This window comes from Haliotis rufescens, unplaced genomic scaffold (genome assembly GCF_023055435.1).
Source record: "Haliotis rufescens isolate VD_foot unplaced genomic scaffold, xgHalRufe1.0.p SCAF_116, whole genome shotgun sequence".
Taxonomy (NCBI): Eukaryota; Metazoa; Mollusca; class Gastropoda; order Lepetellida; family Haliotidae; genus Haliotis; species Haliotis rufescens.
Window position 1 is genome coordinate 689,776 of NW_025963798.1, and position 72,089 is coordinate 761,864.

Here is a 72,089-nt window from a genome sequence, read left to right on the forward strand (position 1 = left end):
TCATGTCTTAACTCTACAATCATGTCTTAACTCTACAATCATGTCTTAACTCTACAATCTTGTCTTAACTCTACAATCATGTCTTAACACTACAATCATGTCTTAACTCTACAATCATGTCTTAACACTTCAATCATGTCTCAACTCTACAATCTTGTCTTAACTCTACAATCATGTCTTAACACTACAATCATGTCTTAACTCTACAATCATGTCTTAACTCTACAATCATGTCTTAACTCTACAATCTTGTCTTAACTCTACAATCATGTCTTAACACTACAATCATGTCTTAACTCTACAATCATGTCTTAACTCTACAATCATGTCTTAACTCTACAATCATGTTTTAACTCTACAATCATGTCTTAACACTTCAATCATGTCTTAACTCTACAATCTTGTCTTAACTCTACAATCATGTCTTAACTCTACAATCATGTCTTAACACTACAATCATGTCTTAACTCTACAATCATGTCTTAACTCTACAATCATGTTTTAACTCTACAATCATGTCTTAACACTTCAATCATGTCTTACATTTACGATAATGTCTTAACACTACAATCATGTCTTAACTCTACAATCATGTCTTAACTCTACAATCATGTTTTAACCCTACAATCATGTCTTAACACTTCAATCATGTCTTACATTTACGATAATGTCTTAACACTACAATCATGTCTTAACTCTACAATCATGTCTTAACACTTCAATCATGTCTTACATTTACGATAATGTCTTAACACTACAATCATGTCTTAACACTACAATCATGTCTTAACCCTTCAATCATGTCTTACATTTACGATAATGTCTTAACACTACAATCATGTCTTAACTCTACAATCATGTCTTAACTCTACAATCATGTTTTAACCCTACAATCATGTCTTAACACTTCAATCATGTCTTACATTTACGATAATGTCTTAACACTACAATCATGTCTTAACACTACAATCATGTCTTAACCCTTCAATCATGTCTTACATTTACGATAATGTCTTAACACTACAATCATGTCTTAACTCTACAATCATGTCTTAACTCTACAATCATGTTTTAACCCTACAATCATGTCTTAACACTTCAATCATGTCTTACATTTACGATAATGTCTTAACTCTACAATCATGTAAGGCATAAATAAACGTCCTATTTCCTACAAACTGTCCACCCGGCAGTCAACAATTTAATGAAACAGTACATGAATGTACACATACCATGCCAGGCTTTAACGCTGGAGACGCTGCGTTTTGCCAAACAAATTGATATGTTTAATTTGTTACAGTCATTATTAAAATAAGGATTGTCCGTAAAAGCATTTAGACGCCATCGCATTTTGAAGGATACACTTCGGCAGGAACGAGACAATTTTCATATTTTCATGTATTTATTATACCTTATACATTAAAGACATTAATATACAAATGAAAGATTTGTAGATCTTGAAGTTTACAGTCAATCAATCAACAACACACAACATCAAATAAGAGGAAAATCCAAGGAGAAAAACATTATGCCAATTAATACTGGCTTTAGTGCTAATTTAATTTTGAAGGAAGCGTTTCTTGATTTTTAATCAGTGAATAATAACTCAGTTAGGTGACTAACTGACACCAACGTATTTCAACACGCATACCTCGATAGTCAGTATGTTCTTAGTTTGACAGTGACACAGGAAGTGGTCCATCACATCCACGAGTTGAAGCTTCCGGCACGCGGAGTACCGGACTGGGGAGCCGGCAAGAAGGAGGGGCGAGACATGGGCGCCCCCCTGGGGGTCCCGCTGAACATGGATCCATCCTCCCCAGTGAAGGAGTTTACAGAGGAGTTGCGAGGAAGGTCAACATCCGAGGGAAAGTCGTCGTCATCGTTATCAAACACCGACAACGCGGACTGCCGTCGCTTGTATGGGTCATACCCGGAACTTGTGCTGCTTTCCAGGGAGGCCTTCCGGTCGAAGTCCTTCATCAGCCCCTGCCGTTTGGGGAAACTCGGGTGGGTGACGTTGAACCCACCCGACGACGAGGATGCCAACTTCCACACCCCATACCCAAGCCCCCCTAGGACAAGGGGAGCGACAACTCCTGCTGTTGCAGCAACAGCTTCCGGCCAGATTGGTGTACCCTGTCCGCCACCGGAAGTACAGTTACATGTCCGCGCACACTAGAATGCAGAGACATTTCAATATAAGTCAAATATGTTTGTCTGAACTCCTTCGATGGTCACGGGTATTTATTCAAAATGAGACATCGTTTGTCAAAACGTCGTTTGAAGCGCCATCACTCCAAGGCACTAGCCCCTACGTTTTAAAGGAAGCTATTTCGCATTCCGACAAATAGAATTTGTTTCTGCAGATATTTGAGACTGGGTATTCTATGACGTTGTCGTTTTGACCTTGCTCATCTGGTTGTCTTTAATGTTTGAGTAAATTATATTTTGAAACTTTTAGTTGTATACAGTCGGTTTGAACTCGCTCAGCCTACGAGCTAGCGTTTTGGTTAATGCATTCCTATTCACACCCAATACCCAGGGTCGACTCCATCCGGCAAGGGCACAGTAATCCAATTATTTACGTCCACCTTCACAGAGAACATTGCTAACTTTTCACTTTATTTGTAACACTATTATTATTTATTCAACACAATACATTGGGTGAGGTGAAATGGGGTTTAACGTCGCGTCCAAGATTATTGCACTTATATAGCGACGTGCATGTACGTGTGTGTGTTTGTGTGGCTGCTTGTACTAGTCCGGACTGATGCCGATTTATAGTGCTAGGTCACTGAGATACCATGCCGCAGTTTAACATGAATATCCCACTCAGACACAATTTACTGACTCCGAGCCGACCAGTCCTTGTTTTAGCCCCTTAATGCCGAGCGGCAGACAGGGTAACAACAAGTACCATCTTTTAACGTCTTTTGGTATGACGCGGCCGGGGACCAAAGCCCGGACCTTCCGCTCTCCGGGCTCTACCACTAGACCATGGAGGTGGTCTCACAATACAATGGAATGTTAAAGATGTTATAGTTAAAACGCTGTTGTCGTTGTAGAGACATTACGATACAACGAGATTTCTGGTGTAGTGTTGTAGTTCTGTAGTGTTGTAGTTCTGTAGTGTTGTTGTTCTATAATGTTGTAGTTCTGTAGTGTTGTAGTTCTGTGGTGTTGTAGTCCTGTAGTGTTGTAGTTCTGTAGTGTTGTAGTCCTGTAGTGTTGTAGTCCTGTAGTGTTGTAGTTCTGTGGTGCTGTAGTTCTGTAGTATTGTAGTGTACACAGATATTGAAACGTTTTTAGGAAAATGGTTAATCATTAGAAACGTAAAAGCCAATAAAGAATATATCGAAAGCGATAACTCACGAAACTGTCGGCCGCAACCACAAGGCAAAGATGACAGATGGCCACACACACAAGCAGAGGACGCGCCATTGTGCTGAATGTGTGCTTGTGTTGACAAATCCCACATTAAGACAGGGATTTTATCTTTGTCGCCACTTTCATGGCCGCGGTACATGTATTGATTATTGACCGATAAGAAAGCACATTTTAACATGTTAATACTTTGTTTTAATAATTTATAAAGTTATAAAGTTATAATTATTCACGTTATTTCAACAAGCAAGGTATATATTTTTTGGGGACTATCAATATTTCAGCTCTATGACGGCGGTGAACCCATTTAAGGTCGGTTGGGTAACCCCTTTGGTTAAAGTGAGTGGGTGAGTGAGTTGGGTTTAACGCCACTTTTAACAGTATTCCAGTTATATCCCGGCGTGGCAGCTTAGTGGGGATGAAAAGCTCGAAGTGATGCGGGTCTCAGACGTTTACCACTTCGAGCACGGGTATGGTGCTGACAAACCTAGAAACATAATCGGGGCTAGCCGGGATTCGAACCCACAATCATAGGTTTCTGGCGTGCCCAAGGCATGCAAATCTGCACAGCGAATCGCGGCGCCCTAGACGACTGGGCCACCCGTGCCCCCCATGGTTAAAGCGTTTACTAGCAGACCGAGGTTCGATTCCCTTCATGTTTGAAGTCCAGTCGTCGCATTGACCCGCATTGGTAATTGCTGAATGCGACGTATATTTTGGTATGGTACTGACGCGCTAAGGATCGTATTGCACCGTGTTCCTGCAGCACCAGGACCCGTGAAGATCCGGGGTAGAATAGGTCTTCAGCAACCCATGCTTGCCGTAAAAGGCGACTATGCTTGTCGTTAAAGGCGACTACGGGATCGGGTAGTCAGGCTCGTTGACTTGGTTGAAGCATGTCATCGACCCCAATTACGTGCATCAATGCTCATGATATGAATCACCGGATTTTGCTGTATAGCTGAAATATTGCTGAGTGCGGCATAAAACAACCAACCTGTAGCACCGGTACCGTGATATGGAGACGTGCTCTCGGGTCCTGTCACAAGTTCCAAGCACATTGCATAGTGTTTTATTTCTCTTTATTCGAGAAAAATACGTTCATGCAGCAACAATTAAATTGTTCACTGTTCACTTACGTGATTCTACTATTCTCTTCAGCAACCCATGCTTGCCGTAAATGGTGACTATGCTTGTCGTAAGAGGCGACTAACGGGATCCGGTGTCAGGCTCGCTGTCCTGGTTGATGCATGTCATCGATCCCAATTGTGTAGATTGATGTTCATGATGTCAATCACTGGATTGTCTGGTCCAGACTGGATTATTTACAGACGGCCGTCATACAGCTGGAATATTGCTGAGTGCGGCGTTAAACAACAACCAAACAAACAAATACTGTCTCAGTATCGTATATATCACCTGTGGAAACAACATGAAAGAAACAAATGGATAGGGCGGCGTTAAACAACAAACAAACAAAACAACCAAATCGTATATATTATCACGTCTTTATTCTTAAGACACTTGGCCTAACTCTGCTTCAGATAACGGCAAATGATAGACAGCTAATTACAGTGGTAAATCCGACGCATCAAACATAACGGTAAAACTTCAAAGCAATACCCGCAGTCGTATAACAACGGTGATCAATGGTGTCCATACTGGCTTCAGGTGGGCTTACAGAGTTGACATTGGTGGTAGCTCGGGAGCTTCAGGTGAGAGAGTCTACTCCATCATGCGCTTTGAAGTCTTAATTGTATGTTGCACAAGGTCGAGGTCCTGGTCGTGTGTACACAACATGAAATCACACAAGGTGTCATGTGCAGTGGTAACTTTATTTTTTTTTCGTCTTTCAGAAATCCAAAATGAAAGTTTAAACACCAACTGTGCTTCAACCATTTAGGGACCGATCATTTGGTATTCGGGGCGGAGGAAGGGGGAGGAGAGTGGTTGGGGAAGGGTGTGTGTGTGTGTGTGGGGGGGGGGGGGGGGGGGGGGGGATTGGTGCTGGGATATTATCGAAGAAAATAAATTGTATTTAGAAAAGAATTATTATGCTTCAGACTTGAAAAAAAAGATTTGTCTCCCACAAAAATTACATCGTTGCAAGGTGTTTTTCTTTTAAAAATTATTCTTGCTCATAGTTTTAATTTAAAAATATCTGCTTTTGGAGCTGTATCTGTAAATGGCCGGTCACTTGTGATCATAAAAACAATAACGCTTAAATGTTTATATGTTGCCGAAAAGAACCATGTGGCTCGTAGATGTAAGAATGGAAGACCCCGTTAGCTTCAATGACGTAACGCACCATGGAGACACGAGGTCATGTACTTCTGACGACATTTCAGGTCACATACACTGTATCGGCTGGAACGTACGTGTGTGTGTCTGTGTGTCTGCCTGTCTGTATGTGTGTGTCTGTGTCTGTCTGCCTGTGTGTGTGTGCATGTGTGTCTGTGTGTGTACCTGTGTATATCTGTGTGTATGTGTCTGTTTGTGAGAGTGTCTGTATGTGTATGTCGTGTCTGTGTGTGTGCATGTGTGTCTGTGTGTGTGCCTGTGTATATATGTGTGTGTATGTGTGCATTTGTGTGTGTCTGTGTGTGAGTGTAGCTCCGTGTGTGCCTGTTTGTGTCTGTATATGTGTCTCTATGTGTGTATGTGTGTCTGTGTGGGTGTATCTCTGTGTGTGCCTGTGTATGTGTGTCTCTATGTGTGCCTGTGTGTGTCTGTGTATGTGTGTGCCTGTGTATGTGTGTCTCTATGTGTGCCTGTGTATGTGTGTCTCTATGTGTGCCTGTGTGTGTGTGTCTCTATGTGTGCCTGTGTGTCTCTATGTGTGCCTGTGTGTGTGTGTCTCTATGTGTGCCTGTGTGTGTGTCTCTATGTGTGCCTGTGTATGTGTATCTCTGTGTGTGCCTGTGTATGTGTGTCTCTATGTGTGCCTGTGTGTGTCTGTGTATGTGTGTGCCTGTGTATGTGTGTCTCTGTGTGTGCCTGTGTATGTGTGTCTCTATGTGTGCCTGTGTGTGTCTGTGTATGTGTGTGCCTGTGTATGTGTGTCTCTATGTGTGCCTGTGTATGTGTGTCTCTATGTGTGCCTGTGTGTGTGTGTCTCTATGTGTGCCTGTGCCTGTGTGTCTCTATGTGTGCCTGTGTGTGTGTGTCTCTATGTGTGCCTGTGTGTCTCTATGTGTGCCTGTGCCTGTGTGTCTCTATGTGTGCCTGTGTGTGTGTGTCTCTATGTGTGCCTGTGTGTGTGTGTCTCTATGTGTGCCTGTGCCTGTGTGTCTCTATGTGTGCCTGTGTGTGTGTGTCTCTATGTGTGCCTGTGTGTGTGTGTCTCTATGTGTGCCTGTGTGTGTGTGTCTCTATGTGTGCCTGTGCCTGTGTGTCTCTATGTGTACCTGTGTGTGTGTGTCTCTATGTGTGTCTCTATGTGTGTGTGTGTCTCTATGTGTGCCTGTGCCTGTGTGTCTCTATGTGTGCCTGTGTGTGTGTGTCTCTATGTGTGCCTGTGCCTGTGTGTCTCTATGTGTACCTGTGTATGTGTGTCTCTATGTGTGCCTGTGTATGTGTGTCTCTATGTGTGCCTGTGTGTCTCTATGTGTGCCTGTGCCTGTGTGTCTCTATGTGTGCCTGTGCCTGTGTGTCTCTATGTGTACCTGTGTGTGTGTGTCTCTATGTGTGCCTGTGTATGTGTGTCTCTATGTGTGTGTGTCTCTATGTGTGCCTGTGCCTGTGTGTCTCTATGTGTGCCTGTGTGTGTGTGTCTCTATGTGTGCCTGTGCCTGTGTGTCTCTATGTGTACCTGTGTATGTGTGTCTCTATGTGTGCCTGTGTGTGTGTGTCTCTATGTGTGCCTGTGTATGTGTGTCTCTATGTGTGCCTGTGTATGTGTGTCTCTATGTGTACCTGTGTGTGTGTGTCTCTATGTGTGCCTGTGTGTGTGTGTCTCTATGTGTGCCTGTGTATGTGTATCTCTATGTGTACCTGTGTATGTGTGTCTCTATGTGTGCCTGTGTATGTGTGTCTCTATGTGTGCCTGTGTATGTGTGTCTCTATGTGTGCCCGTGTGTGTGTGTCTCTATGTGTGCCTGTGTATGTGTGTCTCTATGTGTACCTGTGTATGTGTGTCTCTATGTGTGCCTGTGTGTCTCTATGTGTGCCTGTGTGTGTGTGTCTCTATGTGTGCCTGTGTATGTGTGTCTCTATGTGTGCCTGTGTGTGTGTGTCTCTATGTGTACCTGTGTGTGTGTGTCTCTATGTGTACCTGTGTGTGTGTGTCTCTATGTGTGCCTGTGTGTGTGTGTCTCTATGTGTGCCTGTGTGTGTGTGTCTCTATGTGTGCCTGTGCCTGTGTGTCTCTATGTGTGCCTGTGTGTGTGTGTCTCTATGTGTGCCTGTGTGTGTGTGTCTCTATGTGTGCCTGTGTATGTGTGTCTCTATGTGTGCCTGTGTGTGTGTGTCTCTATGTGTACCTGTGTATGTGTGTCTCTATGTGTGCCTGTGTATGTGTGTCTCTATGTGTACCTGTGTATGTGTGTCTCTATGTGTGCCTGTGTATGTGTGTCTCTATGTGTGCCTGTGTGTGTGTGTCTCTATGTGTACCTGTGTGTGTGTCTCTATGTGTACCTGTGTATGTGTGTCTCTGTGTGTGCCTGTGTATGTGTGTCTCTATGTGTGCCTGTGTGTCTCTATGTGTGCCTGTGTGTGTGTCTCTATGGATGCCTGTGTATGTGTGTCTCTATGTGTGCCTGTGTGTGTGTGTGTGTCTCTATGTGTGCCTGTGTGTGTGTGTCTCTATGTGTACCTGTGTATGTGTGTCTCTATGTGTGCCTGTGTATGTGTGTCTCTATGTGTGCCTGTGTATGTGTGTGGCTGTGTATGTGTCTCTATGTGTGCCTGTGTGTGTCTGTGTATGTGTGTCTCTATGTGTGGCTATATGTATGTATGTGTGAATATGTGTGTCTGTGTGTATGTGCATGTGTGTGACTGTGTGTGAGTATGTGTGTGTATGTGATTGTGTGTGTATGCATGTGTGTGTATTTGTGTGTATGATTGTGTGTGCCTGTGTGTGTGTGCCTGTATGTGTGCCTGTGTATGTGTGTGAATATGTGTGTCTGTGTGTATGTGCATGTGTGTGACTGTGTGTGAGTATGTGTGTGTGTATGTGATTGTGTGTGTATGCATGTGTGTGTATTTGTGTGTATGATTGTGTGTGCCTGTGTGTGTGTGCCTGTATGTGTGCCTGTGTATGTGTGTGAATATGTGTGTCTGTGTGTATGTGCATGTGTGTGACTGTGTGTGAGTATGTGTGTGTGTGTATGTGATTGTGTGTGTATGCATGTGTGTGTATTTGTGTGTATGATTGTGTGTGCCTGTGTGTGTGTGCCTGTATGTGTGTGTCTGCCTGTGCGTGTGCGTGCGTGCGTGCGTGCGTGCGTGCGTGCGTGCGTGCGTGCAGTACCCAGGAGGCTAATCAAGCTCACACTCAGCAATGGAAATTTGTTTATTTGATTTTTTTCTGATATCCAATATACACGTAAGACACTTTTATCTTCACGGGACTTAAAACTCGTATTTATTTTGCCGATAATGAACCAGTCGCACCTTGACTCGACGTGCAATATGCATATAGCCCCTCTATACTCGGGTTTGTGTGAAGGTTTTTTAACAGTGAAAGTCCTACGTGTATGGTATGTGTTAACATATCAGTCTGATTTGATTTCTAATCGAATATCCTTAGTTGCATAAATATCCCTCTACCAAATGAAGACATCAATAACGTAGATAAGACACATCACCCACCCTGATCAATTTCACCGATCCTTTGTACTATACTGGTATATGTCAGACATAAGCTTGTCAATATCATGTCTATTTCAACTGAAATTAATGGAACACCCTATCAGTTATCGCTGTACAGATAAGGGGTGTCAATGTACATACTGACATGATTACTGAGATCAATTCATGTTGCTAATATCGGTGACATCTGAAATGTATTATCCCGGTATTTGGCAGGGGGCCATCAAATGTATTGCCTTGAGATTGCCTGGCAATACAACTTGAAATGATGGTCTCTGGGACAGCTGCTAAACTTCCACTGTTTAACACTGTCTGAAAATACAAGCTACAAAACACACACTCGTTCGATAGGGACTGTTTCAGAGCAGAGAAACACCCACTCTGAAACAATATGATGATGTTGAATCAGTCAATAGTTAAACAGGGGTGGTCATGTACACCCTCTAGCGTCTCACGGGCAGCTTGAGTTGTATACTTCCTAGGGAGTTGAGAATACGAATAGTGGGTCCTAGCGCATCACGTCAACGGCCTTTGACCTATGCAGCCAGCGCTTGATTGTATGAGCACCGATCCCAGTTATCGGGCAATGTCAGGTCCAGGGTATGTCAGGTCCGGGATATGTCAGGTCCGGAGTGTGTCAGGTCCGGGGAGTGTCAGGTCCGGGCAATGTCAGGTCCGGGGAGTGTCAGGTCCGGGGAGTGTCAGGTCCAGGGTATGCCGGGTCCGGGGAGTGTCAAGTCCGGGGAGTGTCAGGTTCGGAGTTTGTCAGGTCCGGGATATGTCAGATCCTGGTGTGTCAGGTCCGGGATATGTCAGGTCCGGGATATGTCAGGTCCGGGGTGTGTCAGGTCCGGGATATGTCAGATCCTGATGTGTCAGGTCCGGGATATGTCAGATCCGGGAGTGTCAGGTCCGGCGTGTGTCAGGTCCGGGATATGTCAGGTCCGGGGGATGTCAGTTCTGGGATATGTCAGGTCCGGGATATGTCAGGTCCGGGGTGTGTCAGGTCCGGGATATGTCAGGTCCGGGGAGTGTCAGATCCGGGATATGTCAGGTCCGGGATATTTCAGATCCGGGATATGTCAGGTCCAGGGTATGTCAGGTCCGGGATATGTCAGATCCTGGTGTGTCAGGTCCGGGATGTGTCAAAGTCAAGTCAAAGATGTTTATTGTATCAAAGGCCATCGGCCCATATACAAGTTCAGATAAATACAGTGGGTGAGAATTTACAGATTGGGAGATACAACAAAAATTATATAAATATAACATTCATTTAACAATCGGTGATAATCATGAGGACTTTCTAGGGTGAGGTAATTAAAATTATGAATTTCCACTCAACATGTTATTTCGTAGTTCCATCCCATGTTTTACAAATAAAGACAGTTTAAACATTACATCGGCATCATTCGATGACAAAATAGAAACAAAAGCTATTCTACTTGTCTTAGATAAGAAACATTCTGGTATATATTTAGTACGTAATTCTGCATAATAAGGACATTCAAAGGTAAAATGTATTTCGTCTTCTATTGCAGAGTTACAGAATGGACAAATTCTTTGTATTCTTTCAAGTGATATATTCCGTCCATAGTTAATCATAAGTTTTGACAAGCCAAGTCTGTATTTAATATATCCATTTCTTAGGTGACTATTTGTTAAAACTGATAGATATTTTTCTGGCTCTAATAGAGTCTTAAATGTTCTGTACAAATCATAACGTGAACTATTTTCCAAGTTGCATTGCCACCCTTGATAGAACATATTTATTGCTATTTTACGAAAATCATTTAGAAATAAATGTTGATCACCAACAGATTGGTTAAGCCATATATACCCATATCCATGTGAGAATAATAGTGTCCTAATATGCGATACCCATGTAACCTTACCGATGCTATCTAAATGAAAGAGCATGTTATAAGCTTTTTTCGGAAGCCGATGTTCTGGCATACGGATGATATTAAACCAATATTTTAAACACTTTATTTGTGAATTAATGTAAAGTGGGTATCTTCCACATTCTCCATATATCATATTATTTGGTGTTGCTATTCCAACGCGAAGAAACTTTTTACATGCCAGTAGGTGAATTCTTTCTAAACATTCATATCTTCGGTAACCCCACACTTCAGATCCATACAATAAAATTGGCTGTATTTGAGTATCAAATAATTTGAAAAATACTTTTGGAGTAATAACTCCAAGTTTATGTGAAACAGACATTATATTAAGTAAAGCTCGTTTCCCTCGCAGTGATAAGTCAGATACACATTTGTTCATATTTAGTGTTGAATTAAACATTATGCCGAGATACTTATAACCATTAACTACATTAATTTGTTGTCCATTTAAGTACCATCTTTCCCTAAAGTTTAAAGGACCCCCTTTTCTGAATACTATAATTTCTGTCTTATCTAAATTTACAGATAAATTCCATTCCTTAGTATATTTATCTAATACATTCAACTGATTCTGTAGACCAATAACAGTGTCAGATAGTAAAATAACATCATCGGCAAAAAGGAGCATAAGAAGTTCAAGGATGTCAGGATACATCTGACATCTGTCAGGTACGTGGTGTGTCAGGTGCGGGATATGTCAGGTCCGGGGGGTGTCAGGTCCGGGAAATGTCAGGTCCGGGAAGTGTCAGGTCCGGGGTGTTACAGGTCCGGGGAGTGACAGGTCCGGGATATGTCAGGTCTGGTGTGTGTCAGGTCCGGGTTGGGTCAGGTCCGGGTTGTGTCAGATCCGGGATATGTCAGGTCCGGGATATGTCAGATCCGGGATATGTCAGGTCCAGGGTATGTCATGTCCGGGATATGTCAGATCCGGGGAGTGTCAGGTCCGGCGTGTGTCAGGTCCGGGATATGTCAGGCCGGGGTGTGTCAGGTCCGGGATATGTCAGGTCCGGGGTGTGTCAGGTCCGGGATATGTCAGGTCCAGGGTATGTCAGGTCCGGAATATGTCAGATCCTGGTGTGTCAGGTCCGGGATGTGTCAGGTCCGGGGTGTGTCAGTTGCGGGATATGTCAGGTCCGGGGAGTGTCAGGTCCGGGATATGTCAGATCCGGGATATGCCAGGTCCAGGGTGTGTCAGGTCCAGGTTATGTCAGGTCCAGGGTATGTTAGGTCCGGGGTATGTCAGGTCCGGGATATGTCAGGTCCAGGGTATGTCAGGTCCGGGGTATGTCAGGTCCGGGATATTTCAGGTCCAGGGTATGTCAGGTCCGGGATATGTCAGGTCAGGGGGGTATCAGGTCCCAGTCAGTCAGCCAGCTTTGACGACGAAAGGTTGATGTCTACACTGCCCTGGAATCCCAAATTGGAGTCAGAGAATACAATTGATGAAATATCTATGAAGTTTATGTTCCGTGTAGACAAAATGTGTAAAGACTACATACATCACATCGTAAATTCTATTTATGAAATATAAACAAAACAAAATAAAAATAATATTTTCTTTCGTAGATCTGTCAGTACTTTTGTATATTGCTTTTGACATTTGCCTGCTGTTTAATGTATTCCCAGGTGATCTTCTAAAGGCACCGTTCGTTAAATTAAGGCCACCTTAAGTAAATGAACGACGACCTACATGAATGGCACCAGGCATTCTCAAAGCACGGTGCCTGGAATCAGACAATTCCCATGAACGGCAATGGTACCAGGAACCTCCCCGAACTGTTGTTTGGGGGGTGTACTATCCCCGACCTACACCCGTAATTCCCACGAGTATTGTGGATCTCATCAGGAGATTAGTTTAGCCCCAAACGGCATAATACAAATTCAAGATTTTCACACAAGTTACGATTATCTGTGTATATCAACTACATATGCATGTGTAAGTTTACAAACAATAACATCAATCTAACTCACAAAAACACAAAGTCAGACCTGCAGCCAAGAATAAGGTGAATGCATGACATACGTCGCCCTGAAGACCCTCCGTTTCTGTGAATTTGAGTACGACCTGTACAGAAGGCTATATACAGTGAGTGAGTGAGTGAGTATGGTTTTACGCCGCTTTTAGCAATATTCCAGAATTATCACGGCGGGGGACACCAGAAATGGGCTTCACACATTGTACCCATGTGGAGAATCAAACGAACCACAAGACTATCCCACCACTCCGATGCTACATACAAAAGGACTCCGACAGACATGGCAACGCCAAAATCATAAGTTGTTTCAACTTTCAACCATTTTCTAATCACCCATTTTTATATAATGAATGGAACTGGCGATGACAAATGTGTATACCGGTCTAAGTGATGGTGGATGTGTGGGAGTTTTGTACGACAGTAACGTGTGGATTGTACGGCCGTTTCTACCACGTTGATTAACTACGATATCGTCTTGACGGTTGACTTGGGCCTTAATTCCAGATCAGTTTAAACACTTCGTTTTACCCCCTTAAACGACCGCCTCCGTTGTGTAGTGGTATGTCATGTCATCTTCCCCTCAATCCCCATGTCATCTTCCCCTCCCTCCCCATGTTAAATCCCCCTCCCTCCCCATGTCACATCCCCCTCCCTCCCCATGTCACATCCCCCTCCCTCCCCATGTCATATTCCCCTCAATCCCCATGTCATATTCCCCTTCCTCCCCATGTCATCTTCCCCTCCCTCCCCATGTCATCTTCCCCTCCCTCCCCATGTCACATCCCCCTCCCTCCCCATGTCATATTCCCCTCCCTCCCCATGTCATCTTCCCCTCCCTCCCCATGTCATCTTCCCCTCCCTCCCCATGTCACATCCCCCTCCCTCCCCATGTCATATCCCCCTCCCTCCCCATGTCATCTTCCCCTCCCTCCCCATGTCATCTTCCCCTCCCTCCCCATGTCACATCCCCCTCCCTCCCCATGTCATATTCCCCTCCCTCCCCATGTCATATACCCCTACCTCCCCATGTCATATTCCACTCCCTCCCCATGTCATACCCCCCTCCCTCCCCATGTCACATCCCCCTCCCTCCCAATGTCATCTTCCCCTCCCTCCCCATGTCATATCCCCCTCCCTCCCCATGTCACATCCCCCTCCCTCCCGATGTCATCTTCCCCTCCCTCCCCATGTCATATACCCCTACCTCCCCATGTCATATACCCCTCCCTCCCCATGTCACATCCCCCTCCCTCCCCATGTCATATACCCCTACCTCCCATGTCACATCCCCCTCCCTCCCCATGTCATATACCCCTACCTCCCCATGTCATATACCCCTCCCTCCCCATGTCACATCCCCCTACCTCCCCATGTCATATTCCCCTACCTCCCCATGTCATACCCCCCTCCCTCCCCATGTCATATTCCCCTCCCTCCCGATGTCACATCCCCCTCCCTCCCCATGTCATACCCCCCTCCCTCCCCATGTCATATCCCCCTCCCTCCCCATGTCACATCCCCCTCCCTCCCCATGTCACATCACCCTCCCTCCCCATGTCATATTCCCCTACCTCCCCATGTCATACCCCCCTCCCTCCCCATGTCACATCCCCCTCCCTCCCCATGTCATCTTCCCCTCCCTCCCCATGTCATCTTCCCCTCCCTCCCCATGTTAAATCCCCCTCCCTCCCCATGTCACATCCCCCTCCCTACCCATGTCACATCCCCCTCCCTCCCGATGTCATATTCCCCTCAATCCCCATGTCATATTCCCCTTCCTCCCCATGTCATCTTCCCCTCCCTCCCCTTGTCATCTTCCCCTCCCTCCCCATGTCACATCCCCCTCCCTCCCCATGTCATATTCCCCTCCCTCCCCATGTCATCTTCCCCTCCCTCCCCATGTCATCTTCCCCTCCCTCCCCATGTCACATCCCCTTCCCTCCCCATGTCATATCCCCCTCCCTCCCCATGTCATCTTCCCCTCCCTCCCCATGTCATCTTCCCCTCCCTCCCCATGTCACATCCCCCTCCCTCCCCATGTCATATTCCCCTCCCTCCCCATGTCATATACCCCTACCTCCCCATGTCATATTCCACTCCCTCCCCATGTCATACCCCCCTCCCTCCCCATGTCACATCCCCCTCCCTCCCAATGTCATCTTCCCCTCCCTCCCCATGTCATATCCCCCTCCCTCCCCATGTCACATCCCCCTCCCTCCCGATGTCATCTTCCCCTCCCTCCCCATGTCATATACCCCTACCTCCCCATGTCATATACCCCTCCCTCCCCATGTCACATCCCCCTCCCTCCCCATGTCATATACCCCTACCTCCCATGTCACATCCCCCTCCCTCCCCATGTCATATACCCCTACCTCCCCATGTCATATACCCCTCCCTCCCCATGTCACATCCCCCTACCTCCCCATGTCATATTCCCCTACCTCCCCATGTCATACCCCCCTCCCTCCCCATGTCATATTCCCCTCCCTCCCGATGTCACATCCCCCTCCCTCCCCATGTCATACCCCCCTCCCTCCCCATGTCATATCCCCCTCCCTCCCCATGTCACATCCCCCTCCCTCCCCATGTCACATCCCCCTACCTCCCCATGTCATATTCCCCTACCTCCCCATGTCATACCCCCCTCCCTCCCCATGTCACATCCCCCTCCCTCCCCATGTCATCTTCCCCTCCCTCCCCATGTCATCTTCCCCTCCCTCCCCATGTCATACCCCCTCCCTCCCCATGTCACATCCCCCTCCCTCCCCATGTCATCTTCCCCTCCCTCCCCATGTCACATTCCCCTCCCTCCCCATGTCACATCCCCCTCCCTACCCATGTCACACCCCCCTCCCTCCCCGTGTCATATACCCCTCCCTCCCGATGTCATATACCCCTCCCTCCCCATGTCATATACCCCTCCCTCCCTATGTCACATCCCCCTCCCTCCCCATGTCATATACCCCTCCCTCCCCATGTCATATACCCCTCCCTCCCCATGTCACATCCCCCTCCCTCCCGATGTCATATACCCCTACCTCCCCATGTCATATACCCCTCCCTCCCCATGTCACATCCCCCTCCCTCCCGATGTCATATACCCCTACCTCCCCATGTCATATACCCCTCCTTCCCCATGTCACATCTCCCTCCCTCCCCATGTCATATACCCCTCCCTCCCCATGTCATATACCCCTCCTTCTCCATGTCACATCCCCCTCCCTCCCCATGTCATATACCCCTCCCTCCCCATGTCATATACCCCTCCCTCCCCATGTCATATACCCCTCCTTCCCCATGTCACATCCCCCTCCCTCCCCATGTTACATCCCCCTCCCTCCCCATGTCATATACCCCTCCTTCCCCATGTCACATCCCCCTCCCTCCCCATGTCATATACCCCTCCCTCCCCATGTCACATCCCCCTCTCTCCCCATGTCATATACCCCTCCCTCCCCATGTCACATCCCCCTCCCTCCCGATGTTACATCCCCCTCCCTCCCCATGTCATATACCCCTCCCTCCCCATGTCACATCCCCCTCCCTCCCCATGTCATATACCCCTCCCTCCCCATGTCATATACCCCTCCCTCCCCATGTCACATCCCCCTCCCTCCCGATGTCATATACCCCTCCCTCCCCATGTCACATCCCCCTCCCTCCCCATGTCACATCCCCCTCCCTCCCCATGTCATCTTCCCCTCCCTCCCCATGTCATATACCCCTCCCTCCCCATGTCACATCCCCCTCCCTCCCCATGTCATATCCCCCTCCCTTCCCATGCCATATTCCCCTCCCTTCCCATGTCATATTCCCCATGACATTTTTGGGTGACCCACCCCTGATTCTCTCCCCCACCTCCCTTTTTAAATGGCAGGTCCCTTAGCAGATCTAATATGTACGTGACAGCCGGGTCATTTAGCAAATATTTGAATCAGCTCATGGAAATAGCCTGGAATTACTCTGCTGTATCTGAGTCATTGCTTCATGCGAGTCATGACATGGGTGTCCCCACATACAACTGTGATAGACTTACATACTTCATACTTCATAGCGAATATTGCGTGCTATGCTGTGTTTTTGTAAGGAGTTACATTTTCTTGTGAATCCAAGCAATTCTAAAAAGAATTGTTACTAGTGTACCCCTTCCATGTATTGCTCAAGCTGTTTCACCACCAGATTGTGCCATCAAAACCAAATGAAAATGTGCTTTCAACTACTTACGTAAACCACAGGACCATATAACTAATAATAATAACAAAGAAATCGTCTGAGAGGTGTTTTTTTGTTATTATTCTTAGTTACATGGCCCTGTGCATAAACACAACATCGCACGTAATCTCTGCTATGAAGAGTTGCGGTCATATAATGCTTGACAGATTGAAACATGAACCGTTTTGTCCGTGGAGGTTGAAATAGTAACTATATGTAAACATAACAAACCTGATAACGCTCTCTTGTTGACCCAGTTTATAATTTCTTTTTCTGCCGTCAAACTCAAATTTCCCTCTGACGCCATTCCGGTTTGAGAAAGAAGCGACCACAGCCAGCGATTGACGCGATTGCAAGCGGCTGAAAGTTAGCATTGACGCTTTGCAACGCACCCTTGTATCTACTTCACGTGAAACGTGACTAATAAAGTCATATGACGTCATTCCTTTATCAATTGGCACCAATGACGTCATATTGCAAGGGGCATAAGCCATGGTGTGTTTATTGTTGAAAAAGAATTCTCGGTAAATATGAATAATATGATTTAATGAATGAAATAATTCAGATACTTGTGATATTTTTATTGTTTTACCTCTGACACTACTAAGTAAATACTTTTCATGATGAAAAAGTACAAGAAAAATAAGTTTATTTTCGTGTGAACTTGCCCTTTAAACCCCATTTCACCTCACCTTCACCTTGAGTCTATTCTGCCCAGCAGTTCCCCCATGAGGTAAAGCTGAGGAATACCTATGTCCATATATGTGTAATGCGTAATAATAGTATTTCATAGTATAATATAATAAATTAAAGATAATTACATTATTGCAAGTCCGATCAGCTACAATTTTCACAATAAATGAAAAACAGTTGGGTCAATGAACGTTATATTTTCAACGCAGGCGATCGCGATGGGTGTAGTTGTCAGCGTGATTTATCAGCCATGTTGCCGGAAATAAAAACCGATAAACTGAAGTTTGATCAGCCCGTTACGTGAAACCACAATATAGCATGTTTCCGGCCCCAGAAACGCAGCGCCGACACTCAGCCTGATAAAGAACATTTGGCCATGCACACGACAGCCCAGCAGCGAAAAGCGACTTTCCACCAGGGTAAGTGTATCTCATGTATATATATATATATATGGAGGCGGCCCATCCCATTGTGTGTGGTCATGTCCAACCAGGGTACAAGGAGAGCAGGGGAGAATGTATACAATGAACAACATTAGCCTGTAAACTGTTGTTATGATAGTTTTAAGCTATTTATTTCAAGGTCATGTTTCAGCTTCCTGGTTAAATCGCTTGATGTATTCATTTATTTGGGATTCGAAATATGTCGGGTTTCAGTGACATGTTGTGGATATTCTTATCCCGTTTAATGAGATTCGAATGTCTGTAAAACAGGGAATATCAAGGTGTTATAATATGTGTAACCTGCGACTGTAGAAAGTCAAGCTCTCTCGACCTTCTCTTCATAATTGCTTATTTCACACAAGAGATTTTTCCCCTTCTCAGACTTCACCCCTGTTTGTCTCACAAGTCAGACTTCACCCCTGCTTATCTCACAAGTCAGACTTCACCCCTGCTTATCTCACAAGTCAGACTTCACCCCTGCTTATCTCACAACTCAAAATTCACCCTTCTTATCTCACAACGCAAACTTCACACTGCTTATCTCACAAGTCGTACTTCACCCCTGCTTATCTCACAACTCAAACTTCACCCCTGCTTATCTCACAAGTCAGACTTCACCCCTGCTTATCTCACAACTCAAACTTCATCCCCTGCTTATCTCACAAGTCCCATTTCACCCCTGCTTATCTCACAAGTCCCATTTCACCCCTGCTTATCTCACAAGTCACACTTCACCCCTGCTTATCTCACAACTCAAACTTCATCCCCTGCTTATCTCACAAGCCAGACTTCACCCCTGCTTATCTCACAAGTCAGACTTCACCCCTTCTTATCTCACAACTCAAACTTCATCCCCTGCTTATCTCACAAGTCAGAATTCACCCCTGCTTCTCTCACAAATCAGACTTCACCCCTGCTTATCTCACAAGTCAGACTTCACCCCTGCTTATCTCACAACTCAAACTTCATCCCCTGCTTATCTCACAACTCAAACTTCATCCCCTGCTTATCTCACAAGTCAGAATTCACCCCTGCTTCTCTCACAAATCAGACTTCACCCCTGCTTATCTCACAAGTCAGACTTCACCCCTGCTTATCTCACAACTCAAACTTCATCCCCTGCTTATCTCACAAGTCCCATTTCACCCCTGCTTATCTCACAAGTCCCATTTCACCCCTGCTTATCTCACAAGTCCCATTTCACCCCTGCTTATCTCACAAGTCACACTTCACCCCTGCTTATCTCACAACTCAAACTTCATCCCCTGCTTATCTCACAAGCCAGACTTCACCCCTGCTTATCTCACAAGTCAGACTTCACCCCTTCTTATCTCACAACTCAAACTTCATCCCCTGCTTATCTCACAAGTCAGAATTCACCCCTGCTTCTCTCACAAATCAGACTTCACCCCTGCTTATCTCACAAGTCAGACTTCACCCCTGCTTATCTCACAACTCAAACTTCATCCCCTGCTTATCTCACAAGTCCCATTTCACCCCTGCTTATCTCACAAGTCCCATTTCACCCCTGCTTATCTCACAAGTCAGACTTCACCCCTGCTTATCTCACAACTCAAACTTCATCCCCTGCTTATCTCACAAGTCAGAATTCACCCCTGCTTCTCTCACAAGTCACACTTCACCCTTGTTTATCTCACAAGTCAGACTTCACCCCTGCTTATCTCACAAGTCAGACTTCACCCCTGCTTATCTCACAAGTCAGACTTCACCCTTGTTTATCTCACAAGTCAGACTTCACCCCTGCTTATCTCTCCAGTCAGACTTCACCCCTGCTTATCTCACAAGTCAGACTTCACCCCTTCTTATCTCACAAGTCCCATTTCACCCCTGCTTATCTCACTACTCAAACTTCACCTCTGCTTATCTCACACGTCACACTTCACCCCCTTGCTTATCTCTCCAGTCAGACTTCACCCCTGCTTATCTCTCCAGTCAGACTTCACCCCTGCTTCTCTCACAAGTCACACTTCACCCCTGCTTATCTCACAAGTCAGACTTTACCCCTGCTTATCTCACAAGTCAGACTTCACCCCTGCTTATCTCACAACTCAAACTTCATCCCCTGCTTATCTCACAACTCAAACTTCATCCCCTGCTTATCTCACAAGTCAGAATTCACCCCTGCTTCTCTCACAAATCAGACTTCACCCCTGCTTATCTCACAAGTCAGACTTCACCCCTGCTTATCTCACAACTCAAACTTCATCCCCTGCTTATCTCACAAGTCCCATTTCACCCCTGCTTATCTCACAAGTCCCATTTCACCCCTGCTTATCTCACAAGTCCCATTTCACCCCTGCTTATCTCACAAGTCACACTTCACCCCTGCTTATCTCACAACTCAAACTTCATCCCCTGCTTATCTCACAAGCCAGACTTCACCCCTGCTTATCTCACAAGTCAGACTTCACCCCTTCTTATCTCACAACTCAAACTTCATCCCCTGCTTATCTCACAAGTCAGAATTCACCCCTGCTTCTCTCACAAATCAGACTTCACCCCTGCTTATCTCACAAGTCAGACTTCACCCCTGCTTATCTCACAACTCAAACTTCATCCCCTGCTTATCTCACAAGTCCCATTTCACCCCTGCTTATCTCACAAGTCCCATTTCACCCCTGCTTATCTCACAAGTCAGACTTCACCCCTGCTTATCTCACAACTCAAACTTCATCCCCTGCTTATCTCACAAGTCAGAATTCACCCCTGCTTCTCTCACAAGTCACACTTCACCCTTGTTTATCTCACAAGTCAGACTTCACCCCTGCTTATCTCACAAGTCAGACTTCACCCCTGCTTATCTCACAAGTCAGACTTCACCCTTGTTTATCTCACAAGTCAGACTTCACCCCTGCTTATCTCTCCAGTCAGACTTCACCCCTGCTTATCTCACAAGTCAGACTTCACCCCTTCTTATCTCACAAGTCCCATTTCACCCCTGCTTATCTCACTACTCAAACTTCACCTCTGCTTATCTCACACGTCACACTTCACCCCCTTGCTTATCTCTCCAGTCAGACTTCACCCCTGCTTATCTCTCCAGTCAGACTTCACCCCTGCTTCTCTCACAAGTCACACTTCACCCCTGCTTATCTCACAAGTCAGACTTTACCCCTGCTTATCTCATAAGTCACACGTCACCCTTGCTTATCTCACAAATCAGACTTTACCCTTGCTTATCTCACAACTCAAACTTCACCCCTGCTTATCTCACAACTCAAACCTCACCCCAACCCCCCAACCCCTGCTTATCTCACAAGTCAAACCTCACCCCAGCTTATCTTACAACTCGAACTTCAGCCCTGCTCAACTTACTCCTGCAACTTCACACCTGCATATTTCATTGCCTATCTTACTCTCTCGAACCCTCCAAATGAAACAGTTCACATTAATCAGGCATTCAAAGTCTGTCACGTTAATACTGTAGTGTCACGTGCTGACCCCAGTCTCTTCACACTGCGATATGATCCATGTTACACGTCTGAGTAAAGTCAGCATACGATTAGTCACTCACAGAAACTAGGAGAACATTGTTTGTGACGGAAGTTCACGACGTTTATCCTGTTTGATGCTAAAAATACATCAAAGTCAAACAGTCTCATGTTGATGTCGTTTCTCGTCTCGCAGTCATCGCGGGAGTGTCGGAAGCCAGGTATGTTAGTTCGGTACAGATGTAGGGTGCTTCGTATTTATTTCTTATATTTCTGCACTTTTATGTGAAGCTAATTGTTTTCCACGACTTAAGAAAATAGCACAGTGTTAGTGCTCTGGTCTGAGGTGCACTGTTGCAGATACAGGTCCTTATCACAGACTTACAGATGAAGTAACATGTTGGTCTATATCTGAAATGTTAGTATTCTGGTCTGAGGGGCACTGTTGCAGGTGCACGTCCTTATCACAGACTTACAGACGAAGGTACACGTTGGTCTATATCTGAAATGTTAGTATTCTGGTCTGAGGGGCACTGTTGCAGGTGCACGTCCTTATCACAGACTTACAGACGAAGGTACACGTTGGTCTATATCTGAAATGTTAGTATTCTGGTCTGAGGGGCACTGTTGCAGGTGCACGTCCTTATCACAGACTTACAGACGAAGGTACACGTTGGTCTATATCTGAAATGTTAGTATTCTGGTCTGAGGGGCACTGTTGCAGGTGCACGTCCTTATCACAGACTTACAGACGAAGGTACACGTTGGTCTATATCTGAAATGTTAGTATTCTGGTCTGAGGGGCACTGTTGCAGGTGCACGTCCTTATCACAGACTTACAGACGAAGGTACACGTTGGTCTATATCTGAAATGTTAGTATTCTGGTCTGAGGGGCACTGTTGCAGGTGCACGTCCTTATCACAGACTTACAGACGAAGGTACACGTTGGTCTATATCTGAAATGTTAGTATTCTGGTCTGAGGGGCACTGTTGCAGGTGCACGTCCTTATCACAGACTTACAGACGAAGGTACACGTTGGTCTATATCTGAAATGTTAGTATTCTGGTCTGAGGGGCACTGTTGCAGGTGCACGTCCTTATCACAGACTTACAGACGAAGGTACACGTTGGTCTATATCTGAAATGTTAGTATTCTGGTCTGAGGGGCACTGTTGCAGATGAACGTCCTTATCACAGACTACAGATAAAGTTAAATGTTGATCTTAATTGTTAGTGTTCTTGTGCGAGTGAGTGGGTGGTGGGTGAGAGTGATACAGCGGTGGGTGAATGAGTGATACAGTGACAGTTTTGTGAGTAGCAGTGGTGGATGAGTCAGTGAGTGATATTGGTGGGTGAGTGGGTGAGTTCTTCAGTGACGGTTGAGTGTATGTCAAGGAGATTTACCTAGCTTCTATACATGCATACATCTTGTGACGCGAACCATGTTGTATCCTGGTAATCCAGAAAATACATAAAAGGTGCACAGAAATTTAAAGTGTTTTAAATGTCACATAGATGTGACTGGTTTATGCTTTTAAACTGTTTAGAATACAGTAAACTACGGTTATAACGAACAAAAAGGGACCACTAACTAAAGTTCGTCACAACCGTTGTTCGTTATAAGCATTTATACAACATATACACAGCAAATGAACAGGACCAAAAAACAGTTCGTTATATCCGCCAGTTTGTTATAAACGTAGCTTACTCTATACCCGAGTGTTTACGTTGTCGCGCTACGCAAGACAACATATCGTTGGCCGAATACACAATACAACAGTGGACTGAGACATCCAGAGAGCGTAGACCGCCTCCGTGGTCTAGTGGTAGAGCGTCCGCCCGGAGAGCGGAAGGTCCGGGGTTCGATCCCCGACCGCGTCATACCAAAAGACGGTAAAAGATGGTACTTGTTGTTACCCTGTCTGGCGCTCGGCATTGAGGGGCTAAAACAAGTACTTGTCAGCTCGGAGTCAGTATACTGTGTCTGAGTTGGGTATTCATGTTAAACTGCGGCATGGTATCTCAGTGAGCTAGCACTATAAATCGGCATCAGTCCGGACTAGTACAAGCAGCCACACAAACACACACACGTACATGCACGTCGCTTTATAAGTGCAATAATCTTGGACGCGACGTTAAACCCCATTTCACCTCACCTCCAGAGAGCGTAAATCAGCATGTAACTGGTTGGAATGAACACACGCAGGGGTCGGAGTCTCGAGGTAGATAACGTTGCCTGGTAACTACTAATCCGTGATTGGTTGGTTCGACACAGCTATCGCGAGGTATTAAGAATCGTTCTTTAACGCTTTGCGTTCATTGTACCCAAGTCTGTAAGTCATATGTCTGATTGAATGTATCAATTTCTGCAAGGGATTCTCTCGCTGTCTCGAGATTGCGTGTTTTGGTGGGCTGTTTTGACAAATCCAGACTGCGAGATTGAAAGATCTTACATAATGTCCACATGTCGCCTTCTCCGGTTCATAGTACAAAAAGTACTATGTACGCACAAACACGAAATGCGAGAACGCGAAAATTTGGGCAAATCTCGCGTTCTCCCGATCTCGCACGTTTGGTATAATTAGCTTGTTACCAAAGGTCGAGATCGCGAGAATGCGAGTACACGAGAGTGCTATGATGAATGACATTATAAGTTTCAATCCCGTGGCGGTAAGCGATAGTTAGACCTCATCATTTCTTAATGATGGCCCAGTCGCGTAAGCCGCGATTCGCTGTGCAGATTTGCGTCCCTTGGGCACGCCAGAAACCTAGGATTGTGGGTTCGAATCCCGGTTCGCCCCGATTATGTTTCTAGGTTTGTCAGCACCATACCCGTGCTCGTGGGTTTCACCGAAGTGGTAAACGTCTGAGACCTGCATTACTTCGGGCTTTCCTCCCACAAAAAGCTGACACGCTGCGATACAACTGGAATACTGTTAAAACGTGGCGTTAAACGGAACTCACTGACTCTACATGAACCGGGATTAAAAAACGATGTGACATGGTATCAAAAGTAAAGCACTCACTCACGTAATGTACCAGTCTTGATATAACTGGAATATTGTTCAATGCTGCGTTCAACCGAACTCACTGACTCTATATGAACCGGGATTAAAAAACGATGTGACATGGTATCAAAAGTTAAGCACTCACTCACGTAATGCACCAGTCTTGATATAACTGGAATATTGTTCAATGCTGCGTTAAACCGAACTCACTGACTCGATGTGAACCGGGATTAAAAAACGATGTGACATGGTATCAAAAGTTAAGCAAATTAAATAACTTCCGTTTTCATACATATAATACATTCGGCCTGTTTATTAGTCGCATACTGTCGTAATATCGGGACGCATTTTAATAAAGGAAAAAGAAGCTTTTAGACCTAATTTGGCTTCCGGTTTTGACAAAGGCCCCCAAAACCCATGCATGTCGGACGTAGCGTCAGACTCGGTGAGCTAGTTGTCGTGTCACGTGACTTGGATGTCGTGTCACGTGACTTGGATGTCATGTGACGTGACTTGGATGTCGTGTCACGTGACTTGGATGTCATGTGACGTGACTTGGTTGTCGTGTCACCGTACGCGTTGCGTTGCGCGTTGCTCATAATGTCAGTCATTGGATTCTCAGGCATTGCCGGATCTCGGAGCGGAGGTTTGGGGGTCCCCCCTCTTTGTATCAAATGACATTTTGTATGTCTGCCATGATAACGTGTTGACATGGCTGCTGAAATAAAATTCCCTATTCCTCTCCCCGCCAGATCCAGAGTCGGTAAAGCTGGAATATTGCTGAGTGCAGCAAGGTACGGTTTCGATATATTACGATATATTACCAGACTCAATACACTTTTTTGAATTTAGAAAGCCATAAACATGGTACAATTTACATTAATCAGAATGCATCACATGGACACGGATATATGTAGCCATGCTGACTCACAACACTGCAAACCTTTCTTTCAACTTCCTCATATCTCCAACCGCTGATTCACTCTCACAGGGCGGTACATCGTTTCTGTTGGCCACACTTCCGGCAAGACATAAATGCAGATAGGGACACAGCGTGGACAGAAGAAACGTTTTTACATCGGTTAGGGTCTGACCATTCTGTATTCTATGGAGGCGAGATTTTTGTTTGAAAAAGATTGTTATTTTTAGTCAGCGTTTCAATGTCAGCGATTTTATGTTGGAAAGGGGAAGCTAAGTAACTTCTGTTTAATCCAAACACATCATGTTTTATAGCATCAAGCATACCAAGTGAACTGTCTAGGCTTTTGTTGTAAAACTCCAGGTCGAAATATTTTCGGATCAACATATTTTATTTTCAAACACCCGTAAACCCCATCCACAGTATACATGGTGGTTTGTGTGTTACAGACGCATAACATGCCATTTAGACGACGTCTGTGGTTGATTATTAAACCAGTTAAGTCCTTAAAAGTGTTAACATTAGTCCGCTACACCAACTTCATCAACCTGCATCCGACGTCCATCCACCAACTTATACTTTGTTTGTTACAGACCAACTTGCGTTGTGCTTGTTACAGTATGCGTTGCTGTTTATTACAGATGGACGCCGACGTTCACCCACCAACTTGTGATGTGCTTGTTACAGTATATGTTCCTGTTTGTTACAGGTGGACGCCGACGTTCATCCACCAACTTGTGATGTGCTTGTTACAGTATACGTTGCTGTTTGTTACAGATTCTACCATGAATTTGGAATTTACTCGATTCTGATTGGTCAATCAGAGGCTATTAAATCACAATAAACCCCCTCTGATTGAAACAGCTGGTTTGACGGCCGCATCACCGCGGAAGCTAATATTCATAGAATAGTACTATTTCCAGTCATTGTCGGTAGGCATATTTAAATAACTATATCTACAATTACAGGTTACAAAACGCACAGATGCGGTTACTTCAATATTCAAAGGATGTATGGCAATACATTTCGTGCAGAAAAACACGACAGAAATCAACAAAGGGAATGTATTTACGTTTTGGAGACAACAGAGAGCTTGAAATTTTGGCGTTTTTCTATATACGACTGTGACGTCATATCTTTGGCGTCACAATGAGCGATATGACGTCATAAGGGTGACGCGCGATGTAGATCGAAAGCCTTGCAAAGCTTGCTATGTTTTCTTTAGGGATGCTCACCTCATGTTAGCTTACCAAGTTGCCGTGCTTATATGCTTTCAATGCCTGTCATATGTTCGAGTGAAGTATTACGGTGTAAGCAAACTGCTTGAGTATATACAGCACCATATTTTGTTCGGTGATTCCGTAATTCAGATCGATAATTACCCACTCAAAACACTGAACTCAACCAATGCCGCTTCACTCAGTATTTTTGCTAACACCAAAGAGTTCGCGTTTTATTAAGTCATGGTAGAATGGAGATAAACATACTGTGTTTTCAATGTAGAGCTAAATTTAACATTTGAAACCTCACGCTGCGCGTTCGGTTCCAAATTCAATTTAGCGGGGTTAAATCTACAGGTAACCTAGCTCTACATTGAAAACACAGTATGTTTATCTCCTAATTAACGCCGACGTTCATCCACCAACTTGTGATGTACTTGTTACAGTATACGTTGCTGTTTGTTACAGATGGACGCCGACGTTCACCCACCAACTTGTGATGTACTTGTTACAGTATACCTTGCTGTTTGTTACAGGTGGACGCCGACGTTCACCCACCAACTTGTGATGTACTTGTTACAGTATACCTTGCTGTTTGTTACAGGTGGACGCCGACGTTCACCCACCAACTTGTGATGCACTTGTTACAGTATACCTTGCTGTTTGTTACAGATGGACGCCGACGTTCATCCACCAACTTGTGTTGTACTTGTTACAGTATACGTTGCTGTTTGTTACAGATGGACGCCGACGTTCATCCACAAACTTGTGTTGTACTTGTTATAGTATACGTTGCTGTTTGTTACAGGTGGACGCCGACGTTCATCCACCAACTTGTGTTGTACTTGTTACAGTATACGTTGCTGTCTGTTACAGGTGGACGCCGACGTTCATCCACCAACTTGTGATGTACTTGTTACAGTATACGTTGCTGTTTGTTACAGATGGACGCCGACGTTCATCCACCAACTTGTGTTGTACTTGTTACAGTATATTTGTAGTTTGTTACAGGTGGACGCCGACGTTCACCCACCAACTTGTGATGTACTTGTTACAGTATACCTTGCTGTTTGTCACAGATGGACGCAGTCACGAAGCTGGAGAAGCTGAATGAGAATTTCCTGACGTGTTGTATCTGCAGTGAGGTGTACAAAGACCCCTGCACCCTGTCCTGTGGGCACACCTTCTGTAAAGGCTGTCTGAAGAAATACCTCCGCAACATCGACGACCCCCTCCAGGGCTGCATTCCGTGTCCCTATTGCCGCCAAGCTACCAGAGTATCACACCCGGACGGGCCCGTGGAGGAGTGGGTGAAGCCCATCAAACCCAGCTTCCTCATACAGGGGCTGCTGGATATGTTCGCCCCAGGGGACAGGAATACACAAGGTAAGGGACTGTGACGGCTTGAGGACATCAGTTCTCAAAGGGATAATTCCGTTCATAGTAAAGTCAGCACCTCTTGAGGTGGGGATAATTCTGTCCATATTCAAGTCATCTCTTATCGAGGTAGGGATAATTCCGCTCATATTCAAGTCATCGCTTCTCAAGGTAGGGATAATTTTGTCCATATTCAAGTCATCACTTCTCGAGGTAGGGATAATTTTGTCCATATTCAAGTCATCACTTCTCGAGGTAGGGATAATTTTGTTCATATTCAAGTCATCGCTTCTCGAGGTAGGGATAATTTTGTCCATATTCAAGTCATCACTTCTCGAGGTAGGGATAATTCTGTCCATATTCAAGTGTTCACTTCTCGAGGTTGTGATAATTCGGCTCATATTCAAGTCATCACTTCTCAAGGTAGGGATCCGTACTCTCATATTCAAGTCATCACTTCTCAAGGTAGGGATCCGTACTCTCATATTCAAGTCATCACCTCAAGATAGGGATCATTCCTTTATATTCAAGTGTTCACTCTCAAGGTAGGAATCATTCCTCTCATATTCAAGTCTTCACTTCTCAAGGTAGAGATTATTCCGATCATATTCAAGTCATCACTTCTCAAGGTAGAGAGTATTCCGATCATGTTCAAGTCATCACTTCTCAAGGTAGGGATCATTGCTTTCCTATTCAAGTTATCACCTCAAGATAGGGATCATTCCTTTCATATTCAAGTGTTCACTTCTCAAGGTAGGAATCATTCCTCTCATATTCAAGTCTTCACTTCTCAAGGTAGAGATTATTCCGATCATATTCAAGTCATCACTTCTCAAGGTAGAGATTATTCCGATCATGTTCAAGTCATCACTTCTCAAGGTAGGGATTATTCCGATCATATTCAAGTCATCACTTCTCAAGGTAGAGATTATTCCGATCATGTTCAAGTCATCACTTCTCAAGGTAGGGATTATTCCGATCATATTCAAGTCATCACTTCTCAAGGTAGGGATTATTCCGATCATATTCAAGTCATCACTTCTCAAGGTAGAGATTATTCCGATCATGTTCAAGTCATCACTTCTCAAGGTAGGGATTATTCCGATCATATTCAAGTCATCACTTCTCAAGGTAGAGATTATTCCGATCATGTTCAAGTCATCACTTCTCAAGGTAGGGATTATTCCGATCATATTCAAGTCATCACTTCTCAAGGTAGGGATTATTCCGATCATATTCAAGTCATCACTTCTCAAGGTAGGGATTATTCCTCTCATATTCAAGTCTTCACTTCTCAAGGTAGAGATTATTCCGATCATGTTCAAGTCATCACTTCTCAAGGTAGGGATTATTCCGATCATGTTCAAGTCATCACTTCTCAAGGTAGGGATTATTCCGATCATGTTCAAGTCATCACTTCTCAAGGTAGGGATTATTCCGATCATGTTCAAGTCATCACTTCTCAAGGTAGGGATTATTCCGATCATGTTCAAGTCATCACTTCTCAAGGTAGAGATTATTCCGATCATGTTCAAGTCATCACTTCTCAAGGTAGGGATTATTCCGATCATGTTCAAGTCATCACTTCTCAAGGTAGGGATTATTCCGATCATGTTCAAGTCATCACTTCTCAAGGTAGGGATTATTCCGATCATGTTCAAGTCATCACTTCTCAAGGTAGAGATTATTCCGATCATGTTCAAGTCATCACTTCTCAAGGTAGGGATTATTCCGATCATGTTCAAGTCATCACTTCTCAAGGTAGGGATTATTCCGATCATGTTCAAGTCATCACTTCTCAAGGTAGGGATTATTCCGATCATGTTCAAGTCATCACTTCTCAAGGTAGGGATTATTCCGATCATGTTCAAGTCATCACTTCTCAAGGTAGGGATTATTCCGATCATGTTCAAGTCATCACTTCTCAAGGTAGGGATTATTCCGATCATGTTCAAGTCATCACTTCTCAAGGTAGGGATTATTCCGATCATGTTCAAGTCATCACTTCTCAAGGTAGAGATTATTCCGATCATGTTCAAGTCATCACTTCTCAGGGTAAGGTAAGATTCCATTCATACTGAGGACATCACTTCGCAAGGAAGAGAACTTTGTCCGCCGAAATCGAGGACACGAGTTCTCAAGGCAGATAACATTCCATTCATGTCGAGGACATCACTTATCAAAGTAAGTGAACCTTCCGCTTATATAGAGATCATCACTTCTCAAGGTAAGGAACTATCTCCTCTCACATCGAGGACATCAAATCTCAAAGTAAGGTACGTTCTGCTCTTTCAATGTGTGCCTTTCAATAAATATATATATATATCCAAAATTCAGTCACTTTGAAAATATGTGAAATGTTTCTTATTTTAAGACGGCATAGGTGAAGTCAAACGGACTGAACGTGGGTGGATTCTAAGAGTAAGACCCTAGGCCCTCCTCCCTCATATACAAGTTTATGATATAAGCGCACATATAGTGGTACATGATATAAGTTAGTGTTCCGCAATGCAATGCTACCTTCTTTAACATAAAAGATTGAATTGATCCCCATGGATAATTGGTTGCAGATGTAAGCGAACACATGTGTGTGTCCTGCACACTGCTGGGGGAGAAGAGGGACGTGGTGGAGTTCTGCTGCAGAGACTGTAACAAAGCTGTGTGTCTGAGCTGCTGCACCCTTCACCACAGAACGTGTGAGTCTGTCATGCCCATACAGACTGTGTTGCCGGAGGTCAAGTCCGTACTGATGGAAAACAAGGACAGGATCAGCAAGCAGCTGGATGACACGAGGTCCACAGTTTTACATCACCAATCACGGATCCTCGAGATCAGCCAGAAGAAGCTTTCGTTGGAATTACAGATCCGGATTGTCTCACAGAGGGCCACGGACTTAATTAAACAGAAGGAGACACAGCTGCTGAATCAGCTCAATGAAACGATTGAAAAGCAGAGTGCTGATCTGAAAGGACAGGTGAAATCTGGGAAAATAGACATCCAGATGTATCAACAATATGTTGAGTACATTACTCAGGTTATGAAGTCGGAGAGTGAGACGGAGATGCTTGACATTTACCAGATGTGTCAGTCAGGGGCAATCAAGGAGGCAACAGAGAGAAACGTCCATCTGGAGGATGATACAGTAGAAGAAGATTTTATATTCATAGATGAGTTCAACGAGAGAGCATTCCATACAGATGTCCGACTGGGAAGACTAGAAAGGCCGCTGTTTGACGTTACGTCTGCTCCTGTGCTAAGTGAGTCAATTGATGTCCGACTGGACAGTGACAAAGTCGCGCCTGATGCAGCTGATGTTGTTGTTGTGTTTGTAGACGACGTGGAGGCGCTCGTGGTTACAGATTGGAGCAACAAATGCCTGAAATCATTGTACACGTTGCAGAGTCGGCCACATCAGAGTAAACTGACGCTCAAAAGTAATCCATTTACTGTGACGAAGCTGAGAGAGAATCAGGTGGCTGTATCATTCTGGTCCTACAATGCGATAGTCATTGCACAGGTGACACCCGATCTCTTACTGATGTCCACCATCAAAACAAAGAAGAAGTACAGATGCCTGACATCCTTGAGTCCTTCAACATTAGCAGCAGGTTGCATGGATCCATCTTCTGTTGATGTGTTGGACATGGCGGGGGTAGTGCTGAGAACTTTCTCTGGGCACAACACTGGTAAAAACCTGATCCGGGAACCATGGTTCTTGAGCACTACGAACAAGGGCAACATCTTGGTGTCAGACGGTGGGTCGGGCTCTGTGTTTTGTGTCACGCTTGAGGGAGAGGTTGTGTTCACCTACACCCCTACAGGAGGGAGAGAACTGAAACGACCACGAGGTATCACAACTACCAGCACAGGCCACATCCTGGTGGCGGACTACTGGACGGAGAGGCTGGTACTGCTGACAAAGACTGGAGAGTTCATCAAAGACCTCCTTATGTCCAAGGATGGAGCTGAATCTTTGTGTGGGGTTTTCCTTCATGGAACAAGACTTTTTGTGACGGAAAGTTCCCAAAGAGTGAAAGTATTTGAATTCAAAAGGACTCAATCGGTATGCCGGTTTCCGATCCTCACGCTTACATAACCCAATTGCCCAATATTGAAAAAGAAAACATTGTAAGTCTCAAACAAAAGCATTTTATCATTCGATTTGACGCCGTGCCTTATTGTTTGTTGAAACATATCGTGTGTATTTAGTGTCTTGATGTGAGGTTACGGAAGTGGTCATGACTTGTTTTAAAGACATGCTTTACGCTTCTGTTGATTATGATAACACATTCTCAGTGTCCATGTCAAAATAGAAGAACTTTGGGGGACAAGGTGGGCAAGTCGCTGGAAACAGATGCGTTGCTTAGCTGAATCCCATATTCGTCAAGGACATCATCTTGTGTTCGTTAGCACCAAACCCCTACGCATTGTATTTAGTACTCTTTCATCGAACCAAACAACTAATGATGTTCTTGAATTTTGGCAAGATATATATGTATATTCGTATATAACTTAGCAATAAATTTGGTGCAATTATATTTTTTATATATTTCTAATGCTTATATACTGAACCGCAAAAGAAACGTCACCCCATGTAACATTGCATGGAAAGTTGTCTTATAAATATCTGGTTAATTTTTGTCAAGGTTTCTAAACTTTAACATTACCTTGTCCGGAAAAATGAAATCAGCGACACCAAGCCTTTGGACGATTGCAAGCTGTACAAACCGCCAGGCAAGTAGCAAATGCATTTCAAGTCCACGTAAGGACCATATACAGGCTACAGCAACGGTACCAGACCACCAACACTACAGATGACCGACGACGTAGTGGAAGACCAAGGGTCACCACCCGACGTCAGGATCGTCAGATTGTGCGACAACATGTTCAACATCGCTTTGTTACTGCTGCGGAAACTGCTTGACAGACCATGGGGACATACCAGCAACACATTAGTTCTGACATCATGCGTCGACGATTGACGAGCGGACACCTCTGTCACAGGCCACACCGAGGACACATTCTGACACCACGTCATCGCCGGGACCGTCTTCAGTGGGCAACACAGCACCATCATTGGTGCCACCAGCAGTGGAGAAGGGTCCTCTTCTCAGACGAGAGCCGTTACTGTATCTCAACAGCGGATGGCAGAGAGAGAGAGTCTGGCGACGCCGTGGGAAACGTTATTCGGATGCTTGTGTTGTTGAGAGAGACTCGTGGGGTGGTCCGAGCATCATGTTGTTGGGTGAAATTTGTCTTGCACAGAGTGTCGGCCCTGTGGTCTTCCAGAACATCGGTCCAGGGAGAGGCAATGGTGTCACAGCAGCTCGGTACATTGATCAAGTCTTGAGACCCGCGCCATACCTCATTTGGCAAGTCGCCGCAACTACGAGTTTCAGCATGAAAACGCCCGTGCCCACACTGCGAGAGCAACAACAGACTTCCTCCAGCAGAATGGCATCAGAACCGTGCAGTGGCCTGCCCTTGGTCCCGATTTAAATGCCATTGAGCACCTGTGGGACGAGATTCAAAGACGGCTGAATGACGTCCGACCAAGGCCGACAACTGCAGCTGAACTGCGTCAGGCGTTCCTCAGAGTGTGGGCTCAAGTGCCTATGGCCTTCATCAACCGCCCCATTCATTCCATGTATCGACGTTGCGCGGCAGTCATCAATCCAAATGGCGGAAACACGAGATGCTGACATGTGATGCCATTTTCTCAGAGACTAGTGTTGTGTTTCACTTTAAGAACATTTGACACTTTAATTTCCACCTTGATGATCAGTTTTGCAATCTTTCTAAAATCTCTCAAAGTATGTTTACAGTGTTTGGACAAATATGGTTTCTCATATATCTATCCATGGTGACGTTTCTTTTGTGGTTCAGTATATTATAAGAGGGCTGAATGGACGTTGTTGTTTCCATCTATGAAATACTGGTGGAAGCTTATACCTGCCGAACACATCTCGTCCTCAGATGGAATATTGCCTGAATGGACACTGACATCACAGCCGGTAATAGGTTGAGGATTTAGTTTGCGGTGACGCTGCCAGGGCCAAGGCTGATCTGCAAGTCTTGATGGCCGTATAGACATGTGTTCTGTGCAGATCATTAGATCAAATACATATAGTGTCTCCGTGGATATTTCGATGCAGACAAGGTCCCAAGAACTTCCTGCATGTGGTACACAAGCTGTTGTGGCTTGGCTCTGTGGCGTATGTTTGACGTGGGACGTTACTCATGATATCAACCACAGACTTACCTGATCCAGACTCACATATGTACAGGCTGCGATGCCATATTGCTGCCTGAAAGGTAGAACAACAACTACGTAGAAGTTATAAACTAAGCATCATGAAGGCGAGGCGCCATGTTTGCTTCGTGTATGTTGTCTCAGCCACGTGCTAGTCGTCTCAACTATATGCAAGGTGTCATAGCCACGTGTACGTTGTCTCAACTATATGCAAGGTGTCATAGCCACGTGTACGTTGTCTCAACTATATGCAAGGTGTCATAGCCACGTGTACGTTGTCTCAACTATATGCAAGGTGTCATAGCCACGTGTACGTTGTCTCAACTATATGCAAGGTGTCATAGCCACGTGTACGTTGTCTCAACTATATGCAAGGTGTCATAGCCACGTGTACGTTGTCTCAACTATATGCAAGGTGTCATAGCCACGTGTACGTTGTCTCAACTATATGCAAGGTGTCAAAGCCACGTGTACTTTGTCTCAACTATAGGCAAGGTGTCATAGCCACGTGTACGTTGTACGAGACACGTGTAAGTTGTCACAGCAACAAGTAAGTTGTCAGTGTCACGTGCAGGCTGTCTGAACCACGTGCAGGGTGTGTAAAACACGTGTAGGTTGTCTGTGCCACGTGTAGGTTGTCTGCACCACGTGTAGGTTGTCTGTGTCACGTGTAGGTTGTCTGTGTCACGTGTAGGTTGTCTGAACCACGTGTAGGATGTGTGAAACACGTGTAGGTTGTTTGAACCACGTGTAGGTTGTCTGAACCACGTGTATGTTGTCTGTGTCACGTGTACGTTGTCTGAACCACGTGTAGGTTGTCTAACCAACGTGTATGTTTTCTGTGTCATGTGTAGGTTAAATGAAGCACGTGTAGGATGTGTGAACCACGTGTATGTTGCCCGTGTCACGTGTAGGTTGTCCAAACCACGTGTAGGTCGCCTGAACCACGTGTAGGTTGTCTGAATCACGTGTAGGATGTCTGGACCACGTGTATGTTGCCTGTGTCACGTGTAGGTTGTCCAAACCACGTGTAGGTCGCCTGAACCACGTGTTGGTTGTCTGAATCACGTGTAGGATGTCTGGACCACGTGTATGTTGCCTGTGTCACGTGTAGGTTGTCTAAACCACGTGTAGCCCGCCTGAACCACGTGTAGGTTGCCTGAAACACGTGTAGGATGTCTGGACCACGTGTATGATGCCTGTGTCACGTGTAGGTTGTCCAAACCACGTGTAGGTCGCCTGAACCACGTGTAGGTTGTCTGAATCACGTGTAGGATGTCTGGACCACGTGTATGTTGCCTGTGTCACGTGTAGGTTGTCGAAACCACGTGTAGCCCGCCTGAACCACGTGTAGGTTGCCTGAAACACGTGTAGGATACCTGATCCAGGTGCAGGTTGTTTCAAATAGTTATGGTAAAGCCGTCACTTCAACTAGTGCATAATAGAACATATTGCTAAGAACAGTAAACATCTCTGTGCAGAGAGTGAAGGTATTTGTTGCTACAGGCGTGAGTGAATATGAGTACAATTATACAAAAATGGCACCAAGCAATACCTTTTCTGTATTTTATTACCAGTATAGCAACATCCAAATAGCAAGCATCTAAAAGGGGATAAATTGAACCGTATACAAAGAAACCGCTGACAAATCGGAAAAGACATGGCTTCAAACAAGTGAAAATGATGATCAATTCGCACATTCATTAACATTGTCCATGTCCTGGGCTTGTTATACAGTGATCACACAAACTACTCCATAGAACACTGCTTTTGTGTGCAGGTTTTACATTTTTCATAGTAACCGCATACATGAATGGCTGACGTTTACAGCCTTGACAGCGTCACGTACGTTACTGATGAACTGACCTATTCAGTTTTATGGCATGACATGTACTACTGAAAAGAAGCTACAGAAAAACCCATTATTGCTTCTGCAACTGCAGGCTGCTGTATTCCTGCCTAAAAGGAGACGGGTCCAATTCAGTAGAAAGGTTTAATCTGCACACCGGTTGAAAAACAGCATCCAAATGTACAGACTGACTGACTGACACGGTTCGAAAAACATGCTCGGTTTTTTGGCACCATCCCTCCCTCTCCAGTCATGCGACGTTCCCGCTCCGCGATCATGTGATCACTGGGTCCGATAATATCTTAACCATTCGGCCGCTACACCGATCCTTTCCTATTACTATAGTTATTGTCACATGACATGACAGATTAAGTATAGGAACATGGAAGAAGCGGGCGTCCTGTAAGGATTAAGCATTTAGTAGAATGTATTGTGGTAATTTGAGTTAGCTTTAAGTCGCGTGTGAGTGAGTGAGTGAGTGAGTGAGTGAGTGAGTGAGTGAGTGAGTGAGTGAGTGCGAGTGAGTGAGTGAGTGAGTGAGTGAGTGAGTGAGTGAGTGAGTGATACAACAGGACTCTATGACATGAGATTCTTTATTTCCTCCAGATGTCATTCCGAAGATTACAATGAAAATATATTCAATTACACGCAGTTAACACAATAAAAAAGGCATAACATATTTACAATTACACACAGTTTATAAAATTCAGATACCTAAATGATGACAGATTTTCACTAGAAGATATATATCAAAAGATGCCTTAGTTTGTACAGATACGAGGCGAATTGAAGTATAATAGTTTCCCAGGTGTGTCGATCCAGATTGTGAGTAAATTTTGTTTCAGCCCCAAATAAGCCTGATAACATATCTGTTTCGTCTTGCATTTCAAAATCAACATATTTTGAACGTCAAGTACGTCAATAAGAGAAGAGAAAAACGCATTTCTTTCTGATATCAGCGCTTCACAATGTAAAATAATGTTGCTTTCATAGTCGAGAGTTGTAAAGCAGGTCGATATTCCGGGTACAGAAAAGCTAATTGCCAAAGTACATGGTACAGTTTCCGAAACCGGACGGTCATTTTCATACACAAAACACTGAAATGCACACAAAAATGGCTCACTTATCCGGACAATACATTTCCGCTGGTGGTAATCCTTCCGCTGGTGGAAATCCTTTGATTCGGGAGAAGTCAATTAACCAAGTGACACTGAGTTACGTTTGAGACGAGCTTGTTTATTGTACATGTAATCCCCTTCGATAAATATGGCGTCTTTGGAGGTCGGAGGTCAATGTTGTGTAAGTATGGCCTGTCAACCAGCGAAACGTAAGCGACACGCAGTTACAGCACGCGAAAAAAAGGGAAATTTGTCTCTTTAAAGAAAAACACCCGTCAGCAAGTTTAGAAACCATCATTAAGCATTATGGCACTGCATTTGGACATACCATAGGAAAATCGACAATTGGTGACAGTTCAAACTTCCATGACAGACTTTTTGAAACGTGTATGAATAAAGATTGAGTGGATGTATCTGTTTGCTCTGTCATCTGTCATAAGTTGCATAATTGAAGGGAAGTAACTCTTCCAGTAAGAAGCTGGTTTCAGTTATACGGAAATTCGTTTATACGGACGAATTGTGAAATGACGCAAGTGTCCGTATAAACGAGGCACGACTGTATGTTAATTTCGTATGAATTCTCTTATAACGGGACATGCTTGCGTTATTTGATACATTTGCGAGCCATGATTGTTCTGCGTATTTGCATATAGTTTCGTTAACACGATTTCTCAATTTCAATTTTGGAGGGAAAGTACCCTACTGAGTATATGTAAGAAGGTAGGGACCCAGATTGCATTTTATCAAGTGTTGATTTAAGTTCTCCACACATTGTCTTTGAATTAACAGGGCTTGCAATGGACGCGCAAAAAATATCTTTTGCAAAGTTATTACAGTTCAGATTGCATAAACGACCAAGAAATAAAAGTTTGCATTTATTAATATATGCAGTAATTGTCCAAAGTCCAAGGTTCGAAATAGTAGATTCTGAAGAAGATCTTTTATCAAGACCCTGTACAATGCGTGCAAAATATCTTTGCGTGCCTTCCAACAGAGCGGCATGTTGACCCTTGATGTCATAGAGTAATTCACATCCATAAAGGCTGGTTTTGAGTATCATTCTGTGCCGTATTTTCACGCTTGAAATTGGATGAAGATCATAACTATTTAATCCTAAGCTTTTCAATTCTTGTTTTACAGGACAGATTGTATGTTAGAAGTATTCCACCATACACCGTAGAGTCAGTTTTAGTGATGTATATATTACCAAGTTTACAATGACAGTTATACCCCTTGCGTTTTGCTTTGGTGAACACAATTATTGCACTTTTTGATGGATTATATGTTAGGCGCCACCTTGAGGCAAATGTATGTACAATATTAAGGGATGTATGTAAGCCTCTCGGTGATGCGCTAATAAGTGTAGTATCGTCGGCAAGCAAGACTGCAGGAATATCCATACCATATGCACGAATGCCACATTGTGCTTGTCTAAGGGCTGTAATGAGGTAATTTATAAAAACAAGAAAAAAACAAGCAGAGATTACTCTGCCTTGGCCAACACCTTGTTGAACCATATATTTGTCTGATTGTTCACCTTAGTAGGAAATATAAGCATAACTATTTGTATAACAATGATGTAGTAATTTCCATGTATTACCTCTAATGCCCAGTTTATGCAGTTTGTAAAATAATCCATCGTGCCATATCCTATCGAATGCTTATTCATTATCTAAGAAAGCTGCATAGACTGCAGAGTCCCTTTGTATGTAATACTGAATGCCTACGATCAAAGTAAATACTGACATAATAGCTCCATGTTCTTTTCTAAAACCAAACTGTAGCATATCAGGCAAGTCTGGGTTAAGCCTACATAGTTTGATACGTTTGAGCAGTATTTTTTCAAAGAGCTTACAGAGACATGATGTGAGAGTAATACCTCTATAATTTCGAGGGTCAGATTTTTCATTCTTCCCCTTATATATTGGTATGACCATACCATGTCTGTAATTATGGGGTACATATTGTAGTTTCATCATATGATTAAAAAGTATACGTAAGGAATAAATAAGATGTTCTCCTGCATAGATAATATGTTCATTTGTAATCTTATCCGGACCTGGGGATTTATTCCTGCTGAGGGATTTGACGGCCTCTCTTATCTCTTGACATGTAAATTATTTTTCCAATTCCTCATCAGGCCTCTCTCGTACCTGTTTAAATATCTGTACCTTGCTAGTTTTATCTTCTTTAAAAACATCATCAAATCCTTCGGAATGGTAGGGTTTGGCTAAATCTGAAAAATATTTACCCCATAATCTGCAAATAGCTGAACCACTTTCATCCTTATAGTTAAGTATAGGTATCTCGACCACCCGCCCTCGTTGTTTTCTTACAGTTTTATAAAAAGAGTTTATATCAAGTTCAGCTGACCTCTCAATTTCCCTTAGGGTATTCTTTTTGTTGGACCTTTTCGATTTTCGATGGAGGCGCCTGAAGTGTCTCTTTTCAGTTTTATAAGAGATGTGCGAATCTGAGTTTTCGTCCTTAGGTTTACCGTTATTTAGCCATGCACGTCGAGAAACACCCATTGGGTAATGTGCATCATTTAGTCCATCAGGTTTCCAGAATGGTTTAAGATAAGGTTTATATTCACATTTAGGGATACATTTGGAACTTGCAAGTAAAAGGCATTTACTTATATGGTCGCTATATGTGTCAACATTTTCAGGCTGACAAGACAGATTACAGTCGTGAAAGGAGTTAAGATATGTACCAAATTCACACTGTTACATGTGTATATATTCAAAACGTTGTATGGTATACATGTGTTGGAATGTTTGACCTGTACACTTCACATCCCGCCGGCGTGGCAGGATACGATCTGGTTTCATCACTATTTGATAGTGATTCATAAACACATGCTTATGATATGGTCAGAATCGTACAACGAACTCCACTTTTAGCAGATATTTCTTGTGATTATCGAAATGGTTTTGTCGGGTGTAGTTCCATGACCCCATGTCATGTACTCCATCAACCCTCCCCTCTTACATCCTTTCTCTTTCTGTGCAATGTAGACAAACAAATTACATTTGACAACTCCATTACCCCTGGCCACGTGGGTGAGGCATGTATGGGTTTTTTTGTCCATTGTTATTTGTCTATTGTGTAATAACATGCTGTCACTCAAATAACTTTAATATACCATTATGGACTGGAAATAAATTGAGAAAAATAAGGTTTGTTTTGTCAACAGTTTGTGTTATTATTAATATGCATATAATTTATCCATCAAAGATGACTTATTTTCCCCTATAACATACTGTAATGGGTTCTCCAGCCGTTATAAATGTGAGTTAGCATGGTGCAAATAGACATTTACAGTTACAAATTGACAGCTGAACCGATCGTGCGGGTGATGCAAATTGGGAACTTTTTTGAACGGTTTTGAATTTATTAGTCACATCATCATCCGTGAATAATTACACCACATATTGCATATGACATAAAAATATAACGTTACTGCAAAGAATAACAAGTCTTCATTATGCGCCGAAACAGATTTCCAATGGCGTAAACGCTTTGAAAAATAAATGAATAGCTCACTAAACATCAATGATGGCACTTGGTGTTCGATTAAAGGTAAACATATCTTGTCCAACCGGTAGCACTCGCCGTTCACACAATTTGCATGAATAGTATTTATTGCCAGACGCCGCACAGCTCATAAAAATGCAAATTGTCAATGCAAGAGAGTACCCAGTTTAGATTATCAACTGTAACAGATTCCTTTTGGCGTAAAGGGCAAAATAGGTGATTAAAGTATGAATGGATCACTGAAAATCAGTGATGATACCAGTTGTTGGCGAAAAGGGTAAGCTTGTCCTGCCCTTGCATGCTCACCATCCCCAGTAACGACACGCTATCAGCTGTGTTAGTGTGTGACATTATCACATTCATGTTTCAATATTATATTCACTCTCATTGAACGCATGGTGTTATTAATATGTTCCTTTACACTACTGTGATACAGTGGTGTCACGGGCCGACTCCGTCCGTGGGGGAGTGGGTAGAGCGTCTGTCCAGAGATCGGAAGGTTGGCGTTTCGATCCCTTGGCCTTGTCATGTCACAGATTTAAAGATGGCACTTGTTGTTACCTTGTCTGATACTCGCTATTATGAGGACTGAGTCACTATACTGTGTCTGCGCGGCGCATCCATATTCACGGGGGCAGGGTTTCTCCGTGAGCCAGGACCGTCTTCCGAGTGCATGCACGTCGCTATGAAAATGAAATAATCTTGAACGCGTCGTCAAACCCCATTTCACCTCACCTTACCACTAACGTCATGATTTGGCTACTTTCATGTAAAACAAGGAGTTATTCATGATGTCCTTACTTTACTGGTAACTTAACAGAAACAAAACTGTATTTTGTTTTTCCCGGTGACCCATCTTCCCGAGATAAGAGCGTCTACTAGCCTTTTTATCAAAGTCCACTTACCACATCAAGTCCACTTTCCTGTGCTAAATATGATTGGACTATCGCACATATCCATAGTCCAATCAGAGAACGTTTCACAAATCAACATCCACGACTGGAACACCTTCGTATGTAAGTGATTGACCGCTGCCTGTCTTTGTTGACACGAATTTATTTGTTCGCCCTGTAAAAGCCCAATGACTGCCTGTAGTCGCCATCTTTGTGAAGCTACACGAGATACGAACAGCGATCTGATTGGATATCGCGTTTTAATTATAAGGGGCACAACTCGTGAACAACGCGACGTGGCGCAAGGATCGCGCTAGGGAAAGTGGCCTTGGTGTGGCTAGGGTGGAAATTCGACTTTGATATAGGCTAGTGGACACGCTTGCCCGGGAAGATGCCGGTTACTAAGATCAGTTCAGACAAGATCAGCCATTGATACTATTTAGCATGAAAATACGTTACAAAAGGATTAGAAGGGTTTCCAGGGTAAGGGTGATTAAATTAACAGTGTTTCTAGAATAATGATAATTGGATATCCATGGTGACAAAGACTGCGCGAAGTCTCTGTAGTAATGATAGCAGGGTTTCCATGGTAACGAAGATTAGCTTATACTAACTTAGTCTCGAGAGGGATAATGACATTGTTTCCATAGTGGCAAAGGCTGAACTAACAGAGTCGATCAAAGGCCCCTGTGATAAGCACATTTTCGTCACAGTGCATCATCCTGTGCTGACGTCATGACGATGTTCATACTGTTACGTGTCGATTCCCAAATTAAAACATGTTATTCCAGAAATCTGCACGTAAACGAATTCAGTGTGAAGCCAACAAACAACCAACAAATGATATACAATCAACAATTATATTACAAAATTAACTAGCCTACCAAACCAATACAAATTCCTGCACGGCAATTACATTGGCAGTACACAATGGAGTGGTAGTACAAAGCCAGTTATATCTACTGTGTACTTTCTAGTTACATCTACTGTGTACTTTCTACTTATATCTACTGTGTACTTTCTAGTTACATCTACTGTGTACTTTCTAGTTACCTCTACTGTGTACTTTCTACTTACCTCTAATGTGTACTTTCTAGTTCGATCTACTGTGTACTTTCTAGTTACATCTACTGTGTACTTTCTAGTTACATCTACTATGTACTTTCTACTTATATCTACTGTGTACTTTCTACTTATATCTACTGTGCACTTTCTAGTGACATCTACTGTGTACTTTCTAGTTACCTCTACTGTGTACTTTCTAGTTACATCTACTGTGTACTTTCTAGTTACATCTACTGTGTACTTTCTAGTTACATCTACTGTGTACTTTCTACTTACATCTGCTGTGTACTTTCTAGTTACATCTACTGTGTACTTTCTAGTTACATCTACTGTGTACTTTCTAGTTCGATCTACAGTGTACTTTCTAGTTACATCTACTGTGTACTTTCTAGTTGCATCTACTGTGTACTTTCTAGTTACATCTACTATGTACTTTCTAGTTACATCTACTGTGTACTTTCTACTTACATCTACTATGTACTTTCTACTTACATCTACTGTGTACTTTCTACTTACATCTACTGTGTATTTTCTACTTACATCAACTGTGTACTTTCTAGTTACATCTACTGTGTACTTTCTACTTACATCTACTGTGTACTTTCTAGTTACATCTACTGTGTACTTTCTAGTTACATCTACTGTGTACTTTCTACTTACATCTACTGTGTACTTCCTAGTTACATCTACTGTGTACTTTCTAGTTACATCTACCGTGTACTTTCTAGTTACATCAACTGTGTACTTTCTACTTACATCTACTATGTACTTTCTGGTTAAACCTACTGTGTACTTTCTAGTTACATCTACTGTGTACTTTCTACTTACATCTACTATGTACTTTCTAGTTACATCTACTGTGTACTTTCTACTTATATCTACTGTGTACTTTCTAGTTACATCTACTGTGTACTTTCTAGTTACATCTACTGTGTACTTTCTAGTTACATCTACTGTGTACTTTCTACTTATATCTACTATGTACTTTCTAGTTACATCTACTGTGTACTTTCTAGTTACATCTACTATGTACTTTCTGGTTACACCTACTGTGTACTTTCTAGTTAAATCTACTGTGTACTTTCTACTTACATCTACTATGTACTTTCTAGTTACATCTACTGTGTACTTTCTAGTTACATCTACTGTGTACTTTCTACTTATATCTACCGTGTACTTTCTACTTACATCTACTGTGTACTTTCTAGTTACATCTACTATGTACTTTCTGGTTACACCTACTGTGTACTTTCTAGTTAAATCTACTGTGTACTTTCTACTTACATCTACTATGTACTTTCTACTTACATCTACTGTGTACTTTCTAGTTCGATCTACTGTGTACTTTCTACTTACATCTACTGTGTACTTTCTAGTTACATCTACTGTGTACTTTCTAGTTGCATCTACGGTGTACTTTCTAGTTACATCTACTGTGTACTTTCTAGTTACATCTACTGTGTACTTTCTAGTTACATCTACTGTGTACTTTCTAGTTACATCTACTGTGTACTTTCTAGTTACATCTACTGTGTACTTTCTAGTTACATCTACTATGTACTTTCTAGTTACATCTACTGTGTACTTTCTAGTTACATCTACTGTGTACTTTCTAGTTACATCTACTGTGTACTTTCTAGTTACATCTACTGTGTACTTTCTAGTTACATCTACTATGTACTTTCTGGTTACACCTACTGTGTACTTTCTAGTTACATCTACTGTGTACTTTCTACTTACATCTACTGTGTACTTTCTAGTTACATCTACTGTGTACTTTCTACTTACATCTACTATGTACATTCTAGTTACATCTACTGTATACTTTCTAGTTACATCTACTGTGTACTTTCTACTTACATCCACTGTGTACTTTCTACTTACATCTACTGTGTACTTTCTAGTTGCATCTACTGTGTACTTTCTAGTTACATCTACTGTGTACTTTCTAGTTACATCTACTGTGTACTTTCTAGTTACATCTACTGTGTACTTTCTACTTATATCTACTGTGTACTTTCTAGTTACATCTACTATGTACTTTCTAGTTACATCTACTGTGTACTTTCTACTTACATCTACTGTGTACTTTCTAGTTACATCTACTATGTACTTTCTGGTTACACCTACTGTGTACTTTCTAGTTACATCTACTGTGTACTTTCTACTTACATCTACTGTGTACTTTCTAGTTACATCTACTGTGTACTTTCTACTTACATCTACTATGTACATTCTAGTTACATCTACTGTGTACTTTCTAGTTACATCTACTGTGTACTTTCTACTTACATCCACTGTGTACTTTCTACTTACATCTACTGTGTACTTTCTAGTTGCATCTACTGTGTACTTTCTACTTACATCTACTATGTACTTTCTAGTTACATCTACTGTGTACTTTCTACTTATATCTACTGTGTACTTTCTAGTTACATCTACTGTGTACTTTCTAGTTACATCTTCTGTGTACTTTCTACTTATATCTGCCGTGTACTTTCTAGTTACATCTACTGTGTACTTTCTAGTTACATCTACTATGTACTTTCTGGTTACACCTACTGTGTACTTTCTAGTTAAATCTACTGTGTACTTTCTACTTACATCTACTATGTACTTTCTAGTTACATCTACTGTGTACTTTCTAGTTACATCTACTGTGTACTTTCTAGTTACATCTACTATGTACATTCTAGTTACATCTACTGTGTACTTTCTAGTTACATCTACTGTGTACTTTCTACTTACATCCACTGTGTACTTTCTACTTACCACTACTGTGTACTTTCTAGTTGCATCTACTGTGTACTTTCTAGTTACATCTACTGTGTACTTTCTAGTTACATCTACTGTGTACTTTCTACTTATATCTACTGTGTACTTTCTACTTATATCTACTGTGTACTTTCTAGTTACATCTACTGTGTACTTTCTAGTTACATCTACTGTGTACTTTCTACTTATATCTACTGTGTACTTTCTAGTTACATCTACTGTGTACTTTCTAGTTACATCTACTATGTACTTTCTGGTTACACCTACTGTGTTCTTTCTAGTTAAATCTACTGTGTACTTTCTACTTACATCTACTATGTACTTTCTAGTTACATCTACTGTGTACTTTCTAGTTACATCTACTGTGTACTTTCTACTTATATCTACCGTGTACTTTCTACTTACATCTACTGTGTACTTTCTAGTTACATCTACTATGTACTTTCTGGTTACACCTACTGTGTACTTTCTAGTTAAATCTACTGTGTACTTTCTACTTACATCTACTATGTACTTTCTAGTTACATCTACTGTGTACTTTCTAGTTACATCTACTGTGTACTTTCTACTTACATCTACTATGTACATTCTAGTTACATCTACTGTGTACTTTCTACTTACATCTACTGTGTACTTTCTAGTTACATCTACTGTGTACTTTCTACTTACATCTACTGTGTACTTTCTACTTACATCTACTGTGTACTTTCTAGTTACATCTACTGTGTACTTTCTACTTACATCCACTGTGTACTTTCTACTTACATCTACTGTGTACTTTCTAGTTGCATCTACTGTGTACTTTCTAGTTACATCTACTGTGTACTTTCTAGTTACATCTACTGTGTACTTTCTAGTTACATCTACTGTGTACTTTCTAGTTACATCTACTGTGTACTTTCTACTTACATCTACTGTGTACTTTCTAGTTGCATCTACTGTGTACTTTCTAGTTACATCTACTGTGTACTTTCTAGTTACATATACTGTGTACTTTCTAGTTACATCTACTGTGTACTTTCTAGTTACATCTACTGTGTACTTTCTACTTACATCTACTGTGTACTTTCTAGTTCGATCTACTGTGTACTTTCTAGTTACATCTACTGTGTACTTTCTAGTTACATCTACTGTGTACTTTCTAGTTACATCTACTGTGTACTTTCTAGTTACATCTACTATGTACTTTCTGGTTACACCTACTGTGTACTTTCTAGTTACATCTACTGTGTACTTTCTACTTACATCTACTATGTACTTTCTAGTTACATCTACTGTGTACTTTCTACTTACATCTACTATGTACATTCTAGTTACATCTACTGTGTACTTTCTAGTTACATCTACTGTGTACTTTCTACTTACATCCACTGTGTACTTTCTACTTTCATCTACTGTGTACTTTCTAGTTGCATCTACTGTGTACTTTCTAGTTACATCTACTGTGTACTTTCTAGTTACATCTACTGTGTACTTTCTAGTTACATCTACTGTGTACTTTCTACTTATATCTACTGTGTACTTTCTACTTACATCTACTGTGTACTTTCTACTTACATCTACTGTGTACTTTCTAGTTGCATCTACTGTGTACTTTCTAGTTACATCTACTGTGTACTTTCTAGTTACATATACTGTGTACTTTCTAGTTACATCTACTGTGTACTTTCTACTTATATCTACCGTGTACTTTCTACTTATATCTACTGTGTACTTTCTAGTTACATCTACTGTGTACTTTCTAGTTACATCTACTGTGTACTTTCTACTTATATCTACCGTGTACTTTCTAGTTACATCTACTGTGTACTTTCTAGTTACATCTACTATGTACTTTCTGGTTACACCTACTGTGTACTTTCTAGTTAAATCTACTGTGTACTTTCTACTTACATCTACTATGTACTTTCTAGTTACATCTACTGTGTACTTTCTAGTTACATCTACTGAGTACTTTCTACTTATATCTACCGTGTACTTTCTACTTACATCTACTGTGTACTTTCTAGTTACATCTACTATGTACTTTCTGGTTACACCTACTGTGTACTTTCTAGTTAAATCTACTGTGTACTTTCTACTTACATCTACTATGTACTTTCTAGTTACATCTACTGTGTACTTTCTAGTTACATCTACTGTGTACTTTCTACTTACATCTACTATGTACATTCTAGTTACATCTACTGTGTACTTTCTACTTACATCTACTGTGTACTTTCTAGTTATATCTACTGTGTACTTTCTAGTTACCTCTACTGTGTACTTTCTAGTTACATCTACTGTGTACTTTCTAGTTACATCTACTGTGTACTTTCTACTTACATCCACTGTGTACTTTCTACTTACATCTACTGTGTACTTTCTAGTTGCATCTACTGTGTACTTTCTAGTTACATCTACTGTGTACTTTCTAGTTACATCTACTATGTACTTTCTAGTTACATCTACTGTGTACTTTCTACTTACATCTACTGTGTACTTTCTACTTACATCTACTGTGTACTTTCTACTTACATCTACTGTGTACTTTCTAGTTGCATCTACTGTATACTTTCTAGTTACATCTACTGTGTACTTTCTAGTTACATATACTGTGTACTTTCTAGTTACATCTACTGTGTACTTTCTAGTTACATCTACTGTGTACTTTCTACTTACATCTACTGTGTACTTTCTAGTTACATCTACTGTGTACTTTCTAGTTACATCTACTGTGTACTTTCTACTTACATCTACTGTGTACTTTCTAGTTACATCTACTGTGTACTTTCTAGTTACATCTGCTGTGTACTTTCTAGTTACATCTACTGTGTACTTTCTAGTTACATCTACTGTGTACTTTCTAGTTACATCTACTGTGTACTTTCTAGTTACATCTACTGTGTACTTTCTAGTTACATCTACTATGTACTTTCTAGTTACATCTACTGTGTACTTTCTAGTTACATCTACTGTGTACTTTCTAGTTACATCTACTGTGTACTTTCTACTTACATCTGCTGTGTACTTTCTAGTTACATCTACTATGTACTTTCTGGTTACACCTACTGTGTACTTTCTAGTTACATCTACTGTGTACTTTCTACTTACATCTACTATGTACTTTCTAGTTACATCTACTGTGTACTTTCTACTTACATCTACTATGTACATTCTAGTTACATCTACTGTGTACTTTCTAGTTACATCTACTGTGTACTTTCTAGTTACATCTACTGTGTAATTTCTACTTATATCTACTGTGTACTTTCTAGTTCGATCTACTGTGTACTTTCTACTTACATCTACTGTGTACTTTCTACTTACATCTACTGTGTACTTTCTAGTTGCATCTACTGTGTACTTTCTAGTTACATCTACTGTGTACTTTCTAGTTACATCTACTGTGTACTTTCTAGTTACATCTACTGTGTACTTTCTAGTTACATCTACTGTGTACTTTCTAGTTACATCTACTATGTACTTTCTAGTTACATCTACTGTGTACTTTCTAGTTACATCTACTGTGTACTTTCTAGTTACATCGACTGTGTACTTTCTAGTTACATCTACTGTGTACTTTCTAGTTACATCTACTATGTACTTTCTGGTTACACCTACTGTGTACTTTCTAGTTACATCTACTGTGTACTTTCTACTTACATCTACTATGTACTTTCTAGTTACATCTACTGTGTACTTTCTACTTACATCTACTATGTACATTCTAGTTACATCTACTGTGTACTTTCTAGTTACATCTACTGTGTACTTTCTACTTACATCCACTGTGTACTTTCTACTTACATCTACTGTGTACTTTCTAGTTGCATCTACTGTGTACTTTCTAGTTACATCTACTGTGTACTTTCTAGTTACATCTACTGTGTACTTTCTAGTTACATCTACTGTGTACTTTCTACTTATATCTACTGTGTACTTTCTAGTTACATCTACTATGTACTTTCTAGTTACATCTACTGTGTACTTTCTACTTACATCTACTGTGTACTTTCTAGTTACATCTACTGTGTACTTTCTGGTTACACCTACTGTGTACTTTCTAGTTACATCTACTGTGTACTTTCTACTTACATCTACTGTGTACTTTCTAGTTACATCTACTGTGTACTTTCTACTTACATCTACTATGTACATTCTAGTTACATCTACTGTGTACTTTCTAGTTACATCTACTGTGTACTTTCTACTTACATCCACTGTGTACTTTCTACTTACATCTACTGTGTACTTTCTAGTTGCATCTACTGTGTACTTTCTAGTTACATCTACTGTGTACTTTCTAGTTACATCTACTGTGTACTTTCTAGTTACATCTACTGTGTACTTTCTACTTATATCTACTGTGTACTTTCTAGTTACATCTACTATGTACTTTCTAGTTACATCTACTGTGTACTTTCTACTTATATCTACTGTGTACTTTCTAGTTACATCTACTATGTACTTTCTAGTTACATCTACTGTGTACTTTCTACTTATATCTACTGTGTACTTTCTACTTACATCTACTGTGTACTTTCTAGTTACATCTACTGTGTACTTTCTACTTACATCTACTATGTACTTTCTAGTTACACCTACTGTGTACTTTCTAGTTACATCTACTGTGTACTTTCTAGTTACATCTACTATGTACTTTCTAGTTACATCTACTGTGTACTTTCTACTTACATCTACTGTGTACTTTCTACTTACATCTACTGTGTACTTTCTAGTTGCATCTACTGTGTACTTTCTAGTTACATCTACTGTGTACTTTCTAGTTACATATACTGTGTACTTTCTAGTTACATCTACTGTGTACTTTCTAGTTACATCTACTGTGTACTTTCTACTTACATCTACTGTCTACTTTCTACTTACATCTACTGTCTACTTTCTACTTACATCTACCGTGTAGTTTCTAAACAAAAGCGGTAAATTTGCTAGCTGCAAATGAAGGAAAAGATTGCTGTTGAAGAGGCTGTTCTGCTCAAATAGTTTTTCTAACTTTTTCCAGATCATTGAAGGTGAGTTTTAAGAATGTAGATTTTCAGATAGATTTGTGATCGCGGCACCCGCCAAAATGTCTAACATTCTCTATCACCCAGGGTATAATCATTACATACACTATCTCCAATATAGTTTTTCAGTGCATGCGTGATATTAAACAAGTCTTCGTCCTCGTGGTTTCACTAGAAAAGTTCAGGGTCAAGCTGTACGTTTTTCAACTACACATGGGGCTGCAGTAAACTTTATCATGTTAATTATTATGTTCAAATAGTCATGCGTTCAACCTCGGCTCGACCCTATTTTGTTCGAAGTGTTGGGGTGTGTGTGTGTGTGGGGGGGGGGGGGGGGGGGGGGGGGCTGTTTTTATCGAAAAGCATATGTGCTTCCTGTTCAAATCTTGAAAAAACGTATTATACTTCGTTTCTTTGAATTAAATTAATGATATTTCCTTAAAAAGAAATACCGACGTAATTGTATGATATTTAAATATACCAAACGGTAATTGCCGGTGTGAATGAGGGCGTATCTCCGCGTCTACATCACATAATATACCCTTGGCATTAATAATTACCATAAATAAACAACGCGTATTTTGTTTTGTTTTTAAAATTGTTATCATAATGGAAACTTCTAGACATATAATTAAAGAGGAAGCGAGGCGTAATTTTTAATTGAATGACTTCATGTTTGTTATGTATTATCCGACATATGTTGTTTTCTTTATTTGCATTCCACATGAATTCATTCCCATTATTGGTAATTGTTTCTATTTACATGAAACTTAAGCATCGCAGGTGATAAATATTGATGAGGGACACGGGCAGTACGACAGAAGAAATATCACTCTAAGCATAAACACTCTTCCAATATGAAGCCAATTGTCGGCGATGAAGAAAACACTGATAAGGTTCAGTCTTGTCACGATTGTGTTGGGGCTATTAGGTGAGATTGTGACAGCTTCAGAGTTACTCTGATTGAGAATACCGTACATTTAAAGGGGCATCAACGGTAGGGACACTAGTGGGCGGAGCTTATTCGAGTGATCTGACAGGTCAATATGACGTCATGATAACAGACGAATTTCACTGGTTAATGCGTGAAGGGGTGTCGTCATGTAAACGCCCAACCACGTGGGCCGTTTGACAACAAGGACGTAAGTTTTAATGGTAATAACTATCAATTTAATGATTCCAAGCCTTTTCGATAAACGCGTAGGCCTTAGGTTTCAAAACCTGCCTGCCAAGTCGTCTTCACCTCTTAATAAAATGATACTGTGGACTGTTCGCGATTTATCCAAAACAGTCCAACACACAAATTATAGTTCTTCCCTATTCTCTGGACGAGAACGAAATCTCCTAGCAACCACGCTCAATAAGCGCATCAAAGTTGATTGCTGCTTACAACTGTAAGTATGAGCAACAAAACATTTTCATGTGGCGGTTAATTGGACGGACAGTTGTTCGATATAATCAGGGAGCCTTTTGTCCTTTCGATTATGACATTGGTGACTTTATCGTGGAGAAAGTTCCAATTCAAGAGGGGCACGGGTGGCCTAGTTGTCTAAGGCGCCGCGATTCGCTGTGCAGAGTTGCGTCCCTTGGGCACTCTAGACACTTATGATTGTGGGTTCGAATCCCGGTTCGCCCCGATTATGTTTCTTGGTTTGTCAGCACCATACCCGTGCTCGTGGGTTTCACCGAAGTGGTAAACGTCTGAGACCTGCATCACTTCGTGCTTTCCTCCCACTATAAGCTGACACTCCGTGATGTAACTGGAATACTGTTAAAAGCGGCGTTAAACCAAACTCACACACTCCAATTCAAGATGACATAATTCCGATCGTCAATTCGAATCGACAAGATGGCGCCTCTCTTCCCGCCCTTGCAAGTGCAACAGAGAATTTGACAAATTCTGTGCCGATTCTTGGGATTAGTGAATCAGTGTCTCAGCGATATTTCATTGTGGAACCAGGTGAAGCCTAATGTGTATGTTCACACTTCTTTTGTCAACACACCACAGACAATCGCCGTTAGGGAATGGTGCGGCCACCTTGTTGCAGAAATTCGTCGATTCCAAAACAGTATGGCTCAAACTTCTGGACTGAGGTGAGCTAAATAAACGAAGTGTATGGAGAGCTTGTAGCTACTCGGACTTGAAGAAACGGATATTAAACGTTGCAGCAGATGAGAATTGTTGTGGACAAAACGTGAACGGGATCCCAGATTGTATTTTAAAACTTGTACGTGATGTGTATCCAAATACCCCGATCACAAAATACATGGGATACATGTGTGATCAAACTCAGTTTTGTGTGTGAAAATTCTGTGAAAGAAAAGGAAATCCACAATTAAAGTTGTCTTGGAATATGAGTATCGGAGTTTTCGTTTATCGTAAGTATCGAGATAGGCCTAATGGAGCTCAAAACATCAAGTATATTTCGTTACGTATTTATTAGTTGCTTATGTGCATCCGATTCGTTATTTTGACACACGTGACATATTCAATATATTGCAGTCAAATTGCTTCAAATTAGGCCCCTACCTGAACACTTTTGAAAAATCTGTGTAATCTGTTTTATAAATATAATTTGATTATTGTGTGGTATCTGTTGAATCCAAATGACCAAAACTAAACAAATATCTGTACTTTTCAGACTGAACTGAAAGAATCATGTCAGTTTCATATTTATGTATCGTTACTGTTACATTAACCGAAACTGTTGTTCTGCTGCTGTTCTGCCGTAAAATATACAAAAGAATACACCTTGACCACAAATGCATTGAATGCGTCACATGTTCACATGAACATGTGCTTTTCTATTTATAGGACAACCGTAAATAAGCTCCGCCCAATGCGATTAATGCAAACACGATCGATTCGATTTTTTTATGATAAAACTACAGAAGATTTATTGACTTTTATCTAGATATGGAGCCATTTGTGGCATCCAGGGTTTGTTATTTAAGTTGATACGAAGTTTTACGGCCAATGGTGATCTTGTTTGCGTACGTTTTTCAAAAAGTTTCTCCCAACACTCGCTTGTGTTTACATTGTCAGTCATTGTTCGAAACTAAACACCGCCACCTTATAGTCAGGGTGGGGCTTTAACAATAGCCATACTCAAAACCAATAGGTTGTGGTCTGTATATAAGGCAATTCATCTGATACGGGCTTTCAAAGCCGACACGTTTAACGTCCAATCAAGCAGTTTGAGGTACGTTACTGTTGTGATATGTATACTTTGAGGATGCTCTTTTCTGTATAATAACACATGTAGCTGAACGATGCAGCTGAAAGATGCTGCCTTATCCTATGATAGAACTTTGTTTCTACTCCTTATCCTCAGGTATTGCCTCATCAACCATTTGTCCTTGTTTTTATACCCGCATGCAGCAACATAGACGTTAGCCTTTGCTCGGCCGGACCAGGGACCATGCGTCCTGATTGGCATATTTTATTCGCGATTAGTCTTGATGAGCTGGAAACAAACGAATAATTCCCTAATAACTCGAAAATATTATTTCTCATCTTAAAATATATGCAAGAGCTGTCTTTTATACTTTGGGAATGTATCTTTCAACCTCCAATAGAATGTTATTAAACAAAAGGGTTATTTTGTAGTTTAATGTAAGAGAACGTACAGGATCAGTCGATAATTCCACGATTCCGACTTTATAATCAGTTTGTGTTTATGAATCACTATCAAATAGTGATGATACCAGGTGCTCGAGAAAAGGTTAGCGTAACCTGCCCCACCCGTCATGAACAAGGCAAGTCAATTGTTAACCTAAAAAAACGGAAATACAACGTACTCGTAAGTCAAAATGAAGTCATCGGATATCATTTTTGTCACTGATGCCCCAAATTTAGAAATGTCCTCTTCCCGTCTACTCTATTTAAGCCTTAAGTGTGGAAACCGTGATAAAACAACAATTACCAAGATTCGTATGGCGCTCTTCATAGAAAGGGCACGCTCGATTGTACCTTAAAAGAAGTGAAAGGTAGACATGAAAGGTTGGAGCTACTGGAATATAGCTCGCCATAAAGTTGACTAGTAGGAAGTTGAAGTCACCCCTCTTGTCATACAGTCTAGTGGAGAGTGTTTTACAACGAATAAACTAACGGATCTCTCAACATAGATGACAATGATATGCGTAAAACCTATATTTTGCTTTATTTACGGTTTATATTTTGCTTTATTTACGGTATATTTGGCTTTATTTTCGGTTTATATTTTGCTTTATTTACGGTTTATACTTTGCTTTATTTACGGTATATTTTGCTTTATTTAAGGTATATTTTGCTTTATTTACGGTATATTTTGCTTTATTTTCGGTTTATATTTTGCTTTATTTACGGTTTATATTTTGCTTTATTTACGGTTTATATTTTGCTTTATTTTCGGTTTATATTTTGCTTTATTTTCGGTTGCACAGAAGTACAGATTTCAGAGCACAGCTTTCGTTTTCATTTCGCTTGATTTCGTCTGAACCATAATTTTATTAAAGTTACAAACATTTATTCTGAAATGTACAAGTAATTCAGGGATGTATGTATTGCAACAGATTGTGAAATAAATGTGGTGTAGTAGCAATTTCATAACACGTCCTACGCGAAACATGATTATGTAATCACTATCGGAAATGACATCAACTTTGTGTTTGTAAGATGCTGAACGATTCTATGGTTATTGGCGGCGTTTCAGAAACATTATTGATGATTTCATATTTCACGAATACCCGTGATCAATAATATGATATTTTTGTAATTAAACCCTCCGAGTTGATATCGGATATATATATTTATAAACAGACCCGAAATAACGCCTTGAATGATGATTTATTGAAGTGTCAAAACTAGCGACATTTCCGATGTGCCTTTGGCTTTGCTTAGAATTCACAGAACAGTAAATTTCCCGCAAAATTCAAAACTGTGAATAGTTTTCATGTGTTTGATGTAGCTTTAGTGAGAGTTGATGACCAAACAACATATATTTGATTGTGGCAGAAGGTTAAATGCACCCCACAACAAATGCATTCATTGTACAGACACGGTATACTGACCCCAAGCCGACCAGTCCTTGTTTTAGCCCCTTAATGCCGAGCGTTAGACAGGGTGACAACAAGGTCCATCTTTTATGACGCGGCCGGGATTCAAATCCCGGATATTCACCAAGAGGACGCTCTACCACTAGACCACAGAGGCGGTCCCAGAGAATATAAAATATGAAGGTTTTGTTGGGCTATGTACATTCTTATTTCCATTGCGGTTCTATTTGATTTTACATATTTTATGTAAATATTTCCTCATAATGCCATTTGCCAAGGGTGGTACAGCCACTACCTTTGGTTTGCTCCAGACAGTCAGATGCAACACCGTAATATAACTTAACTTGCTTCCAGAAACATTCCAAGGAATGTCAACATCAATTTAGTGCCTTGTGCTATAACCGTCGATTCTTTTCACCTTGCAGCATGTCTTCCATGGAGCCATTTCGTATCAAACTGGTGGAACCTTTACCGAAAATAACCAAAGGCGAAAGAAGAAGGACAATAAAAGACAACAATTTCAACCCATTCAGATTGAAAGATGACGACATTTGTTTTGATCTGTGGACAGATGCTGGAACCTCCTCTATGAGTATTCATCAGTGGGCCAGCATGCTGGGGACACACGAAGGTTCTTTTAACCCCACCAGTTTTGATACATTTATTCAGAACGTGGCATCTCTAACAGGCTTCCCTCATGCACAGATACATCCTGTTCACCAAAGAAGTGCCTCGGAACACACACTGTTCTCGATTCTTGCTCAGCAAAAGTTAGCAATCTTTAGCAACAGCTTGCATTCAGCTGCTTCTAAAATCGCCAGAATGGTAGGAGCGTCAGTAACAAATCTTCCATGCACATTTATCAATAACGGTAGTTTTAATGGTGACCTTGACTGTGATAAATTGGATAAAGAATTCACCAGAATTCCTACAAATGCCGTCGTTATCTTGACTGTGACCAGTGATGGTCAATCAGGTCAGCCTGTATCCATGACCAACATAAAAAATGTCTCTCAAATTTGCAAGAAATGGGATGTCCCTCTGTTTATGGATGGGTGTCGTTTTGCCGAAAATGCCTATTTCATCAAATTAAGAGATGAGAGGTATGTGGATAGTTCAGCCAGAGACATAGCCAAAGAGATGTTTTCCTACTGTGACGGCCTGTATCTGGCTGCACACATGGATATCCTTTGCAACGTTGGGGGATTCTTTGCCTGTAGACGTAAGGACCTGTTTCTCAATTTTATAGATACATACAAGAAGATCGGGAGCACGAGAAAACATGGTGGAACGGCAGCAAGGGATCTTGTAGCTGTTACAGTTGGCCTGACAGAAGGGCTCGAAGACCGCTTCTTGAAGTACAGAATTGAAAGTTTGTCCACGTTTGGAGACATCTTGAAGAAGGCCGGCGTCCCATTAGTTGAGCCAGTAGGAAGTGCCATCTACATCAACGCTGCCAAATGTTTACCCCACATTCCCACAGAGCAGTATCCAGCTTGGGCCCTGCACTGTGCCCTGTATGTAGAAGGTGGCATACGATGTAAACATGTTGGAGAGTTGCAGGATGTCGAGAACAATACTCAAGACAATCCCCATCACTTCTTACAAATCTGTCTACCGAGGCGATGTTACACCTTTTCTCACATGCTGTATATCGGTGAGGTTTTTAAGTGTGTATTGGCCCAAAAGGAAAACATATTAGGGTTATGCTTGATGCAGAAAGCCACAAATCCTGAGTCTATATCATTCGACACAGTTGGTTCATGCTCAGTGAAAAGAGGTACTCTTGAACAGTAGGTCTTTGTGAGAATCAGTCGAACGGGAACTCGCGGCCTTCAGCTTGTTAGTCCGACAGCTAACCGACAGAGCTAAATCCACATTGTCAAACATATTTGAAAATTATCTAGTCATACCTAAGACGTTACGGAAGTGAAAGGAAAGGGTGGGATAGGTGAGGGACACTAACGAAGGTTACGGATAGGCATGGTGTCTCGTGACCTTAGCCTACGGATGAGTCATCCTGATGCCATTTGGCACACTCGTCTCATACCGTAATCTACAAGATTACCGAGTGGTGAGGAATGAGCCGATATGGCGCGAACTGAAATGAATGACATGGGTTTGAATAATTCGTCGGGCGATTTTGTGACAGAAAGGTGTGAGAGGGAACATAGTAAGGATAATGTGGATCACAGTAAGGAGTGAGTGAGTGAGTACTGTTTTACGCCGCTTTTAGCAATATTCCAGCAATATCACGGCGGGGGATCACAGTGAGGAACGAGGAAGGCATATGCCCCTATTCCACTAAGCGGCGCTCTGTGGCGCTCTTACAAATCGCCATAGATCGCCATATGGAGCGCGAAGATCTCCAAAAGCGTTACTGTATCGCTATCTGATCTCTAAATGATCTCCATGATCGTCAAGATCTCCGCCTGTCGACTGCCCTGCACAAAGATCCGTGGCGCTCTGCCAGAATGCCGTCAGATCACTACTTGATCGCCGAGATCGCCATCGGAGCGCTACTTGATCGCCAAGGTCATAATTAGAGCGCTATCGTATCACCTTAGAGCGCCGCCGATCGCCACGAAAGACAAGGACCTACCCCTCTGCTACCAAGCGTAGATCTGATGATCGACTTAGAACGCTACGGGTTTTTTAAAGGATCGGACCCAAAATTCGGCGATCGGGTCGCAATAGGACTCAATAGGTCGCCTAGATCGCAATGATCGCCATCAGAGCACAAATAGAGCGCCATTGGATCGCATCCTGATCGCCTTGGATCGCAAAAGGAGCGGGAACTGATCGTGCAAGATCGCCATATTTTGTGTAAAGACGAGCAAGGGTCTTCAAGTCACTATCGGATCGCATAGATCGCTATTGGATCGCAACAGGAGCACTATCTGATCGTAATCAGATCGTTAATGCCCCCAGATATAAATGAAAAATGAGGAGACCTATGGCGCTCCCACAGAGAGCAGAAGAGCATCTCCTAGTGGAATGGGGGTAGCATTGCTAGTGACGATCCGACGGCTTATAGAATCATTACTGAACAATTGTAGCGGATGGAAGTGGCTTGTGTGAATGTTCCAGCACAGTTTCCAGTAGCCAAAATATTCTACACTAAACCCTTTCATCCTGCTTTCTCGACGTTTTGTGTTAAGAATATTCCGCTAAAGAAACTAGTATCCACGAAGCGGGTACCTAGGCCTCAGGATAGACTATCAGTGAAGCCAGTGCCACTCACACGAAAACCGGAGCCTACAAATCTAATTGATTTCTTGCAAAATATGTCCCTCCAGAGACATTTGGATGTATGCAGCCTAATAAACTGCATTCCTGGGTATAATAATGAACAGTAATTGCTCAAAAAATGTTATATGTATAATCGTTCCCATTTATAATCTGATTCATTTTAGCACCATGAATTATGTTGAAACCAAAATATAAAATATGTTTAAAATAAAAGTGCTTTCATAAACTAGCACTTACTATAAAATGCGCCGCTGCAGGCTGTATTTAGCAAACATATATTCAAAACTCTCGACACCGCTGAGCTTATTCAATGACATTGTGTGCAGAGATGGATCACTGAGAGGCGTTCGCCTTCTCAGACACCAGGACATTGTTTCGTCGGTGCAACCTTGCACACGTCCCATGGTATTATGCCATGTTTGTAAAGTTTGTTGTGCTGTATTTAATAATCTCAGAAAAAATTCAGTTTCGATTAATGCCCCTGACATTTCAATGTTCGTTTACCTATACGATCACCATTTCATCAAGTTTGTTCAATTATATGAACGTGACTTGGACGCTCATAAGACTATATGACAAGAAGGATCACTTTAACGTTACGCCACCACACCTCCGGACTAAGGCCTTGAAAGAATTAACCATGATGCATACTCGATTGTACCTCCAATATAGAGAATGTAGACACAAACTGCCAGAGCTGCAGGAATAGTGCTCGACATAAAGGTGAAGTTGAAGGAACGTGAAAGTAATCCATCTTGTCATACAGTGGATAGTTTCTTGTCATTCTGAATCTGTATGCAATATGTATATGTATATAAATATTAAACAGATGAGGCAGCTTCTCGAAGCCTGTTTCTACTATTTCAAGCCAGGGGATAACACACATAAAAGCTTATACATGTACCTACACGTATTAATCATTTCATACTCCTGCTTCAATATGGCATTAGGATTTAAGATATTTGGTGTAGGGTGGTATTATTTAAACCTCAATTCACGCATGTTTCTCATTTTTGTGGTGGACTATTCGAATTAGGAATCATTATTCAGATTTTGGGGTTTAATGTGTAACCAGTTGTGTTCGTTCTTTGCTGAATGAAACATGTCATAACTGTTACATAATATTATTATTTTAATAAAGATTCAGTAGCTATGGCTTGTGTTTTCTTGAAGTGTCGAAATCTATTTTCTCTGTGGCCTCACAGCCGCGAAAGCGTGACCAGGTAGGATGTATCCACATTTTTTCTAATTGCAAACAACTTGCAACTGGTTGATATTTATCCGATAACCATAGCGATATTGTTTCAATGACGAAGGTCACAGGGCTGAGTCAAGCACACATGGTGACCACAGACACGTCTGATGGCACCGAATGTTCATGGTACTAGAGACTGACGTGGACGTCGTAATGCAGCATAAAATGGTTCATATCCTGAGCTACAGCTTTAAAAAAATAATCTTTCACAATCCTTCACTGAACACCGCCACCAGTCAACCATCCTAACTACCTGATCAATTAGAATGTAACTCTCTTCATTGTGATCGTACAACCAATTTCAGTCACCTTACTTGTTGCTTCAAATGAATGGGTTTCTTCTTGGAAGATTTGACATAATCACTGTTTTGGTTGAGCGAAGCTCAGCAGGACAAGAGCTGGGAGGTGTTGATTGAAGATGTTGTTTATTAGTCCACTTCGCCACAAGCTGATACTGGAGCTTATGTTGTTAATTTGTCCACCTCGTTACACGCTGATGCTCGAGCTTATGTTGTTTATCTGTCCACCTCGTCACATGCTGATACTGGAGCTTATGTTGTTTATTTGTCCACCTCGTCACATGCTGATACTGGAGCTTATGTTGTTTATTTGTCCACCTCGTCACATGCTGATACTAGAGCTTATGTTGTTTATTTGTCCAACTCGTCACATGCTGATACTGGAGCTTATGTTGTTTATTTGTCCACCTCGTCACATGCTGATACTAGAGCTTATGTTGTTTATTTGTCCAACTCGTCACATGCTGATACTGGAGCTTATGTTGTTTATTTGTCCACCTCGTCACATGCTGATACTAGAGCTTATGTTGTTTATTAGTCCACTTCGCCACATGCTGATACTGGAGCTTATGTTGTTAATTTGTCCACCTCGTCACACGCTGATGCTCGAGCTTATGTTGTTTATCTGTCCACCTCGTCACATGCTGATACTGGAGCTTATGTTGTTTATTTGTCCAACTCGTCACATGCTGATACTAGAGCTTATGTTGTTTATTTAAAACCTCATCAGATCCTGATGCTCGAGCTTATGTTGTTTATTTGTCCAACTCGTCAGATGCTGATACTGGAGCTTATGTTGTTTATTTGTCCATCTCGTCACATGCGGACATTGGAACTTATGTTGTTTATTTGAAACATCGTCACATGCTGATATTGGATCTTATGTTGTTAATTTGTCCACCTCGTCAGATACGGATAATGGAGCTTATGTTGTTTATTTGTCCACCTCGTCACATGCTGATACTGGAGCTTATGTTGTTAATTTGTCCACCTCGTCAGATACTGATAATGGAGCTTATGTTGTTTATTTGTCCACCTCGTCACATGCTGACACTGGAGCTTATGTTGTTTATGTGTCCACCTTGTCAAAGTGTGACACTGGAGCTTATGTTGTTTATTTGTCCACCTCGTCACATGCTGACACTGGAGCTTATGTTGTTTATTTGTCCAACTCGTCACATGCTGATGCTCGAGCTTATGTTGTTTATCTGTCCACCTCGTCACATGCTGACACTGGAGATTATGTTGTTTATTTGTCCACCTCGTCACATACTGACACTGGAGCTTATGTTGTTTATTTGTCCACCTCGTCACATGCTGATACTGGAGCTTATGTTGTTTATCTGTCCACCTCGTTACATGCTGACACTGTAACTTATGTTGTTTATTTGTCCACCTCGTCAGATACTGATACTGGAGCTCATGTTGTTTATTTCTCTTTCATGTCCCTCCTTCTGACCAATCAGATTCTACCTCTCATATCACTTGCATTTGTTTCAAACAAAATGGCGTCGCCCAGTGAAGGCGATCCGATCGATAATCAAGATATATATTGTGATGAAACGGGCCTCACTTCGCGAAGTGCATAAAATCTTCGTGAGCACCTTGATTAAAAACATGAAAAGATGTTCAATATATCTGACGCGCCAAGTAGACAGTACATATGCTTGGCAAATCCTGCAGTCGACCAAGATGTGCACGGCAGTTTACGAACCTGCTGTTGAATTCGTTACACTTTTCTGATTGGACCACTGCAAAAAAAATCCATCTTATACAAGCTTGTATATGCTTTGGAATGATGATATTTCCAAAGGATATACAAGATTGAAATAATGATATATACAAAAATATACAATTTTGTATATATGACATATACAAAAATATACAATTTTGTATATATAATGTATCCAAATTTGTTTTCTTTGTATATTTTGGTAAAGGGAGATAATTGTTATTATTTGTGTATGATTATTATATATGTGCAAAATGGAGTGTTTTAACTTGAGCACTGTGTTTCTTTGTGTATGTTGATTAAGGGGGATAATTGCTATGTATTGTTCTATAATTGTTTTGTATGTGTAAAATAGTGTTAGCAAGTTCCAAAAAACTGATATAGTGGCGTGTAACATTACTGGAATGTTTAATTAGTACTCCACACTGTTAGCGGGAGTACATACTCTCCTTGCAATGATATTGACGGGTAAGCGATTGAGGCGTCTGGTACTTTTCCTGGCGCGGTGCTTGGTATGTGAGTAGACGTTATGGTCAAATGCACAGTGAGGATTAGCTGTCGGGGGTGATTGCATTGGCGGTGACTTCTGTATTGAAAGTGTTGAAATCGATTTGTGCTGAGCTTGGATTCGTTTGTACGTGGAGGCCGCGATGTGATTTGTAACATGCTCTCGTGCACATAGAAGATTAGCCAACAGAGTGGATTACACAGAGGATAAAACCTATTTTATCATTACTTAAAAGTTTGAATTTTGTTTGTTCTGAGCTGTCGGTTTAATTGTAGGGTAAAGATTGTTATAATGTCAAATCTCGGCGGAGCACGGAAAATCGCGTTTTTTTAAAGCAGTCCTTGGAAAAATCCTCTTCAAAATATAATCAAAGATTTTTTTTAAATACTCCGAAAATATCGTGTTGCAGGACAACCGTGGCGGATTGTCCTGTTTTCGATCAGAGTCTTCAGCATCAAACATGCCTTTATTATTATTCATAACACAATCATGGGATCTTAAGTTTCCGGACATCAAGCTTTTCTCAATATGCTTCAACATGGGAAAGGGCATTGCACGTTTGTGACAGTATTGCTCCCAGGTGGCGGCGGCGTCCACTAATGCCTTACATCCACTAATGCCTTCAGTCTACAATAAACAAGGTCATGCACCAGTGATTTTCAGCGATACCTGCTATCAGTGCTACCCAACCTCTAATTGGACAAGTTCACTTTAGTGGAATAATGCCGATAGGCGACAAAAGACAGAAAGTTGTATGAAGTCACTTTTTATTTCACATTGCCATAACTACTAACAGCAATAATTTATGATTTCTGTATCATTGCATTAGTATACACATAGTATACACCAGCAGATATTTCAAAGAAATCTAATATTGGAAGAGTTCATTCCTAGCATGGGGATGTTGTTTTCAATGTGTAGGCATTATTCCACACTGCTTTATTTTTTTGTAGGCAATAGTTACTGTAGGCAAAAGTGGACGGGGAATTTAGTGGTTGGAACCCAGGTGGCCGGGTGCGCGGAAGCTATCCCGATTTTTTAAGAGTACTGATTTAACTCCGAAATTTTAATGCATCCGCCATCTTTGTTTATTTGACTTTTGCCACTGTTAGATTTGTTGGTAAGAATATTGTCCAAACGGTACGAAATGGCTTAAAATGCAATCAAATGTTTAAAACATTTCTGGGGGCTTAGCCTAATATCGTTTGCAAAGTCAACAAACTACGACCGTAAATGTAATGTACAACAGACGCAAGAAAATTTTTACAAATTCTTACAAATACAAATGATAAGTCGAATATGAATACTTATACCTGTTCTTTTAGAACGAGAAATTGACACATTGACGTATTCAGATTAAATTGATATTTTCTTTACTTACGTAAATGCAAATGATAAAAAAATATTCAACAGTGAGATACTCTGGCTATTGCGCAAAGAATCCAGTCCCAATGAAAGTGAACAGCATGCCGATGTTATACAAAGCAATCATATAATATATCGCAACTTATAGTTCTTAACAATCAGGCCATGAACATGATGACGGTATCAGTGGGCACATGGTGGTATTTGAAGAAAAAAATGATAACACATGTCAGCAGTCTAGGAAGTAATACACGGCATCTTGACAATGAACAAAAAGAAGAAGGAGAAGAGTTATTAAAGTGTCACTATTTAAACATCCAACCATTTTGGCTTACGAGACAAAATACACATTCACACCCCCATAGAAGTACCACGAACAAACACTTCTGCAAATTCAGTCACTAACCCACCCACATATATTACGTTACACCACACCACACCACACCACACCACACCACACCACACCACACCACACCACACCACACCACACCACACAACACCACACCACACCACACCACACCACACCACACCACACCACACCACACCACTGTAGTTCCGTCGACTCGCAGTTCTTTGGTCGTACTGTAAAAAATCTTTATGCCGTCTTCGTCATAGTTCGGAGGACATCAACTGAGCTATCTTAATGCGTCCTCGTACCTCCGTTTCTTCTGGACGGGAAGGTCGCGATGGCGTAACCCGAGGACTCGGTTACGACTCTTCTAAAGAAAAACAACAACTTTATTTACAATTGCATTTCAAATTTATAATGCATCAGTATTATCAGTGTCAGTATTATAGCTTGATGTATTAGAACAACACTATTTGTGAATGCCAGGTGCTACCGGTAGTGTTGGGTATGCTTTGAGCGGTCACGTGACACCGAGGCGAGTGGACGTGTTGGTCGGAGCTCCGCATGTTACTCCGAACTCGTGGCTATATTGTCAAATTAGTAACATAAAGTGGCCGTACCAACCAACCTACTGTTCCTGGTAAACACCTAATAGAATTAGCGCAGGAAAATATCTACATTTATTTTACTTTTAATGCTTTAACCTGTCTGAAGACCAAGTGACGACCAAGGTGAAAACGGACAAGCGTGACTGGACGTGGACCCCCTATCTCCCCACCTCAAACAAGAAAGTGATACACAGTATGTATTGGTGATATCGCGAGTGTGTATTCACAGACTTTAATATTCCACGGTTAAAATAGTGAAGGTTTTGAGTTTATATTTGATATCGTCACACCACGTGCTTTGAAGTTCGCCTGATAATACGTGAAGCACGTGCAAGGCGGGGACATTTGTTGACAGTGCGGATTTGCCTCCTACAGTCGTTGACGCGTCATCCAAATGAGTGGCCGCAAGCATAAGAAACACTCAAAAAAGCGTAAATCATCAAATCAACAAGAGTGCACCACGACAAGACAACGTACTGGCAAACACCCAGACAACCCTACAGATACAAGCGAATACAATACAAGCGTTAGTGATATAGACATGGCTTCTACTAAACCGAATACCCGCGCTAAAACGCCAAACGGACCTTATGACATCAGGAACCTTGTTGGTACACCCGCCAGCTGTGAACCCCCAAGGACAGTGTGATACAACTTACAACATCCATGTGGAACGACCTGATCGCCAGAATTGAAAATGTGAGTAAACCCGATAAGCTTGATGAGATTTGCAAGGGCCTATCATCCATTAATGCATCGATTAACTCACTGGATACTAGAATTGCTACTAGCGAGGAAAAGCTTCTTAACATGGAGAAAGCTGTTACCTTTGTATCCAACAAGTATGATGATATGCTACAAGAACACAAACAAATCAAGCAGGACATAGTTGAAGTTAAACTGGCAGTTAATAATTACAAGACAGACAATGATAGCATAAATATACTGTATTCTGATAGTGTGAAGCTCATACAAAAACAGAACGAAGAAATGCGAGAGCAAGTGACGGAACTGAAGTGCAGGAGCATGGCTGACAACCTGATCTTCTCTGGAATAAAAGAAGAAAAGGATGAACACACAGAACAGGTATTGACCTCTTTCATTGGAACACATTTACACGTGCGTAAGGACATTCAGTTTAAGACTGTGCATCGCATAGGTAAACCTGGCATACCTGGGAAAATACGACCGATTATTGCCTCATTCTTGTATCGCAACGACAAATACCTTGTTAAAGACTCTGCAAAGGCTCTAAAAGGCACAACATATGGCATCAATGACCAATACCCGCCAGAAGTACTAGAGGTTCGTCGACAGCTTATGCCTCTCTACCGTAAGGCCAAAGAAGATAAAAACAATAGAGTGTATCTCGCACGTGATAGATTGTTTGTCAACAATGAACGCGTGCTCCCATCCACCCAACCTCGTGAAGCACGGACCAGTCAGAAACCGGTATAGGGATGTCAATTGCAACCGGGCCTTGAAAAGTCGGGAAACTTACGTAATAACAATGTCGACATAACCGACACCCTGAAATACTGTGCTATAAATGTTGGTGGCCTGTTACCAAAATTAAATTACCCAGAATTTGTTCAAATGATCAATAGTTACCATATTATTGGTGTTTGTGAGACAAAACTTGACAATTATGACTTACTAGAATTACCTGGATATAGTGTGTATTACAATAATAGAAAACAGTCAACTAAAGCTAAATCTGGTGGACTTGCGTTTATTATTAGTGATCTAATAAGAAAACATATACATGTATTACCTGCCACCTGCGAATATGTATTTTGGTGTAGTGTATCAAAAGAACTTATGAAAACTGATAGTGACTTAATTCTTGGCTGTGTCTACCTACCACCCGAGAACTCTCCATTCGCACAAGAGGATATGTGGGCTGAATTGACAAGAGAAGTTGTCTATCAACGATCATGTTCGGAACTGATAACTTTAACTGGTGACTTTAATGCTCGAACAGCCGAACTTGTTGACTATGTTGAAGTTGATGACTTCCTCAGCGAATATTTTGGTCTTGATGGTGTATATGATAGAGATCTTAGTGTACTAGATGTTTTCAAAACTGGAAGCATAAGCCCTAAACGGGCTAATGAAGATAAACACACAAATAACTTTGGCTACAAATTAATTGAATTATGTAAAAGTTTTAATATGTTAATTTGCAATGGACGATTTGGACAAGATAAGCATACTGGGAACGTTACCTGTAAAAACGCAAGCACAGTGGATTATTTAATATGTTCAAAGGATGTGTTTAATGTTGTTATTGACTTTGAAGTGATGGACTTTTGTAATTTATATTCAGATGTACACTGTGGTCTCTCTATATATTTTAACGTTGCCGTCACTGAAGATATGCCTCGTAGGAAGCCCAGTAAAAGAAAATGGAATCCTGAGAAGAAAATAGATTTTATAAATAATATTGATGTAACCCAAGTTGACACTATTTTATACGAGATGAACCATAGACGTGATTATGACAAAACGTTCATCAACGATATTGTGGTAAGACTAGCAGAAGTGTTCTGTTTATCATCATTACAAATATCAGATAATGTTAACAGACCTAATAATTATATACCTAAAACTGGGGATAAACCATGGTTTGGAAGAATTTGTAAAACACTGCCTTAACGAGGATTAATCCCTTGTCAGTTGTTGGTGAGTGATCAATGAATGTCTGGAGAAAAGAATTAGCCTAAGTCACAATAAATTAACAATCCACACTGCAACACAAGAGATTATCGATCATTATGCCTTTATAAGAAAGTGAGAAAAACAAAGATTGAATGATACATAACGGGCCGTGCCTGCATTATATAGCCTGCAAGAATCGTCACTGTAAACTAATAGAGGATTAATTTCAATTATACAGAATATTCAACTGCTAAGTATATGATAAAGTGTTGAAGTAGCATTAGATATGTTTGAGTTTACAGTTTTCAATTAACTGTATAATGTACCTTGCTGTTTTTGAGAGAGTCAGTGTCTGTAGAGCTGACTTGGTCTAATTGGTATTCACTACCTGGGACACAAATATTGGTTACTAGCATTGTATTGTGAGCAGCCGGATGCGTAAATAATATGTTAACAACAGAGAGAATGAAGATTTTTTTGAAAAAACACAACAGCCTGCATATGTTCTAGCAAAGGGAAACTACATAAATATTCATTTTGCTTAATTTCTACTTTGGAAAACTTAGTTGGCGCTCTGAAAGCTTGACGCTATTTTGTTTGGCACGCGCATGGTTGGATGCAAACCAAATGTTTAATATTCGCAAATTAAGACACAAGCGGCGGTATAGGAGCATATATCTAATGTCATTCAATACAGAATAATACATCAAGATGGCAGTTTCAATGTAAAGATTAAGTATTTCTAAATAAACCTTGATAACTGTTTTTAATCTTTGATCTTTTTTGGAATATAATAATGGAACTGGTTGAGTGACTGACGTATTCTACATTAAAAATGAGAGGTACGTGATTTACATCATTAAAATATAAAGACTAAGTAATCTACACAGCGATACAATTATAAGGGAGGGTTGTGATTTATTTAGGAACGAAGACAGTATTTGGGGATTTAACTTACGCTTTCCGACATTATGCGTATTTCGCACACGATTAAGAAAAAAAATGTAATTCATTTATTTATACGAAGTACGAATGCACCAATCCTACATCACCGGACTAAGTACATAGTTTGTTGAATGCTATTTCGTGAATACACAAATTGCATAACGCATTCCCTGAGGACAAACCTAAATGGCCCGTCCCTTTGTGACAGGTGTTAATTAGAGAATGTATTGCCACCACATTATATCCCGGCACTTTTATGACATGTAATGAACCTAGTCTGTCCCTGGGTCTGAAACAACAACATTGGTCTTTTACAACCAAAGTAACATAAATGTTACGTAATTCGTATTAAAAAATTGACTGAAAAAATATAGCATGAATATAATTGCCCTTTTGGGGATAATATAATATTGGGAAAATATACTTAAAAGTACATGATTAAAGAATTTCAGAATCAACTGAAAATTAAACATATGTTTATATAGCTATAATTACATGCATGACACCTAAATTAACATGAAATAATAATGTTGGTCATGTTAATTTGTACATTTCGTTGTTATTGGTATCCTGAGGTTGTTGTAATTATACACGTGTTCTGATCTTATTTTACGTAGAATAATGAACTGGTTGTGTGACTTTCTTCCATCAGTGTAAAAGGATTGCCCACACATAAACCCTAAATCCTTGGTCAAACGGAAAGAAGTCATATAGATATCATATCTAACTGGTACTAAAAGTTCACTATCAATCACCTCTGATAACAAACTGTTACATTTAATATCCCCAAGCACCAATACCCAGTATGCTCATGGAGTAAATATCAGAAACCCAAATAATATCCTGTCTACATGGTCATTCAGACATTCAGACAATATGGCAGTCTGTATTCATTTCTTATATCCTAAATGTCCCCACCAAGCTTCCTATATACAAATTGTATTAAATAATACATGTCTACATTAAAACAGAACAAAAACGATCGGTCAACAGTTTGGTGCGGTCGATTGAAAGGTGTTCAATTACTAAGAAAAGCTATTTAACTGTTTAATACTTAATATGTGTCTTAAAATATGAATTAATTCTTAAGTTATTACATTAGTGCAAATCCACCCCAACGTAGGATGTACATAGACTGATTTCAAAATAGCTAAATTGACAAATTGTTTCCCATAAACCACTGAATATAAACTCACTTAACCTTTAGAATAGAAAGGCGAATGGTTTCTTAATATATTGTCTTTTTAGCCGATGGAAGTTTAAATCACTACAACCTAGTCCGAGGCGATAAAGGATTATGTGACAAAATCTGGTATCATGGCTTAACTGTATAAAAGTAACACTGTCCAAGTTTAATAATCCTCTATATCAGATGACTATTCCAATTATTAATGGCATCATGCAGGAATGACTTGGCATAGCATTCTGTTCTACAACATATAGCCTGTATATTGGTTCGATTTCTATAAATGTAATCACTAACAGCAAAGATGTTTTCCATCTTGTAAAAAGGTGTAATGGCGTTCTCTATAAATTTTCTCGTGGCCTGTACCCCTTATCGCCCCCCACATAGTCCGTATTGAGTGAGTGAGTTAAAATTTAACGTCTCATCGGCATTATTTCAGCGTCCGAAATGAATCTTAGTGTAAATATTCTAGGATTAATTCTTGTTCTTGGTACAATTATCCAAAATATGGGCATTATATGCTTGAACATAACTTCTAACAATTTATGTGAAAGGAGTTATTTAATTGAGTGAGTGAGCAGGGTACACGGCGGTGGACACCAGAAAGGTATCTAAGACTTCTCAGGCAATTAATCACATGGCTTTCCTTTTTATCTCTTTCGTCAATATCAGAATCTGACTTAAATATTTTTCCCAAAGTCATAAATATTAATTCCTTTCATTTTAAGATTAGGTTTTGCACTTGGGAAGACTTTAACGTGAAATAGAAAAGTTTCTGATTTCTCTGATTTCAATTTTACTTGCTTTCATCCATTTGGTAATTTTCTCTAAATCGGCATTAATATTTTACACAGTAGTATTTGGAATTGTCCATTTGGGGAATTGTCTGGACCCCACCGCAAACACAGTAAACAGAAATTCCAATGTGAATAATACGTACAATAGTTTGTTGGATCGACATGCAAGACTCCATAATTTTAGTTATAATGTAAAAGTAATAGTAATATTAAATTATATTTTTAAAAATCATTAATGTATTTGACATGGAAGACGAAGCGACACACATTCTATTTTATAATAATGCACAATTTTGAATGCTTTAAACCTGTTGCATTAAACAAATACTGGATTTGATGTTTTCATATAGTGAATCAATATGTGTCTAGTCTTCCAAATGTTCTATTGCGAACAAACATAGTGTCAGCGCTCATGATTGCCATATCTATGAATGAATGAAAATATCATCATTAATAAACTCACCTGAGCTCACTGTGGGTTCTGGAGACAAATCGCTGTAAGGCATCCAGCACGGCTTCGTTCATGTTCACCCTCAAATGTACGATAGAAATATCTGCGATTGTGCGTGTTCAATGTTCGAATACATGTTTGCGACAGGCGTCCTTTTATTCATTAAAATTCTCGCCTCTTCTCCAGTTGCTCACACTCTCAACTGATGTAGCTGCCTTGATTAACTGGTGTCCGGATGTAACTAATTACAAACTCTGTTCTGATTATGCTAATCGAGGAATTTCATTATACTGGATGACAAACTTAGTAATCCTTTCACACTAATGATCATTGTTTACAATGAACGCATGTCAATTGACTAAACAAACATCCTTAAGTAGAAGTATCACAATGGACGGTGTATAGAACTGTTTGTCAAACAATATCAACCAATATTTCAGATTTAGAATCACCATTACATGAAATCACAGAAACAATTATATTATGTTTTACGTTGAAAACTCCAGAACTAATGTCGTGAACATACTATAAAAGGAATTTATTCCAACAAAGTGTTTCCCATACATATGTTTCCTTGTACAATTTTAAATTAATGGATTTTTTATCTATTATTTTGCAAAGATCGTGACAATCGCGAAAAGGCAACTCTCTTGCTATTCCGTTTATTGGTTATTCTACTTTAGGCAGCGACAGCCTCTCGTTATACAAACAGTGCTTTTCTAACCCCGATTTAGTT

The 72,089-nt window shown here is 41.4% G+C and overlaps 3 protein-coding genes across 3 annotated transcripts; 2 read left to right on the forward strand and 1 right to left on the reverse strand.

The window, feature by feature from the left end:
• Window positions 1–1,396: 1,396 nt before the first annotated feature.
• Window positions 1,397–3,506, reverse strand: LOC124116804. Its single transcript, XM_046478317.2, has 2 exons — window positions 3,376–3,506; window positions 1,397–2,178 (listed from the first exon to the last, which is right to left on the reverse strand). The coding sequence occupies exons 1-2, from the start codon at window positions 3,442–3,444 to the stop codon at window positions 1,702–1,704; spliced, it is 546 nt and encodes a 181-aa protein (XP_046334273.2). The 5' UTR covers window positions 3,445–3,506; the 3' UTR covers window positions 1,397–1,701.
• A 14,817-nt stretch (window positions 3,507–18,323) lies between these two features.
• Window positions 18,324–32,944, forward strand: LOC124116824 (tripartite motif-containing protein 2-like). Its single transcript, XM_048393166.1, has 3 exons — window positions 18,324–18,405; window positions 28,109–28,415; window positions 30,977–32,944. Exons 2-3 carry the CDS (start codon window positions 28,109–28,111, stop codon window positions 32,500–32,502), a joined length of 1,833 nt encoding a protein of 610 aa, XP_048249123.1. The 5' UTR covers window positions 18,324–18,405; the 3' UTR covers window positions 32,503–32,944.
• Window positions 32,945–56,767: 23,823 nt separating this feature from the next.
• On the forward strand, window positions 56,768–58,491 carry LOC125378197 (tryptophanase-like). The gene is made up of 2 exons (XM_048393180.1): window positions 56,768–57,602; window positions 58,370–58,491. Exons 1-2 carry the CDS (start codon window positions 56,768–56,770, stop codon window positions 58,489–58,491), a joined length of 957 nt encoding a protein of 318 aa, XP_048249137.1.
• Window positions 58,492–72,089: the final 13,598 nt, after the last annotated feature.

Bases quoted from the DNA above. Each gene is read 5' to 3' on its own strand.
- LOC125378197 (XM_048393180.1), top strand. From the start codon at position 56,768: ATGGTAGGAGCGTCAGTAACAAATCTTCCATGCACATTTATCAATAAC. The intron at 57,603-58,369 runs GTGAGGTTTTTA...ATGATCGTCAAG, and splicing joins TTCTCACATGCTGTATATCG to ATCTCCGCCTGTCGACTGCC.
- LOC124116824 (XM_048393166.1), top strand. From the start codon at position 28,109: ATGGACGCAGTCACGAAGCTGGAGAAGCTGAATGAGAATTTCCTGACG. The intron at 28,416-30,976 runs GTAAGGGACTGT...AATTGGTTGCAG, and splicing joins AGGGGACAGGAATACACAAG to ATGTAAGCGAACACATGTGT.
- LOC124116804 (XM_046478317.2), bottom strand. From the start codon at position 3,444: ATGGCGCGTCCTCTGCTTGTGTGTGTGGCCATCTGTCATCTTTGCCTT. The intron at 2,179-3,375 runs GTGAGTTATCGC...TCTGCATTCTAG, and splicing joins TGGTTGCGGCCGACAGTTTC to TGTGCGCGGACATGTAACTG.